A 63,218-nucleotide genomic window follows, 5' to 3' on the forward strand; every position below is an offset into this window, starting at 1 on the left:
ATGTATGGCGTTTGAATGTCGTTTGGAGAGTCTGCAGCTCGTACTAGCCCGATGGCCTCAGGTGGGCAAAGGACGGCCCACGGTGCCCCGCGGGACCCTCCTGCCCGGCCCCTGAGCTCCTGGCCCAGCAGGCCCGCCCCCAGCCCCTCCCCTGCTGTTCCCCCTCCCCCACAGCCTCAGCTCACTGGGGGCCGGCGTAATGCTCTGGGCAGGGGCGCTGCGAGCTCCTGGGGCGCAGAGCCTGGCCTGACCCGGTGCTCCAGGCAGCGCGGTAAGGGGGCAGGGAGCAGGGCAGGTTGGATAGAGGGCAGGGGAGTTTGGGGGTGGTGGTCAGGGGGTGGGGCGGTCAGAGGGTGGGGAACAGGGGGGTTGAATGGGGTCAGGGGTCCCGGGGGGCAGTCAGGAAGGAGAGGGGGGGTTGGATGGGGCAGCCGGGGGCAGTCGGGTGCGGGTTCCAGTGGCAGTCGGGGAAAGGGAGCAGGGGGGTTGGATAGGGCAGGGGTCCCAGGGGGGTCTGTCGGGGGGGGGGGCTGGATGGGGCAGTCAGGTGTGGGGGTTCCGGAAGAAGTCAGGGGACAGGGAGGGGGCGTTGGATGTGGCAGGGGTCCTGGGGGGGCCATCAGGGAACAGGGGGTGTTGGATGGGGCAGGAGTCCTAGCGGGGGCCATCAGGGGGCGAGAAGCAGGGGGGTTGGACAGGGGGTGGGGGGGCCAGGCCATGCCCCCCTCCCCTAACCGGCCCTCCATACAATTTCCAAAACCCGATGCAGCCCTCAGGCCAAAAATTATGCCCCCCCTACCCCACAGCCTCTGCAGTGTGGATAGGAGAGATTAGGGTTACACTTTTCTCTGCGCAAAGCTTGCATCCACCAGGTCTTCCGGAGAAGTTTGTAGCTCCAAAGACAAGCAGCCGTCTGTCTGGGGTCCCGTTGGCAAGCATTGAACCCTCCTAAAATGTCACAGATGCAGCCCATGTGTCTTCTATAATCTGAACAGCTAGAAATGCATCTCCTGGCCCACCACAGACTCCCCCAGCATCCTGAGGTGGCCCTTGAGGCCCACTGTGTGGGCATGGAGCAGAGAGCTGCCATGGGCACAGGGTGGGCTCTGGGGTAGGGATCACAGGTTGGGCTGTTGTCCCAAACCCCCAGTTGCCCCCTGACATCAGCTGGTGCCTCCCAGCCTGCCCCAGCCCAGTCCCGGACTTCCTTATCCCACGGTAGCGCGGTGGGAACTGCTGGGGATAGGTGGGAGGTGGGATTGGGAAGGGGCTGGGTGGCAGGGGGAGGGCGACAGTGGGGAATGGGTGGAAAGGAGCATGGGAAGCGGCTGGGTGGAAGGGGTAGGGGGGACTGTGGGGGATGGGTGGGAATGGGGATTGGGATGGGGCTGAGTGGCGGGGGTGGGGGACTGTGGAGATTGGGAAGGGGCTGGGTGGGAGGGGGTGGGATAATGTGGGGGCTGGGTGGGAAGGGGCTTGGTGGGAGGGGCAGGGCTGGTATCTCAGCGACTCGGGTGATCAGATAGCAACTGTGAAAAAACAGGACGGGGGTGGGGGGTAATAGGTACCTATATAAAAAAAAAAGGCCCAAAAAACAGGACTGTCCCTTTAAAAACAGGACATCTGGTCACCCAGTCAGAGACCTCCGGCCCCCGGACAGGGCAGGAATCCCAGAGACCTCCCACCCTGGGCAGGGCCGGTGTCGCAGAGACCTCCTGCCCCAGGCAGGGCCGGCTTTGTAGAGACCTCCCACCCTGGGCAGGGCTGGCATGGCAGAGACCTCCCACTCTGGGACAGGGCTAATGTCTCAGAGACCTCCCGCCCCGGGCAGGGCCGGTGTCGCAGAGACCTCCCACCCCGGGGCAGGGCTGGCGTAGCAGAGACCTCCCGCCCCGGGGCAGGGCCGGTATCACAGAGCCCTCCCTACTGCATCATCTCTACTCCCCTGTGACGGGCAGATGGGACATTTTTAACCTGGCCCCCTGCTGCCCGCGACAGATGCCCCAGGAGGCAGAGCTGGCAAAGACCCATGGAGACCCCACTGTCTCCCGGGGCTGGGGGTAGAGCTGGGCTTCTCCCGGGGCGCTGCTGGTGCTTCAGCCCGGCTGTGTCCCAAGTGCGGGGCTCCATCCCCTTCCCTTGAGGGGCGAGTCCATCTCCCGCACAGCGGGGTTTCCTGTTGGCTCCCCAAGGCATCCTGACTAACGGCTCCCTATTGCTTGTGCTGTCCCAGGAGCCTCTGTGTCATTAGCACCCCCCAGTTTACCACGCCAGGCACGTGCCCGTGGGCAGCGGGGGGGGGGTCACCCAGGGAGTGGGGTTGCCCGGCTCTCACCGGGTTGCTGGGGGTGGAACAGGCTGCAGGAGAAGCAGATTAGCCAGCCCCCGGCGTCCCCAGGATGCTGTCCGGAGCAGCGGGAAGGAGGCTGTTGTCCAGCACATGGGACACACCAGCGAGGCCCCTTGGCCAAGGAATCCAGCCAGCAGGGTCCGGCTCAGTGGGTGAGACCCCCCCGGATGCAGGATAACACACTGTAAGCAGCTGGTAGTGACTGGCAATGAATGGGGTGGACGGGGGCTCTGCCTGGCTCCCTTTTGGGGGACTCACTGGGCGGACATGCCAGGGCAAGCCTTGTACAATGAGTGGAAGGAGGGGATGCGAAGGGGAGACCTTAACCCCATTCGGTGTGTGATGGAGTGAGAACTTTCTGCAGCATGTGTACGAGGCCTGTTTGCCTCAGTTTCCCCTGTGTGCTGAGTGGTTACCCAATGGGCAGAAAAGGGCTGTTTGTTCTCAGGGCAGCCAAAGAGACATAGCTATGGGTACCGCCCAGCTGTCTGCGGCTTGGGCTCCCTATTAACCCAAGCTTTCCAAAGACAATGGCAAATCCAGTTGTCCAGACACTGACACCTAGCAATAGACCCCTGCTTCTCCGCAGGGTGGGAGCAGCATCTCCCCAGCTCAGTACAGAGTGGCCAAGTCTCCCAGAGGCCTGGCGCACTGATGGGAGACCCCCTAGATCAGCGGTTCTCAAACTGGGAGTTGGGACCCCTCAGGGGGTCCCGAGGATATTACATGGGGGTTTGCGAGCTGTCAGCCTCCACCCCAAACCCTGCATTGCTTCCAGCATTTATAATAGCGTTAAATATATAAAAAAGTGTTTTTAATTTACAAAGGGGGTCTCACTCAGAGGCTGGCTGTGTGAAAGGGGTCGCCAGTACAAAAGTTTGAGAACCACTGCCCTAGACATTGTTCCACAGCTGGCGCCCACTCACCGATCCTGTGGATCTGTGACAAGTAGCAGGGTCCCGTTTGTAGGGCCACTGGCAGGGACCCTGTCACGGAGTCCCCGGGCGATGCTCCGGAACTGCTCCCTACGAAGCCAGGCAGGACTCTGGGGAAGTCTCCTTTCTGCGAGCAGCCTGTCTGCAGGGAAAAAAGCTCACACAGCTTCCACCTTCCTGGGTCTGACTTCAGAGCATTCAGCCTCCTCTGCCCCTCCATGCACTTCCCCCAGCGAATCCGCCCAGGCAGGGTCCTGCGGGGGGCCAGAGGGTCCTGCCCCCCAGCTTTGCAGTCAGACGTGACTCTCAGCCAGCCAGTAAAACAGAAGGTTTATTAGACGACAGGAACATGGTCTAACACAGAGCTTGTAGGTGCAGAAAACAGGACCCCTCAGCTGGGTCCATTTTGGGGGGCAGGGAGCCAGAGAACCACGTCTGCCCTTCACTCCACGTCCCAGCCAACCCCAAACTGAAACTCCCTCCAGCCCCTCCTCCTCTGGGCTTTGTCTCTTTCCCGGGCCAGGAGGTCACCTGAGTCCTTTGTTCTCCAACCCTTTAGCTCTCACCTTGCAGGGGGGAAGGGCCCAGGCCATCAGTTGCTAGGAGACAGAGTGTCGGCCATTTATGTACACTGGCCCTTTGCTCTGCAACAATTACACCCCCTTATCCCACCACCTAGAGACATAAGAAATGCATAGGGGAAACTGAGGCACCCCTACAGTATTCAGAGGAAACATTAAGAACAGTCCCGCTTTGTCACAGACTCGTCGGGCAACAGTGGTGTGGGTGCAGGGATCGCACTGCAGATATTAGGGGGCATGTGCCAGGCCCTCCTGCTGGCTGACAGGGAGATTCGCAGGGTGTCACCTCTGTGTGGATCCGCTGGCTCACTGGAATTAGATCCCCAAACGTCAGACGCCCGGGCACAAGGGCTATTTATAGAGCCCTAGTGAGGCAGAGCTGCTCAGATGTCCCATCCAGCTGGGAAGTATGACTTGCCAGCCTGCAACAGGGAGACCCCACGGGGATGCCACGAGCACAGGGGCCCACCCCCAGCTATGAACCCTCCCCGCCCCCTACCATGCTCACATAGCCCATCCCCCACATGGGACGCTCCCCACACTCACACAGCCCATCCCGCACCTGAGACCCACCCCACACTCACGCAGCCCATCCCCCACATGGGACTGTCCCGGCTCTCATGCAGCCCATTTCCCCCCTTTGGACCCTCCCCGCACACATGCAGCCCATCCCCCACCTGGGACCCTCCCCGTACTCACAGACCCCATCCCCCACGAGACCCTCCCCACATTCACATGGACCATCCCCCACCTGGGACCCTCTGTGACATTCCCCTCTGGTATTATCTGGATCAGTGGTCTGCTAGGTCACTCCAATCCTTGACTCTGGGATAGAGCCTTACCCTGCTCTGCTGTGAGAACCCGCACTCCTGGGTTGTTCACGCACAGCCTCTGGCATGTAAGCTGTTCCCAGCTACTTGCAAGTGAACGACACTAGCTAACATCTCCGGTCCCAGACACAACCCTAGGAACCTCCGTCTTGCGGTGTCCAGTTATACCCGCTGGATGCTGCAAGCTATCTGACTTCATTAATTTAACAAAGAAATTGACATGCACCAGTCTTGTTATCCCAAGGGGAGTCTCTGACACACTTCAAACCAAACACACTGCTTCAGGTAGAATAAGCAAACAGATTTATTAACTACAAAGATCGATTTTAAGTGATTATAAAGCGCATAACAAGTTGGTTTGGTCAAATGAAATAAAAGCAAAACGCATTCTAAACTGATCTGAACACTTTCAATGCCTTTACAAACTTAGATGCGTCTCACCGCAGGCTGGCTGGTTGCCCTTCAGCCAGGCTCTCCCCTTTGATCAGCGCTTCAGTCGCTTGGTGTGATATCTGTAGATAGAGGTGGAAGAGAGAGGAAGAGCATGGCAAACGTCTCTCCCTTTTATCATGTTCTTTCTTCCCTCTTGCCTTTGCCCCTCCCCCCCCTTCAGAGTCAGGTGAGCATTACCTCATTGCAGTCCCAAACTTAGTCCCAAACTGACCAAAGGAAGGGGGGTGACTCACTGGAGAGTTCAACTGATCTTTTGCTGTTCCCTAGGCCAGTGTCCTTTGTTCCTGTGAGGCTGGGCTGGGTTTGTCCCATCCGTGCCCTGTTGAGGTGTGAACTTCTCCTCTGCTCTTGGAGAGTTTTGCCTGGGCCAGTTTTAAGCCATGAGGATACATTTTCAGCCTCATAACTATATACATATGAAATTATAACCTATAACACGACTATAACAACCAAGCTCAGTGCATCCTGAGCCTTCTGAAGACACCCAACGTGACAAACTTTGCATTGGATCCCACACAATCATAAGGATGAACATGGGGGTGCAGGACATTCCCATGAGGTACAGGACGTCACACACTTCCCTGGCTCACACAGCCTATCCCCCACCTGGGACACTCCCTGACTCACACGGCCCATTGCCCCCGGGAACCTCCCTGAACTCACACAGCCCATCCTCCACATGGGACCCTCCCCACACTCAAACAGCCCATTCCCCATCTAACACCCTCCACACACACACACACAGGCCTTTCCCCAGCCTGGACCCTCCCTGCACTCACGCAGCCCATCCCCTACCTCAGACCCTCCCCACACTTACAGAGCCCATCCCCCACCTGGGACCATCCCCTGGGTCACAGAGCCCATTCCCCATCTACCACCTTTCCAACACTTACAGAGACAAACCCCCACCCGGACCCTCCCCACACTCACACAGCCCAATCCCCATCTGGGATCCTCCACACACACACAGCCCATCCCCCACAAGGGACCCTCCCCGCACTCACACAGCCCAATCCCCATCTGGCACCCTATCCACACGCACACAGCCCAATCCCCAATCAGGACCTCACACACACACATCCCACCCCACCCTGAATCCTCCCCATACTGAGAGAGCCCTTCCCCCACCTGGAACCCTCCCCACACATCCCTTCCCCCACCTGGGATCCTCCCCACATGCACGCAGCCCATTCCCCAGTCCAGATCCCCACCCTACACACACAGCCCACCCTCAGCCCAGACCCTCCCTGCATTCACACAGGCCACCCCCTAAGCCAGGACATTCCCCATACGCATATGCAACCTATACCCCCACCGGAACACCCTCCCTGGGCTCAAACGGCCTGAGCAGCCTCCGGACGCCACCCCAAGGTCAGGCACTCACAGCCATATACAGCTTTCTACTGGAGTGTCCCAGGGATAGCAGTGGGGGCTGGGAGCCAGGACTCCTGAGTTCTGTCCCAGCGCAGGGAGAGGAGTGGGGCTCTGAGCCAGGACTCCTGGGTTCCGTCCCAGCTCTGTGTGTAATGCTGACCTGGTCTCTTCCACTCTCTGTGCCGCAGGTCCTCTGCCTGTACCAAGCTGGGGCAAATGCCGGTGAACAGATCTCGGGCCTAGAGCTGTCATGCCAAGGACCCGCTCTCGGGGATCCTCCAGCATGCGGCATCCCTGGGATCCCCAACCCCCGGCCCAGCTGTGGGTGCTGAGCCCTCCTGGAGATTCAGGCCCCGGAGCCTCCCCCGCAGGGCACAGGGTGGTTCCCTCTCTGCCGCACAGACCCCACATCAGCTGCTGGTGGGCTGCCCACCATCCAGGATTCACAGGCTAGCGCATCGCCAGGCATGAGAGATTGCTTCATATGATGAAACCTCCAGGAACACGTCCAACCAAAACTGGCAACCCTGAGCCTGCTGGCTGCGCCCCTCCCCCCTCTGCCAGCCCAAGCACTGCCCCCCCGGAGGCTGGCAGTGCCCCCCACTCCCCCTGAGTGTGTGGGTGCCAAGGCATGGGGTGGGGGGAGTGAAATGCGGCCCGGGGGCGGGGCCCAGCTGTGCCCCCTGCAGGGAGGAGCAGGAGCTGAGCACTAATTACCTCGGTGCCCGTTATTAACGCCACACGCTGTAATCACCACTGGGTCCCTCACGGCCCTTCCTCCCCCCGCCCTGCGCCACCCCGACGCACTTTCCGCACACGCCCCTGAAGCTCAGCGCTCATTAGCCTAGACCCCCCGAAGAGCCGCGCCCACTGCCTGCTGCTCCAGAGCGGGAGGGGGCTGCAGGCACTCAGCTCCGCGGCTCCGAGCCTCCGTCCCGAGCAGGGGGCAAGGCCCGGCCCCCAGGGCAGCAGGGCAGGACTCCCCCACCCCTGCTTCAGAGAGGCCCCGGGCGCATCTCCAGCTAAGACCAGAAAGGGCAAAGTGAGCAAAAGCCGCTGGGATGGGCCGAGATACGGCCAGGTGTGTGTGTGGTGCTGGGCCCTGCCAGCCCCTCGGGGATGGCACCAGCCTGGGGCATGGTGTCGGGGGAGGACACTGTGGGCAGTGCCCACACCTGCCTGACCTCACACCCCTGCCATCTGCTCCACCTCCGGAGCTGAGCTGTGGTCAAGTCCCTGGCCTGGGTCCAGCACTTGGGGGGGCTGAGTGGTTGTCTCACTCCTGGGGTCGCTCTGCCTTTCCTGGTGGGATCCGCCCCACCCCTGCCTCTGTGGCTCCTTAGCAGCGCACCTAGAGCCCCCCTCCCCGTATTCCCCCCTCAGGGCCCAATCCGTGTCTCCCTCCATACAGCTGCTCCCTGCTCCCACCCAGATCCTGTGCTGGCCCGATGTCCCCACGACGGGGGGTGTCCCTGAGGCCTTGGGCCTGGGTGAGGGGGGATTTCAGGGACTAACTCAGTGTAAGGACCGTTTGTCTGTGGAAAGCAGCCCTGGCCTGCCCATGGCCTCGCCCTGCAGCTGGGCACCCACCCAGCCTGGGCCAGGACTAGGAAGTTCCCTGTCCTGTGACGCCAGCAAAGACACCTGGGCCTGGCCCTTTCCAGCCCTTATAGGGCCCGGCTGGGAGCTGCAGCACCTCATAAATCAGCTGGTGCTGAGAACTCAGGCGGGCTGCGCTCAGGCGGGTGACTCCTACAGGAGACCTGCGCCCTGCCCTCCCTGCCAGCTCCGCACTGCTACCCGCCGCCCCAAGGAGCTGCTTCCTCTGTGTCTGGGTCACGGGCTGGGCCCCTCCGAGCTCTGTAGAGGCACTCCCTTCTCTTCAGCACCCCCAGCACACCCAGAGCCAGCTCCTCAGCCCCGCCCCAGCCAGCCTGGGACTCCGCAGAGGTAGCCCGCAGAGTATGGGGTGTGGCCCCGGGGGCAGCGTGGGCAGAACACCAATGCGCTCGCGCCATTCCCAGCTGCTGAGGTGGCTCTCCGGGGCCCCGCTCAGCCAGGTTTAACCTCTAGCTTGCACCAGGGTCCCAACACCCCCGGCTGGCACCAGGACTGGAGACCCAAGGCACAGCTGGGCTCGACACTGGGGCTGTGAGCTGAGGTTTCCCAAGAGACATCACTGCAGCTAGGGAGCAGTGAGCCAGACGCCCCTGCTGCCCGTCTGGCTGGGACCCAAGAGCCCGCGTGGCTGGGAACTGGGCAGGATACCGGGCCGTAGCTTAGGAGCCCTCTAGTGGCCATCATGGCATTTGATGGTTCTGAAGCCACCGGAGCAGCCATGCGTGGAGCTGGGCCTGGCCCGCCGGGTGCAGTGAGTCCCCACGGTTATTCAGCACCCCAAGGTTCCTTGATCCAAAAGGAAACCACGGGTCAGTGGCCTGAGCCAGTGAACTCTTGATGGAGGGCGGCACTAGGACTTCTGCCAGAGCTTTCCCTCTGCTCCTAAGCAGTTCCTCGCCCCTTGGGGACAGCAGGCTGAGCTGTAGCTAATACTGTCACCTGTCCTTGTTATGTCCTTTTTTTACAAACCGTCTGCTTGGTCCAACTAAGGACTTTTGCAGCAGCATCTGCCCTCAACCTATTCAGTTGCCCCCTAATATTAGTTAATTGTAGTTGCTTTTGTGAGCCTGTGTTTTCATGAACGTCTTGTAACTTTTCCATCTCTTGTTCTTGTTGTTTTTTTTTTCTTGTGCTCTTCCTTTTTCCAGTGGCGAGGCTCTGCTCATCAAAAACCAGCAGGGGACATCCTTCCACACAGATTCTTGGTCTCAGCTGGAAATGGTTTTCAAGAGGGGGACTGGAACTATAAAAAGGAGGGGGCAAACACCCCCCACCACCTTCCTGCCCAGCACATTCACTGCACTGAACAGACAAAGGAAGCAGCCCTTGGACTCTGAGGGATGGGTCCTGACCGGAGGGCTTGGTCTGTCAGACTGCTGGAAGCATGTGATGAGAAAACCCTGCTTCGACTCGAAAGCATTTAGTTCACTTAGGCACCAGGAAGCATTTTATATTTATTTTTCTTGTAACCATTTCTGGCTTTTATGCCTCATTTCTTGTACTCACATCAAATCTCTCTCTTTGTCAGGAATAAACCCGTTTTCTTGTTTTCTCTAATCCAGTGTGGTCAGGTTGAAGTGTCTGCGTAACTCCACTGGGATCACAAGTCATGTGCATATTATTCCCTTAATGGAGTAACAGACTCAATGTATTTGCACTGGCCAGGACAGGGCTGGGCAGAACAGGACATATGTTTCTGGGGGAAAACCCAGGGCTGGGAGTGTGTTGGGGTAACCCCGCAGTATAACAAAGGCTGGTAGGAGCCAGAGTGTGGCTGGCCATCTGTAGCACACACACATAGTAGTGAGTGACTTCAGTGCTGGAGGCTGTTTGGGAGTGGTCCCGGCGGGAGGCTACAGCAGCCAGGCATTGCAAAGGGCTCCCCAAGTTAGAGGTCAGGGGTGACACAGCTGCACATTAGTGTGGACTGTGCCCTGGTAGGTCCCAGGGTATCGTTTATTGGAAGGTGTGAAACAACACCCTGTTTAATTGCTGTGACCCCCATCTTTGTTGCAGAGAAGCAAGAGGGTCATTTTCCAAAGACATGATCTTTGGGGCCCACCCCAGCTCTATTACTTCCATGGTGTGTGCTGACCCGCCTTCTAAATCCAACCTGCCCCCACCCTTTGCCAATCCACCTCACACCAACCTCTCCAGTCCTCTCTTCACCCCTGTCGTGGACTCACAGAACTCGTGCTCTCTCTCGGCCTCGTATGGTCCTTGGGAGGAACCCCCTTCAGTGAGACAGCCCTTCTCGGGGGTCCACTCTGTCTCAGGGGTTAAGCCGTAGGCCCGTCCACCTCCTGGAACTGCACCTCTCTGAGCCTAAGCACGCCTGTCTCTGCCATGGGCCCCCTCAGGGAGTCCGCTCGCTCTGGACCCCTGGAGCCTCCACTCCCAGAGGGAATAATGCCACCCTGATCTCCAGACTGGAGTGAGACTCAGCCTGTGTAAAACAGAAAGGTTATTGAGAGTCTGAACACAGCATAGGAAACTCTCAAGGTCTCAGGCCTGGCTTCCCTTAGCACAGGACAGCTGAGTCTCTCCAGTCTCCAGGTGGGTTCTGGTTGCTCTCCCCTGCCACCCCAGGACCCCCTCCTTTCAGCTGGGCATCTGTTATCACTGGCCCCCAAGTCCTGCCTCTGTCCTTTGAATTCTGTCCCAGGTAAACAGGCCACCTGGGCTTCCGCTCCTCCCAGCCTCTCCTCTCATCCGTCCTTTGTTTCCCCTCTGGCTGGAACCAGCTGGTCCGATAACCGGGGTCCTCTCTCCGCAACCCATTGTCTTCTCACTGACCAGAACCGGCTGTGACTCCTGAGCTGGGCCTCCCTGTCACCAGGTCACCAGTTGCAGGGGTATCTATTCTCTAGGCCATTCGCTGGCCCTCTGTAACAACAAACTCCCTCTCCCACCACCTTGTTATACCAGTAACACCCAGGAAAATTGAGTCCCACCCCCTCTGCATGCAAACCATTAAAAACTGCTTCGTCACGGCCCCCCAATCCTCCCCTGTCCTCCCTGATCCCCCTCAGTTGCATGTGGGGAAATGGGGGGAGTCTCTCCCTCTCTCAGTCTCCTCCATCTCCTTTGCTCTGGCCCTGCGGCCCCCTCCCCTAGATCATGTGCAGTGGGGAGGAGCTGGACGTGACATTCATTGTCTGCACCAGGCACCACAGCTTCTTGGATGGGAGTGAGCTGGGCTCTGTCTGCCCTGTGCATTGGGGTGCTGCACTGTCAGACACCCCTATGAGGGGGGCGCTGCCTGGTGGCACCAGGGTCCCCTACCCAGATGTCCCAGTCCTGGAGCAGTGCTGTGCCCCATGCAGGGTTCCCTGGCCCTGGAGGCTAAGCCCTGGTTCTCCTATGGGCAGATCGGCTGAGCCAGGCTGGCAGGGTAGTGCGTGATGTGCTGGCATGGGGCATTGCCCGCCACGTCCCTCCCCCCTCCCTTTCGTCAGCACAAAACCCCACACCAGGGCTTTGACAAAACAAAGCTGACGGTTATGTGCAAATATGCAAATTATCCCATTAAATAATTTGCATGGCATGTTCACGGAGCAGTGAGGAAGTGCCTTAATTAGTGTCACACACACACACAGAGGAAATTTTGCGTTTTTGCCTGGCAGGTGCCCTCCCACTGATAAACAGCGCCATCTCCTGGCTTGTGGGGGAACTACACACATCTCAAGCACCCAGCTATGTGTCCTGACCTGCCTGTGTGAGTATGTATGTGGGTGTGGGTGTGGGTGAGGGTGAGTGAGAGCGCGTATCCGGGGGACAGGGGGATGCGGGAACAGCAGGCGAGGATCTTCCGAAAGGGTGGGCGGGCACAATATCAGGGTGAGCAGCTCCGTGGGCTGGGGGGATGCAGGTGACACTGGGGGTGCAGGGAGGGGCTCTGAGCTAGGACACCCACCCCACTCCCACGTTATCGCCCAGATGTGTGTGTGTGTGGGGGGGGGAGCCGATGTTGCCAGAGCTGACTGGAGCCAGCCCACAGTGCAGGAGCCCAGACCTGTTTCAGAACCAGCAGCCTGATGGGCCCTGAGCCTCTGCCCACAGCAGCCGAGTCGAGCCATCAGCATGGGAACAGCAGGGCCTGGCACAGGGGCAGGCTGGGGCATGGCACGGCACCCACCAGGCCAGCAGAGGGGGAATTCCCCACTGGCTTATGACCCACCAGCATCCGGATTCTCCATGCTGCACGCCACACTGCACTCCACGCTCGCCCTGCAGAGCTCACGGCCACCGGGATCGCTGGGGTGGCATTCAGAAATGGGTCAGATGGTTGCACTGAACCCAGACAAAGCTCCATGGAGCTGCAACCCTGACACCGGTGAGAGTGGGAAGACTGGGTGTCCCCAGGGGAGAACAGTCTCCCCACAGCTTGCCCCTGGGGTTCAGCGCAGAGAGGCCTCCAAACTACCCTGTGGAGGAAAAAGTGCCAAAGCCAGAGCCATGAATAGAGAACGCAGCCTCCAGTCAGCATCATCCAGCCTGGCCCCAATGCCTGGATTACCTTTAAACAGGATCCTGGGAAAACCCTTTGTAAGTGCCAGGCCCAAGGGCCAGGAACCTCTGTGCCAAACAATTCCAAGTTTGCACCACTACCCCCACCCCAGACCCCCAGGGGGGCCAGAAGTTTTCAAGACCATCTGAGTCAACAGATTGATTTTAGAGCATTTGGGGAAAAAAATACCTTTTAAATACCAAGCTCATCTCAATCTTAACTCTGGAGTCTCCATCACCATGGCCTCTGGGCACCTCACAATCATCAGTGTCTGTTATGTTCACAGCAGAAAGTAAAGCGCTACCTTCATTTGGAATGATGGGGAAACTGAGGCAGAGAAGCGCGAACGAGGGTTACTCAGAGATCTCTGGGTGAGCTAGGAAGTGAACCCAGCTCCCTGGAAGTGGTGGTCAGTAGCAGTGCCACCCGCACTGGCCCATTCCTCCGTGCTCAGCTCAGGGGCTGTTTATTTCTAATGTTAAGGTGAGAGCCCTTTTCCCTCACGAAGCTCCCTTTTAGCAGCTGACAGCTTTGGCCTGAGGCGGGGGTTAGGTCTGGAAGCGGGCAGCTTTCCCCTGAGGGTGACAGAGAATATTTCTGCCAAGTCTGAAGCAATTCCATCCCCTGGTTTCTGAATTACAGGTTGCTGGAGAATGAGCCTGTCCAGGAAGATCAGACCCTGGGGGTGCGGGAAGGAGCGGCACCTTGTCGCCCTCTCGATAACAGCCAATAGGGCCCTTCAGCCACTAGCTGGGTGCGTTCCTGGAGCTTAGCCAAAGAGGGCTGCAGAAGGAGGGGCCCAGCCCAGGTGTGCCTGGACCCTCGGGGAGAGGCTACCAACCCCCATCGCTCAGGCTAAAGGCAGGCCATCCCACCCTGCACTGTGGCCAGACGGGGATGGAACAAGGGAAGCCCCCCTGAAATGAGAGGGAGAACGCGTCATTGTGCGGGATATTTAAGGTCAGCACCATGGCCCTTGGTACCTCCTGTCTTCTTCTCACCCATGCATGAGTCTGCTGTGCTCAGTTCCACCAGCCAATGAGCCCACGCTTCAGCCGAATGCTTAAAATGGTACGTTACCGTCATAATACACATCTCTGCATCTTCAACCGGAGGGTGGTCACCCCAAGGGGCAGTCCCTTTGTGATGGGTTCCCAGGGTGCAACCTGGAACTGGGGAACTGCTCAGCCCTCTGTCTTACCGACCTGGGTTCCCTCTCACGCTGTGCTGCTGTATCTAAAGCCACAAGCCTCTGTCAGGTCCTGCCATCCACAGGCAGGGACACGCCCAGCTGAGTTACATGAATGCTTTTCCCAGTTCACTCACGAACGGACATTAGGGAGGGTCCAGCCAATTCCCACCCAGCTCCCCAGCCTAGGACACCAGAACTGCACCCTCCTGCCCTGGTCAGAAGCCCGGCCAGTGGACGTTTATTACGCAGTCCACCCCTTCTGCAAAGGAAAGTGGACGTGTACCCACTCTTGCAACATGAGCAGATTTTCCAAGCACTTCAAGCCAAATGTGCTGTGTTAGGTAAAACATAAAGCAGGTTTATTAGCTACAGGCAGAGAGATTGTAAGTAGTCAGCGCACAGATCAAAGTTGGTCACCTAAAAAATAAAAGTAAAATCGCAATCTGAGTTCTAGAAAAGAGACAGGATTTGAATCAAGCAGCATCTCACCTGATGGCATTACTTCTGAATACACAGGCTGGGATTCTCCTTTCCAGCTGGGATCATCTGCCCCATTCAGTCTTTGTCCTCCAGAGGGGTCTAGTCCAGGTGTTGAGTTGCTGGGGGAGAGAAGCCAAGTGATGATGTCACTTCTCCTCTTTTATAGCTGATTCCAGCTTGCTGGAAAGATCTTTGCTATGACATGGATCAAACAGTCTCCATTGTCTGTGTGCTCTCTCTAAGAAGTCTCCATTGTATATGGTTCCTGGGATAGTCCTTGGGAGAGTGGGTTCCTTTAATGGGCCATCAGCACACCTGGCTCCTCCACTGTTGTACCTGAAAAAAGAAAAGGAGTACTTGTGGCACCTTAGAGACTAACCAATTTATTAGAGCATAAGCTTTCGTGAGCTACAGCTCACTTCCTCATGCATCTGAGGAAGTGAGCTGTAGCTCACGAAAGCTTATGCTCTAATAAATTGGTTAGTCTCTAAGGTGCCACAAGTACTCCTTTTCTTTTTGCGAATACAGACTAACACGGCTGTTACTCTGAAACCTGTTGTACCTGACAGGCTGGTTGTGGGTGTTCCCAACCTCACAATGTATTTCAGCAACACGCACAGAGCAAAACTTCACAACTTCCCATCCAATGACAGCACATACAATCCAACAGGATATTAATGGTCAACAGATCAAGACTTTTAAAATGCTATCTCACAAGGCAGACTTTATACAAAACATAGCATAATTGTATGATGGGGGGAATATGGGGGTTCCAGGGTACTGTTCTGAGGCACAGCATGCCACACCCTTACACTACAGGGTGCATGGTCACCCTGAGGGACAATCAAAGAACAGGGGACCATCCCTTATGCTACAGGGCACATGGTCACCCTGAGGGACCATCAAAGAACAGGGGACAGTCCCTGAGGTGCAGGGTTGTGGCTGGGGAATGGCAGGGCTCAGTGGACATGCTGGCTCATCAAGCTGCTGATCGGCTCTTGGATCTGATGCAGCCACTTCCATGTTCTCACAGTGATGGGATTGGCCGGGGCTGGAGCCCAACAGGCCCTGATGCCAGAAGCTTCAGTTTCCCTGCCTGGGGGGGCCTCTACTTGGCTGCCCTCCCCACTTTCCCATCTCCTGGGGCAAGCAACCAGACAGCGCTCACTCCCCCTCCCCTCAGTGACCTGAAGCCATCCTGGCAGGGAGATGGGGGAGGGAGCAGAGGGAGCCCAGCAGCTGGAGCACCAGCGCGGGGGTGGAGGGGGTGAGGCGGAGGCATGGAGGAGCAGAAGGGAGGCTGGGGTGGGGCAGACATGATGCCTGCCTGGGGAGACAGGATTGAGGTGGTTGCTGGGCAGACGGGCAGCTGGGGGGTGAGGGCTCCTGCCGCGGGACCAGAATCACCTGCCTGGTAAGTCTGGGAGCGGGGGCAGCCCTGGGGAGGGGAGAACAGCATAACCAGTGGGCTGTGGGCTCAGCGACCGGGAGGCTGGTGACCCTGCTGATGTGCCCGTTCCTTTCACTTTTTTCTCAGGGCTGAGTGGGAAGGTTGGCCGCGCTGGGCCATGCTGGGCAGTACTAAGCATGCCAGGCTACACTGGGTGGGTGGGTGAGCTACCTACATAAGGAACCTGTGGGCCATGTCCAGGGCACTTGGATTTCAGGCCCAGCAAGACACACTGCAAGGAGCAGGTGCTGGCTTAGTGTCCCAAAGGGAAAGGCTGGATGTGGGGAACACAAACCCCAAGGGCAGAGGCACATTGGGATGTCCTGAGGCCGAGTGTTGTGGCTGGCCCGGTTGGCACAGAGCAAAGCACCCACCCCAGCAGGCTGTGAAAGGTTTGGGCTTGGGGTTAATCCCACCAGCTGGGCATTCTGGGGGCATGCGACCCCCCATTCCAGCAGGGAGGAGTTGGAGGTGGGGCAAGGGCACTGTGCCTGCAGTGACGATGCAGGACCTGCCAGGTGAAATCAGACCCAAGAGGAGGCCCATCTTGCCTGGGATCCCGGCTCTGACAGTGGCCAGATGTTGTTTGTGAATCCTGCAGTGCCAGATGGCGGAGAATCTGCCCCCGCACTGAGTCTCGGCCGTACCGCTGAATTAGCTTGTCATAAGCCACGAAGCAGGTTCCACAACATCTGAACTATTCATTACGACAGTGACAGCTCTGTTTTGAGATCCGTGTAACAGTCCAATCCCATTTTAAACTTTGCTAATTTCTTGGTCTCAACAACATCATGTTGCAGGGAGTTCCACAGGCTAATCACACGTTGAGAGAAACCATACTTCCTTTAACTGGATTTTGAAGTTCCTATCGTTTAACCCCATGGAACGCCCCCCCCCATCCCCAAGTTAGGAGGCAGAAACTCCCAGTCTCCCCGTCTAGACGACGCAGTGTTCTACAGACATCTCATGTCCCCCCAAAAGGTCTCAGACTCTGTTCCCCAGGGCCCTGCATGTGACCTCCACCCAGCATGACCCGGGGGGCGTCGTGGCACTCGGATTGCAGCACACTGGACAGGACAGCAGCCTCATTTCAGCAAAGAGGGATCTGGACTGAACAATATTCTCAGCCCTCTCTAAATTCAGACTATTCTCTGTGGGATCCCTTTTCACAGGGCCCCAGCTCTCAGCACTGGCTGCCCTGGAGCAGCGGGCAGGAGGGCAGCCGGAGGGGTGGGGGCCTGGGAGGGGTGGGACTCAGAGAGGAGCACCGCGGCCAGGCGCTGCTGTTAAAAGGATCGGCCCTGAAACAGTTGACAGTTGGTGCTAGTTAAACTGTCAGCTTCGGATCTCAGCTGGAGCCCGCAGAGAGGGCCAAGCTCTGAGCCGCCAGCCCAGCCCCACGTCACTGCGTCGGGATGGCTGCAGACTCAGGCAGACGTTGCCACGTCAGCTGCCCTTGGCCTCTGCTTCCAGACGGCTCGTCAGCTGGGGAAAATGAGGGCACTGTGCACTGGGGCAGCTGTGAAAGATCATAGAGTCATAGAATCATAGACTATCAGGGTTGGAAGGGACCTCAGGAGGTATCTAGTCCAACCCCCTGCTCAAAGCAGGACCGATCCCCAATTAAATCATCCCAGCCAGGGCTTTGTCAAGCCTGACCTTAAAAACTTCTAAGGAAGGAGATTCCACCACCTCCCTAGGTAACGCATTCCAGTGTTTCACCACCCTCCTAGTGAAAAAGTTTTTCCTAATATCCAACCTAAACCTCCCCCACTGCAACTTGAGACCATTACTCCTCGTTCTGTCATCCGCTATCACTGAGAACAGTCTAGATCCAGAGACATGCCTGAACTTGTGTTCGACAAGCACACGGACTGAGAGTATAAAACAGACAGAGTGGATGCATACTGGCCCTTCTTCTGCCCCACCTATGCTGCAAGCAAGCAGGACACTGAGAAGAAGACAAGACTCCAACCCAGGAGATTGGCCCAGGTTTAAGGAACAAACCTGTACACTAAGGACTGCAACATCCAGTGAGGTGAGAAAAACTGCTTAATCTAGTTGCTGCCCAGTCTAATAGGGTTGAGAGTTTAGCCTGCGTGCTTATATTTTATTTTATTTTGGTAACCACTCTGACTCGTTATGCTTTGACTTATAATCCCTTAAAATCTATCTTTGTAGTTAATAAAGGTGTTTATTCTACCTGAAGCAGTGTGTTTGGTTTGAAGTGTGTCAGAGACTCCCCTTGGGAAAACAGGCCTGGTACGTATCAATTTCTTTGTTAAATTGACGAACTTATATAAGCTTCCAGTGTCCAGCGGGCATAACTGGACACTGCAAGACGGCGGTTCCCAGGGTTGTGTCTGAGATCAGAGATATTGGCTAGTGTCGTTCACTTGCAAGTAGCTGGGAACAGCTTACATGCCAGGGGCTGTGCATGAACAGCCCAGGAGTGGGGGTTCTCACAGCAGAGCAGGGTCAGGCTGGCTCCCAGAGTCAAGGATTGGAGTGACCTAGCAGACTACCGGGTCCAGAAAACACCAGAGGAATGTCACAACCCCCCGCCGCCCCAGCTGGGCTCCCCAACCCAACCACACCAGGCCCCAACACCCTCCCACCCTGCCCCTCCAGCTGGGGCTCCCCACCACGCTCTCTCAGGCACTCTGGAAGCTGCCTGCTGGCCAGATTTGCCCCAGTGCCAGCATCACTCTGCATAGGGTGGGGGGAGAGGGGGGGTTTCAGGCTGGCAGACTGAGGGGGGGGGCTTAGCCAGCCTGGCCCAGGGAGCAGGGGCTGTGGCCAGTGTCCCCGATCCACCCCAGCCCGCAGGGCGTGAGCACAGCCTCTGGGAGGGCCCTGCTGACGTCAGGCCGGGGCAGAAGACAGGCTGGTTTATAGGGCAGCTCTCCGGGGAGCTGGGTGGGGTTGTTGCCCTGGGACTGGGCGATCCTGGCACTGGGCCTGGCATGATGTCAGCGCAGCAAGCTGTGGCAGAGGCAACTCCCTCCGAACAGCGCGTGGGCCCCTCCCTCAGCGAAAGCTCATGCCATGGCCTGCACCGCATGCCCTGCTCCCTCCCCAGGCATCAGGCCAAGTCCTCTGTCTCTCCACCTCCACGGCTTGGCACTTCCGTCTCTTTCCTCTCTTCACCACCCAGCCCCTACCTTCCATGTGAGGCAGGCAAGTTGCACAGTCACACACCAGGGGCTCGCTTGCAGCCCTGCCCCCTACCCCCGAGCTGCTCCAGAGCCGTGGGGGCGAAGCTCTGTCCTAAAGGGGGCAGTTTAAAGGGTGTGTGGCCGAGGAGAAGCCCTGGCCCTGAGCCCATGACAAAGTCCACGGTGCCCGGACCCAGGTAGGCAGGAGGAGACAGGGCAGGCAGGAGCTCTGGGGCACAGCAGAGACAGCAGCTCTGGGGACGACGGGGTCCTTCTGCTACCAGAGCTCCTTGTTCAGTGTCAGAAGAAAGCGACTCTTGGTGAGTCAGTCCCACTGTCACATCCGCACTCCTCCCTCCTGGTTAAGCCATGCTGGGACCCCAGGCAAGCTTAGGTGTGTTCAGGCCAGGGTGCAGGAACTCGAGGCCAGAGCAGGAGCTCCCAGGACCTGGAGTCCTGCAGGTGACATTGATGCTTTGCTGGTTCTCCATTCAACGTGAACACAACTTAAGGCTGGAGCAGACAGGGAGGAACTAGCCTGAGTCCCTGGGTCATGAGACAAATGGCTTGCAGCTGGGTCCCAGAGGGGTTTGGGGGCTCAGAGCCTGTGTGGGGCGGGGCCAGGGGCAGAGGTGGGCCGAGCACCCACCGGCGCAATTAGAAGTCGGCGCCTATGGCGTCTTGTACTTCCAATGCTTCATGACATGCTCATGATCAGGAAGAAGGCAACGCATTTGAGAACACAACAGTCTAGTCGATGAGGAAGAAGGCGGCTCAGCTGTCGCTCTCGTGACTGGGAGTAGCAAGAGATGAATTCCTACTTCTTTCATCCCAGGAAACGTAGCACAAAGATCGGGTCGAGACACTAGTGATGATAAAGAAGAAGCTGAAGTCAAATCATAGAATCCTAGGACTGGAAGGGACTTTGAGAGGTCACCTAGTCCAGTGCCCTGCACTCATGGCAGGACTAAGAATTATCTAGGCCATCCCTGACAGGCGTTTGTCTAACCTGCTCTTAAAAATCCCCAATGATGAAATTCCACAACCTCCCTAGGCAATTTATTCCAGTGTTTAACCACCCTGACAGTTAGGAAGTTTTTCCTAAAGTCCAACATAAACTGCCCTTGCTGCAATTTAAGCCCATTGCTTCTTGTCCCAGCCTCAGAAGTTAAGAAGACATCGTTCACTGTGTGATATTCCACTCTGTGTTCAAATTCTCTATTCTGTCCTGAGCACATGGCAGCACCTCACTCCATTCAAGTGTCGGTGTTTTATAAGACAGGGATCTGTAGAAGCGAGTTAGAGGTTGAGTAGAATCCAGAAGTCGCTGTTAGAATCATAGAACATCAAGGTTGGAAGGGACCTCAGGAGGTATCTAGTCCTGCTCAAAGCAGGATCAATCCCCAATTTTTGCCCCAGATTCCTAAATAGCCCCCTCAAGGATTGAACTCACAACCCTGGGTTTAGTGGGCCAATGCTCAAACCACTGAGCTATCCCTCCCCAATTCTTGTAGATCTGTAAGAATCAAATCTGTTGTACTTTTTCAGATGGCTTAACAAACACTTCTTGCCCTCTTCACTTCAGGAGTCAATATAAGTGCCTTCATGAGTCAACTTCTGGACGGAAGTCTTTGCTTCTTCCAGTACGTTGTCAATGGATCACTCTCTGATTGATCCAAGTGTAGCTTCTGTTGCTGGACAATGATCTACTACTGTTGTAGCAGATGCCTGGATGTATCGGCGCCAACTTCTTCTGGTGCTGGGTGCCGCCGGTGGGTGCTCGATCCCCCTCTGCCCCCGGCCCCCCAGTGGCGCCCAGCACAATGGGGCCCAGATCCTTTCTGGGACTCCTGGGTGGTGCCCTGCTACAAGCAGCAACAACAGGACCCAGGAGGCTCGTCCTTGTCCGTGGTCCCGTCTGCCTTTGGTATCTATGACTCCTCCAGCTGCATGATGCTAGCACAGTGGCAAGCAGCCCCAGAAGAGGTGAGGGCGGGCCGCTGGGGTAGCAGCAGCTGTTCTGGACCCCCCATTTGTGGCCCCAGAGCGGTTTCCCCTGGGTCTGGCTCCTGCCACGATCCATGACCTGGAGTCTGCTTGACTTGAGGAGTTTGCAGCACGCGGGTTTGCCCAAAGTCTCACAGCTGCTCGGAGCCAGGTGAGTTCAGCTCAGGATCCTGCTGCTCGGAGCTGGCCAGGGATCTGCCCACAGTTTCCATGCATGTCCAAGGGCAGCAGATCTGTCTGACATCATCTTCCCAGGTGCAGCCAGCGCTCCTGCCCCTCGAGCGAGGGCGTGCTGCTGGCTGCCGCTGGCCGAGGCGTCGCTCCCGTCTCCACCTCACAGGCCAGGGAGGCCAGTGGATTCTCCTGGGTCTGCCTATGCCCCGGGACAGGCAACACGGGACACCAGGCAGTGGCCCTGAGGACACTGAGCGAACGAGGCAGGTCCCCTTCTCAGCCGGGCCACCAAGCAGCCTCTGCTCTTCAGGGGAGTCCTGGAGCAGCAGGTCCCATGGCCAGAGGCCCCAGTGATGGGCACAGTCTGAACGTGCAAAATGAGCTGCCCCACCAGAAGGTGACTGGCTGGAGAGCGACTAGGGTACGTGGGTCCCGGTCTGTTACACTCGAGCCCGTCTACGCCCTTCTGCAAATGTAAAGGGGCCTTGAATGGGGCAGAAGACAGGGACCCGTCTGCCGGGGTGGAGCTCGCACACAGGCCCTGCTTCCAGGCCCCACCACAAGGGGCAGAGGGGCGTGTGGCCGGGGCACACTGCACTGTGGCTATTCCCTGCCCGCCCCCCCCAGGGCCCAGGGGGGGCGGATCGGGGGCGTGGCCGGAGCGCACTGCACTTTGGCTATTCCCTGCCCCCCAGGGCCCATGGGGGGTGGATCGGGGGCGTGGCTGGGGCGCACTGCGCTGTGGCTATTCCCTGCCCCCCCAGGGCCCACGGGGGGGCAGATCAGGGGCATGGCTGGAGCACTCTGTGCTGTGGCTATTCCCTGCCCCCCAGGGCTGATGGGGGGCGGATCGGTGGCGTGGCCGGAGCGCACTGCACTTTGGCTATTCCCTGCCCCCCAGGGCCCATGGGGGGCGGATCGGGGGCGCGGCCGGGGCGCACTGCGCTGTGGCTATTCCCTCCCCGCAGGGCCCACGGGGGGCGGATCGGGGGCGTGGCTGGGGCGCACTGCGCTGTGGCTATTCCCTGCCCCCTCCAGGGCCCACGGGGGGGCAGATCAGGGGCATGGCTGGAGCACTCTGTGCTGTGGCTATTCCCTGCCCCCCAGGGCTGATGGGGGGCGGATCGGGGGCGTGGCCGGGGCGCACTGCGCTGTGGCTATTCCCTCCCCCCAGGGCCCACGGGGGGGCGGATCGGGGGCGCGGCCGGGGCGCACTGCGCTGTGGCTATTCCCTCCCCCCAGGGCCCACGGGGGGGCGGATCGGGGGCGCGGCCGGGGCGCACTGCGCTGTGGCTATTCCCTCCCCCCAGGGCCCACGGGGGGGCGGATCGGGGGCGCGGCCGGGGCGCACTGCGCTGTGGCTATTCCCTCCCCCCAGGGCCCACGGGGGGGCGGATCGGGGGCGCGGCCGGGGCGCACTGCGGTGTGGCTATTCCCTCCCCCCAGGGCCCACGGGGGGGCGGATCGGGGGCGCGGCCGGGGCGCACTGCGCTGTGGCTATTCCCTGCCCAGGAGGCCTGCGGGGTGCAGAAGGCAGCGCCACCCTGGGGCTGCTCTAACTTACAGCAGCTCCTGGCAGGCCCCAGATCACCACCGGGAGTGCAAGGGGGACGTCGCTGGGGTCAGGCCCGGCGCCGGGGAAGGGGGCCCCGCTCCCCTCTGCCGTGGGGGGGCCGCCCCGCCCAAGATGGCCCCGGGAGGGGGTGGAGCCCGGTGCATTGTGGGCGCCGCCCATAGCAGCGGCAGGTGAGCGATGAGCCGCGGGAGGGCAGCGGCTCCGGGCGCGGCGCAGGCGGCGGGTGCTCCGGCCCGGCTGGCAGGTGGGTCCCGGCGGGGCAGGGGGCTCGGCGGCGCTGGGCTCCAGGGACGCGCCGGCCGGGGCGGGGCAGAGGCCGCTCCGGGAACCGGCCGCGCAGGTCGGAGCCCCCGCGGCGGCGGCCCGAGCCGCAGGACGGGGCTGGAGCCGGGTGTGCGCCACGCGTGTCCGTGCATCCAGCGGGCAGCCGTGCGGGGCGGGCACGCACCCCGGGTGGGTGCCCGTGCGCGGGCCGCGTGTGCACCCCGGGTGGGTGCCCGTGCGCGGGCCGCGTGTGCACCCCGGGTGGGTGCCCGTGCGCGGGCCGCGTGTGCACCCCGGGTGGGTGCCCGTGCACGCCACACGGCGGGGTGACGCCGTGCCTGCCGCCTTGGCACTCAGCTGTGCAGGGGGTGCCCCGTGGGGGGGGGTGCGGGCAGGTGCGTGCCGCGCGTGTGCGCTGTGGCTGGAGTGCGGGGGGCGCCTTGTGCTTGTGCCCGGGCGGGGTGTGCTGCTCACGCGTGTGCCCTGCCCGTGCCCGCCGGGCCGTGCCGGGCCGTGCCGGGCGGTGCAGGCGCCCTCGCTCCGCGTCAGGCCGGCGGGACTGGTTCTTGGGGCAGGGAGGAACGCGGCGCCCAACGCGCGCCCCTCCCGCCCCCAGCTGCCAGCGAGCTGGGGCCCTTTCGCACCCTGCTCGGGCGGGCCCCGAGTCACCCCAAGCCTTTGGGCAGGGGGGCGGCGAGTCGTGGTCCCTGTGGGCACAAGCCGAGGCTGAGAGTCAGGAACGTGTCTGCTCCTCTGCAGCTTGGACTCCTCCCATATGCTCCCCTGTCTGGCCTTCCATGCTGCCCCCGGTGCCGCTGTGTCAGCCCCCCCCCCCAGTGTCGCCTCCCTGGAGACAGGGGTCACCCTGGAGGTGCCTGTCCCTCCGAACCCCCCCGCCTGCCCCAAGTCCCACGCTTGGAAGGACGAGGGCTCACAGCCTGTCCTGGCCATGGACACCCCGCTTTGGGCAGGTCATCCGTCCGGCGGGGCTGCCGGCTCCAGGGCTGAGGGGCTCAGGAGCGCCTTGGCCAGGGGCGGAGGATGCCAGCGCTCAGGGCGCCCTCTCCCTGCAGGCTCAGCTGCGCCATGTCCCTGATGGTGGCGGTCGGCGAGGGCCAGCCGGGGAGGATGACGGCAGATGACATCATCGCTGGCACGCGGCAGGTGGTGAAGGGGCTGGAGGCGCTGCGGAGCGAAAACACGGGCATCTCGCAGCAGCTGCAGGAGGCCCTGATCCAGGGCCATGGGCAGGAGGAGCCCCCGGGCAGCCGGGCCCTGCAGCTCCTGGAGGAGAAGTACGACCTCGTCCGCAAGTCCCTGGAGGGGATTGAGCTGGGGCTTGGCGAGGCAAAGGTACCGGCTGTGCTGGGCCAGTGCCCCTGTGCGGCAGAGGGGCTGCGAACAAGGGAAGGGCATCTGGCAACAGGAGCACGGCTGTGGGGGGAGCTCTCAGCTACTCCAGGCCCAGCCTCTCCCAGTAGGGAGCGCTGTGGGGGTGGAGCAGAGCGGTGGCTGTATGGGGAGCTCCCATTTATCCCAGTCCCGGCTTCTCCCAGTAGGGGGCGCTGTGGGGGGGAGTGGTGGCTGTGGGGAACTCCTGGCTATCCCAGTCCCGGCTTCTCCCAGTAGGGGGCGCTGTGGAGAGCAGGGTAGAGGCGCTGGCTATGGGGGGAGCTCCCAGCCATCCCATTCTCTCCCAGCAGCGGGCGCTCTGGGCTGTGGGGCAGGAGGTGGGCTGTGGGGAGCTCCCGGCCATCCCAGCCTCTCCTGGGGGGTGGCCAGCGCGGCAGGCGAGGGGGTTTCCCTGCTGAGCCCTGCCCTGCCCTGCCCAGATGATGATCGCACTGTCGTCCCACATCGGGGCGCTGGAGGCCGAGAAGCAGAAGCTGCGGGCGCAGGTGAAAAGGCTCTGCCAGGAGAACCTGTGGCTGCGGGAGGAGCTGGCGGGGACCCAACTGCGGCTGCAGCAGAGCGAGGAGATGGTGGCGCAGCTGGAGGAGGAGAAGAAACATCTGGAGTTCATGAACCAGCTGAAGCAGTATGACACCAAGGAGGAGCAGGTGCGGCCTGGGCCCCCTGGTTGTAGGGGAGGGGAGGGAGAGGAGCACGTGGGGCCCAGACCCTCCTAGCTGTTGGGGGGAGAATGGAGAGGAGCAAATGAGGCCTGGGCCCCCCTGGTTGGCAAGGGGGAGGGGAGGGAGAGGAGCACGTGGGGCCCAGACCCCCTCCCCAGCTGCACAGGCCCGGCTCCCCACCTCAGCCTCCACTTCGCTGGCTGAAGCCTCGGGCAGGGAGGAGCCTGGGGGGGGGGGGTGATCGGGGGATGCGGTGGGGGAGCCCAGGTGCTGGGCTGTGGGGTGGGAATGCTTGGCCCCAGCTGCCTTCCCCCTGTACCCTCAGCTGGAAAAGGACAAGGCCCGTCCGCGGAAGGATAGCCTGGCCTCCCTGTTTGCCAGCGACGAGGATGAGCAGCGACAGGGTACGTGCCAGGGGGCTCCTGCCTGGGGAGCGGGCTGTGGGCTGTAGGTTCGGGGCTGGCTCGCTGCCCCTCAGCTCTCTGAGTGCACCCCAGGCTCCCTGCTGTCCGCCCAGGCGCTGAGCCAGTGGGTCCAACAGGCTCAGCCCCTCGGTTCTGCCATGGAAGGGGTGGGGGGGAAAGGCAGCGACCCGGCCGTCTGCCCCCGGCAGCAAGGTTTAATGGTAACTGCGGGAACAAAGCACCAAGAGAAGGTTTGAACCCGCCTGCCATGTGCTGTCTCTCTGCCCACCCGCCTGTGCTCCCGCCCCGCCTGTCCTCCTGCCCTGCACTGCCCACCCGCCTGTCCTCCTGCCCTGCACTGCCCACCTGTCTGCCCACCCTCCTGTGCACCCGCCTGTCCTCCTGCCCTGCCCTGCCCACCTGTCTGCCCACCCTCCTGTGCACCCGCCCTGTCCTCCTCCTGCCCTGCCCACCTGTCTGCCCACCCTCCTGTGCACCCGCCCTGCCCCTCCTCCTGCCCTGCACTGCCTCTCTACTCACCCTCCTGTGCACCTGCCCCACCTGTCTGCCCACCCTCCTGTGCACCCGTCCCGCCTGTTCTCCCGCCCCACCTGCCTGTCCTCCTGCCCTGCGCTGCCCGTCTGTCTGACTACCCTTCTGTGCACCTGCCCCGCCTGTTCTGCTGCCCCGCACTGCCAACCCGCCTGTCTGCCCACCCTCCTGTGCATCCACCCCGCCTGTCCTCCTGCCCCACATTGCCCACTTGCTTAGCCTAGCCACCCACCTATCTGCCCTCCTGTGCACCCGCCCTACCTGTCCTGCTGCCCACCTCCCTGGCCTAGCCATGCACCTGCCCAGCCTCCTGTGCACCCACTCTGCCTGTCCTTCCCCATTCTGCCTGTCTGCCTGCCCTCCTGTGCACCCGCCCACCCTGCACTCCTGTCCTCCTGCCCCACCTTGCCCGGCCTCCTGTGTGCCCTCCTGCCCCATCCTAACCTGGGCAGGCCCAGCTTCTCTACACACCCCACGGGCGCCTGCACCAGCAGCCCCGGAGAGTCCCCTCTACCCAGCCATTCCCACCAGGCCATCCCCAGCTGCCCATTGGCTCTTAGCAGCCCCCTACGGTTTGCAGTGGGGTGACTCCTTCCAGGCCACCTTCCGGCTGGTTTTCTTACAGCCCCCCCACCCCACCCCCCGAGCCGGCCCATCTGTGTGGTGATGCCCTGCAGCTGTCCCTGCTGCCCTTCACAGAGCAGCCCCACATCTGCCTGAAACCCTGGGGGCTCCCCGCCAGCCAGACCCCTGGGCAGGGGCGGAAGGGCTCCTCTGCATGTTCCCCATGATGCCCCTCGCCTGCCCACACCCCTAGAGACAGCTGCCTCCTGGCACCAAGGGGGTTAACATTTTCACTGCCACCCCCCAATGGGCTTTTACAAAGCCCCCGGAGCCCAGCCCAGCCTGCGACTGGAGCATCCACCCGGCTCCAGTTGCTGAGTCCAGGACCCTGGGGCAGTGAGCCAGGCATGAGAGGCGGGCCAGTGTCGGGATGGGGTAGGTGAAGGGGACCGGTGGGTGAGAGGGTGGTGGAGGGAGAAAGGGGCCCCCGGGGCAAGAGGAGTGTGGGGATAGGTGTACGGGAGGGGAAGGGGACCCAGGGAGGAGACAAGAATTGGGGAGGGCAGGGGAAGGGAGCCCGGGGGTGGGAGAAGTGGAGTTGGTGGGGGTAGGGGAGAAGAGGGTCGGTGGTGGGATGTAGGAAGGGAAGGGGACCCAGGTGGGAGAGCAGAGTTGGTGAGGGTGGGAGAAGTGGGGTTGGTGGGGGAGCGTAGAAGGGGAAGGGGGCTCAGGGTGGTGGGAGAGGTGGGGGGGTGTAGGAGGGGAAGGGGACCCAGGGAGGAGAGGTGGGTCGGTGCGGGGAAGGAGGTGGCCCGGGCGGTGAGGTTGATCAGTGAGCGTGGAGGCCTCTGCTGACTCGGCCCCATCAGTTGGGGAGCTGGGTGAGGGCGACCCCCACAGCAGCCCACTTCGTGGGCCAATGCCTGGTTCTTGCTTCTGCTCAGGGCCGGGCTCAGTGCCCCCGGGGCTAGGCTCATTGCAGAGCTGAGGGGATGGAGTCAGGATGGGGGGGCACCCTGCCGAGAGGGGTGAGGGTCTTCGCCCAGGCTCCCCCAGCTGCACTAGGCCCCGGGGGTGGCCCCCGCAGGCCGTAGCGCTGGCCCTGGGTCAGCCCTGGTGGGTCGTCCCTGAACTGGGCGGTCGAGTCCGGGGGCTCGCGGGCGCCACCCGTCACTGGGGCTCCCTGCAGGGAGGCAGCCGACCAGCACGGCCATGGAAGCGGCACAGCAGGGCGGCTACGAGATCCCGGCCCGCCTGCGAACGCTGCACAATCTGGTGATCCAGTACGCCTCGCAGGGGCGCTACGAGGTCGCTGTGCCACTCTGCAAGCAGGCGCTGGAGGACCTGGAGAAGAGCTCTGGGCACGGCCACCCTGACGTGGCCACCATGCTCAACATCCTGGCGCTGGTGTACAGGTGAGGGCTGCGGCCAGCGGGGCTGCACCTGCCCGTGGGTCTCCTCCCCCACGGGCTCCTGGCTGGTGCATGGTGTAGCCCCCTGGGGCTCCGAGACCCTCAGCCAGGCATATGGCAGAGCTGCCTCCAGTCCTGAAGGACGCTGGCAGCGCCAGGGGCAGAGAGAGGCGGGCCGAGGCCTGGGGCTTTGCCCCGCGTGGCTAGTGGCCTGTGGCCCGGGCTGGGAGGGGTTCCAGGCTCCCTGCCCTGGGCCTGGCGGGTCTCTGGGCAGGGGCCGGGGGTCCAGGTGAGGTGAGGGTGGGCCAAGCTCCCGGGTGACACCGCTGCTGTCTGCCCTGCTGCAGGGACCAGAACAAGTACAAGGAGGCCACGGACCTGCTGAACGATGCGCTGGACATCCGGGAGCAGGCCCTGGGTGTGGAGCACCCGGCGGTGAGTGCCAGAGGGGTGGGGGTGGGCTCCCTGGATCAGATATCCTGGGACAGTGGGTCCCCCAAAGGCTGCTGGAAAGGGGGAGGGGCCTCTCCCATCCCAGTGGCTCTTGGTCCCTTGGGTCCAGCAGGGTTTCCAAGCAAGGCCCTGAATCCTTCTCTGGAGACGAGTCCATCACCAGCCACTGCCTATAGCGTGCAGCGGGAGAGCCCCCCATCAGCCTGCCCCACTCCCCACTGCTGGGGGGTGGGGTGGGGGCTAGAATAGCCAGGAGCTCCCCCTCACAGCCAGTGTCTGCCCCACCCCCACAGTGCCCCCTGCTGGGAGAGGCCAGACTGGAGTAGCTGGGAGCCCCCAACATAGCGCCCCCTGCTGGGAGTGGGGGGGGGCTGGAGCATCTGTGGGGGGGTGCTCCCTGTGGGGGGGTGCTCCCTGTGGGAAGGAGACGCGTGGCCTTGCCAGTGCATCTGCGCCCTAATGCTGCCCCCTCCTCCCACAGGTGGCCGCCACCCTGAACAATCTGGCCGTGCTGTATGGCAAGCGGGGCAAGTACAAGGAAGCGGAGCCGCTGTGCAAGCGGGCGCTGGAGATCCGCGAGAAGGTAAGGCCGCCTGGCGAGCGCTGCGAGACGCTGCCCCTTGGCCCGGCCCCGGCCCTGACGCTCTCCCTCCCGTCCCGGGCAGGTCCTGGGCACCACGCACCCCGACGTGGCCAAGCAGCTCAACAATCTGGCCCTGCTGTGCCAGAACCAGGGCAAGTTCGAGGAGGTGGAGCGCTACTACGAGCGGGCGCTGCACATCTACCAGAGCCAGCTGGGCCCCCACGACCCCAACGTGGCCAAGACCAAGAACAACCTGGTGAGGGGGGAGGGTTGCTAGGTGCGGGGGCAGGGCCCTCGATTGCTCCTGGGGGAGGGTCTGGGGTGCAGCGCTGGGGGGCTCCCTGGTGGCTGGCTGCAGGGCTGGGGGATTTGCCTTTCTGCAATTGCAGCATGTGTGGGTGGCACTGCATAGGAAGGGCTAAACTCCCCCTGGTCCCTGGCCTGGCCTTTGGGGGGTGGCGGGGGGACAGGAATCCAGCCCAGGAACCAGGGGCCGCTGGCAGCAGTGCTGGGTGAATGAGGGCTGCCCCTGGTAACACTCCCCTTCCCACCAGGCCTCCTCCTACCTGAAGCAGGGCAAGTACCAGCAGGCCGAGGAGCTGTACAAGGAGATCCTCACCTCACATGACAAGGAGCTGGCAGCTGCCCGCCATGGTGAGGCCGCTTGGCTCCTCTGTGGGTGGGAGGCTGCCCAGGGACAGGGCTGAGCTGTATGCGGGCAGGAGGGTCGGGGGGGCTCTTTCTCTGGGGCCGGTTTATTGCCAGGAGAGGGGGGCTTTGGGGGCAGGGTCTCAGTGCCGTTTCTCTTCATCACCTCTCTTGTCCAGGTGACCCCGCAGCAGGCCAGAGCAGTGCAGACCCTCTGAGCCAGGTAAGCACCAAGATCCATGCAGGGTGGGGAGTGGGAGATCAGAGAGGGCTGCAGTGGGAGAGCCGAGCGTGCAGAGGCCAGGCCCAGGGAGTCAGTACAGCAGGGCTTGCATGGGGATGAGCTGGCCTGGGATCCAGGGGGGCTGCAGCCCCGCCCTGCTGGGAGCTCTGCACACCCCACCACCTCTGTCTCCCCCAGGATGCCATGGGCCATGTGCACCGGAGCAGCTCCTTCTCCAAGCTGCGGGAGTCCATCCGGCGTGGCAGCGAGAAGCTTGTCTCCCGGCTGAAAGGCGAGAGCTTCCAGCCCATTGACCCCAACCCTGGGTAAGGGGCTCCTCCCCCCAGCTCCAGCAAGGGGCCCAGTGCTCTTCCACCAGGCCCCCACATCCTTGCTGGAGTCGCTGGTTCCCAGGGGCACAGCTGCACCTGGCAGTTGAAGTGCTCCTTGGCCCAAGGCAACTGCCCCTGCTAGCCCACTGCTCTGTAGAGCTGCCCTGGCCTGTCACTAGTTACCGCACTCATTTGTGTGCTACCTGGGGGGGGGGGGGCGGGGGCGGGCCTGGAGCAGAGCCCCCAGCTATGTCTAGTCTAATCCATTCCAGGGGGTGACCCCGGCTTGGCAGAGTGCAAATGCTTTCCTGGGAGCATGGGGGAGACCTGTCCAACCCCAGGTCTGTTCTGCCTGGGGTTACCCTCAGCAGCCAGGGCTCATTTCCCAGCAGCTTGCTCGGCTGTTTTGCTGGCACCTTGTTGCCAGGTGTTAATTCCGTGCCCCATGGCAAAGGCTCTAGCCCTTGCGCTGTGTTGACCAGCCCCTGGGCAAGAGCCGTGGCACGGAGGGTGTGATACCTGCATGCAGCAACTCTGGGTGTTCACCTCACGCTCTCTCCTGCAGGATGAAACGCGCCAGCTCCCTGAATGTCCTGCATGCGGGCGAGAGGCCACCAGTGCCAGCAGCTTCCCCAGCGGTGAGAACTGGTCCCAGGGCCCCAGCAGCTGTGACCCCGGCAGTGGGGTTCCTGGCCCAGGACCCCTTAACTCTCTGCTCCCCTTTATTCCTTCTCCGCAGGTGCCCAGCAGGAACCTGAGCGCCAGCAGCCAGAACCTCTCCCCCAGCAGCTCTCTCTCCAGTGCGGGCTGAGGTACTGGCATGACCAGGCCAGCTGGAGTCTCAGCTCTGCTTGCTCCTGGCCCCCCCGCAGCCTGCCCGTTAACCCTCCAGGGAGCAGGGTGCACAGAGCAATGGGCACTGCTGGCTGCAGCCCAGCCAGCCCCCTCGTTGGACCTCAGTGGATGCAGTGAATGTGCCCCCCTCAACTAGGAGACACCAAGCCAATGCCTGCCCCCTGCTGGGCCGCTCTCTCTCAGGAAGCCACTGGGCTTGGCCTGGCCCTGCTCCAGCTGCCTTAACTGCCCCCAGATTGCAGGGGCCAGGGCTTGCTATTTATTCTATTTATAGGACATGGTAGGTGAGAGCAGAACAAGCACAACCTGAATAAAGGTGTTTGCTGACTGCTGGCTCTGGGTCTGTGTCAGGGCTCAACCCTGGGAGGAGGAAAAGCTCCCCTGGCCCCTCTGAGAAGCAGCAGGCTGGCACTGTTAACCCCCTCCCCCAGGCCAGAGGAATACTAGCCCCACCCCTGAGCAGCAGGAGATGCCCAGACTCATGATGCAGTGCAGGGACCCAGCTGCCATGCAGGCTGCCCTGGCTGGGTAGGGGACAGCATCCTCCTGTGTGATCTCCTGGTTCCCAGGGGCTGGCGCAGGGTGATGGCGCAGGGCGATGGCACAGCACACGGGCTATGTCCTGTTCTTTATTGCTGTGTCCCAGACAGTCACCTTCAGTATAAAAGCCAGTATCAAACAAGGCCCTGGCCGCAGGGCCAGCACCTGGCTGCGGCTGGAGCCAGCCCTCTGCCAGCGTGTTGGGTGAGCCAAGGTCCCCCACAGCTGCCGCTCCGGCTCACACCTGGTGCGCGATCTGCGTGATCTTGCGGAGCATCTCCTCTGACTGCAGCTGCTCCAGAGTGAGCAGGGACAGGCCCAGCTGGTCCTCCTGCCAAAACCACACAGCCCATGAGAGCAGGGCTGAGGCCTGCACCCTGGCCTGAGCTTACAGCCAGTTCCCCCCTCCAGGGCTGGCAAGTGCTCAGGAGGGACCATCCCCGCCTCCTGCGGCCGCAGGACAGCACTCACCTTGTGGAAGGGCTGGGCCATCTGGCGCAGAAAGTACTTGGCCACCTGCACAGCCTCGTCCACCGTGAGGTTGAGGTTGGCGTCCGTGATGTGCTCCTGGATCCAGCGTGGCAGCTTCCCCCGCTTGTCTGCCCGGGCAAAACGCTACCAACCAAAAAGACCCAGACAACCCTGAGCTGTGGAGCCTCTGCCCACCAGAGTGGGCCATCTTTCCCTTCTGGGGGTGGTGGGGTGCACGCCTGCATTTCACCGTGGGTTAGTATGCTGGAGCCCCTGGGGGGTTGACTCATGGCCCAGGGCGAAGCCTGCTCAGCAGCCACTTCCTGCTGTGCCCACAGCCCTACCCGCTGCCTTGCCCCATCTGCCCACCCACCTTGTCTGCAAAGACCATGAGCCCGTAGTCTGTCTTGCCACGGATGGCCCGGCCCACGCACTGCGCTGCGTGCCGCATGGCATCGAATGTCAGGAAGTCGTTCTCCCGAATCTGGAACTGATCACGCAGGTACTCCAGCCGTGCCTGAGGGGACAAGAGCAGGGTTGTGGCACACGCCCTGCCCAGCTGCAGTGGACAGGACGCAGCCTTGGGACACAGGCTCCTGCTATGAACCTCAAATTCCGGGGGCAGCAGGGCTGGGACCCCAGTGCCGCTCCAGCATTCACACCCACTCTCCACCCCAGCAGGGCCCTGTAGGCTGATCCCCATTGCATTCTCAGGAGGCTAGTCTCTGCACCCCTCCCCCACTAGGTACTGGGCCCCAGCCAAGCAGGGCTAAGTGTTGGGGCACATGGTGCCAGCTCACCTTGAGGATGCGGCTCTGGGTGTAGACATAGGGTACGCCGAACATGATCACAGCTCTCCCGTAGTGGTGCACTGCAGGGGCAGATCAGAGGTCAGGCTGCCCCCCTGCTGCACACCACCCCTGGCAGGGCCCCAGGCCGGTGCCACACAAGGGGCCTGTGGTCAAAAATCAAGCACAAGCTACTGCCAGCAAGAGAAAGGACAGGACCGAGGGCACCTCACCCCCTGTGCTCTGCCCCGGCACAGAGAGCGAGCCCTGCTGGGAGCAGGAAGAGCTGTGCTCAGGTCAGCATTACCTACCAGGTAGAAGGAGCTGAGAAGGTCCTGCACCCCCAAACAGCAGCAGGCCAGGCAGGGGAGCTGGGGCAGACCCACACTGTGACTCCCTGTTACTCCCCAGCAAGAAAACTCACCGAAGTCGATGCCTTCGGACACCTTTCCCCTGGCCACGGACAGCAGGATGGCTCCCCGCCCATTCTCGCAGGCCTGTGTGCAAACGGGTCACACCAATCTGGGACTGTCACTCCACTCCCACTGGCCTTCCCCTCCACCCCCACCCCCACAGCCAGTGCTGTGCAGGGAAGGTCGGTGCTGGGTGTGCATTGGGGAGAGCAAGGGCTGAGTTCAGGAGTGGGCACAGCCAGTTTCAACTGAGGAGTCTCCCTCCATCCCTGCAGATCCGCACTGCCATAACCGGCCCGGCATAAGGCGTCGGCTCCCTAGCATCAAGCAGCTCCGCTCCATCCCAACCTGCAGCCTCATGGCTTTCGCTTAGCCTGCAGGGGCCAGCCTCTCCCTTCTCCAGCACCAGGACTAGGCACAGCCCCCCACGGTGCTGGCACAGTGCCCACCTCCTGGTACTTTTCCAGTGCCATGCTGGTCTCGGCCCCGTCCTGCGTCTCGATGAAGATGAGCTTGTTGCGCTGGATGTTCTCCAGGATGCCCTGGGGGGAATGCAGCCTAGGTCAGATATCAGGGCTCAGCTGCCCAGGGAGCCCTGGGCTCAGCTGGAACCCACAACAGGGCTGGGTGCAGGTTCCAATCCCGCTTATGGCTTTGTGGGGGAGAGCAGCACATTCCCCTTCGTTACTAGGCCGCTCCAGCGCTGGGCGGGGGCTGCAGCATCTGGACACGGGCAGCTCTGCTGTGTCACAGGGTGGAGAACAAACCAGACAGGAGCTGGCAGGCAGGCACTGCCATGGGGCTGTGAAACCCAGCACTCCTCCCTACCCAGGGGTCCCACACTGCCAGGAGCAGGAAGGGAGACCCCGCAGGGGAGGCCAGACCCTTCCCTTCCCTCTCAGAGGGGTGGAATTGAGTCCCATGGGGGACCTGACTGAGGGAGTGGGATGCAGCCTGGTGCCAGCGTGCCATGCCAGGAAGGGTGCAGTATGGAGCTGCCTCACCCAGGAGAACTGCGGCTGGAGATAAGCCAGGAGATAAACTGCTTTCCCAGAGACTCGCTGTGGCTCAGTGCCCGGCCAGGCAGCTACAGCTGTGAGCAGGCAGGGCTGGAGCTCAGGACGAATCCATCGGCTCCTGGCCCCTTGGCTCCTGCTCCGCCAGCAGGAGGTACTGCTGTGGGGAGCCAGCTAACACAGCCAGGGCCCTTCCCAGCCACTCCCTGCTGGTTCCCTTAAAGGGCCTTTTCCTACCAGCATTCCCTGAGGAATGCTGGCAGGGTCCCGGTGTTGCACTGTGATCTCCCCTCCCGGAATGGCAAGGGGCCAGTCTGGATCCCAGATGCCCGAGTGCCCATTAGGCACCAGAGTTCATGGCGTTAACAGAACTCAGCCTAGGAATCCCTCAGCGTGGTGCTTGCTCTGCCGGCCTGCCCATAGGCTCCGTGCCACCGGCTGCCTTGCCACACTGTTCCCACACCGGCTGGGCTTCTTTGTCAAGGCAGTGGCTTTGGCAGCAGCTGTGTGGGTGGGGCATGGGCAGGGCCAGCAGCGGGCACCCTCTCTGCGGAAAAGCCTGGGATTTCTGGCAGTGAAGTGGAGCAGGGAAATCCCTTGTGCCTCCCAGGCCACCCTTCCCCCCAGCCACTCCAGCAGCACTGGCCAGTCCCCAGGACCCTCTGCAACCAGCCCCCACTGGCCCCCCTGTACGCACCTGCTCGTACCACGAGGCCACGATGTTTTCCATGTACTGGTAGCTGGTGAAGAAGGCCACAATGCCATCAGGCACGATCGCAGACATCTCCAGCAGCAGGTTGCCGTAGTTCCGGATCACAGCTGGGAACGGTCAGGGAGGGTCTCGTGGGTCCAGAGCCAGGTGGGCCGTGGTGGGGGGTGAACACCCACACAGTGGTGAGGCAGGGACTGAAGCTGAGATCTGGCCCCACATTGGCCCATGCTAGGGGCAGCTCCAGCCAGCACTCGGGGGGTACATGTTCAGCTCCCCAGTGGCAGGAGAAGGCCATGGGGGGGGAAGGGCCACGGGCATGGCCAGGAAGGTCGCCAGCTCAGTCACACAATACAGCATGGGGGGGTTTGGCCCATTGGGTCCCGCTGCTCAGCTCACTCATGTGGGGGGGCGCGTATGGCACAGATCACCTCTGCACCCTGCAGAGCAGGGTCCCCCCCCCCAGTTCTGGCACAGCACCTCCTGGCAGAACAAGGGGAGCCGGCTGCTGCTACACCCCCAGCAACGGCGCCCACAGCCCAAGCTGTCACTGGGGGACCCCAACTCTGTCCGCAGAGCCAAGACAGATGGGAGTGGGAGGAGCCCCTGGCAGGGCAGCCTATCACCACAGCTGGGAATAGGAGAGGTGGCTCCAGGATGAGCCCATGCCCCAGGGTGGCACCCACATCCTCCCCACCAGGCTAACGTCCTGTAGCATCCCTACCAATGTCCTCGCGGGTCTCGAACTTGGAGCTAATGGCCACCTGGTCGTTTCCTCGCCCCACAATCTGAAAGGAAAACAGGATGCTGATAAGTGGGCCCCGGTCCAGAGCCGAGCTGCGCCCAGCGGCTGCCCCCAGGGGGGCAGGGGCTCAGAGGTGCCCAGCAACTGCCCAGATGGGGGGAGCATGGGACTTTTGGCAGCCCCCCTCCTTCCCCCAGGCACAGCCCCGTGCAGCTACCCCCCACCTAGCCCAGCCGTCAACTCACCATAGGGCAGAGACAGGTCCTGGCCAGAGTCATGGTGAAGGTGGCCATGGTAACAGGATGGAAATCCAGGATCTTGGGGTATATGTCCAGCGGGGACAGCGTCTACATGGGGACATGGGGTGAAGCATGAGCTGGGGGGCCTCTGTTCACCAGACACCACCCATGGAACCTTCACCCCAAAGGCCTGGAAACGAGGTGGTGGCTGAGCAGAGATGCCAGCTACAGACAGCTCAAGTATCTCTGCTGTGCCAGGACAGGGCTCTGCTCTCAGGGCAACCCACAAGGGGTCCCAGGGTTTGGGGGGTCCCCACACACACGTAGGAGCCAAGCTGGACTCTCAGCACTGGGTCAGCAGCCCAGCCCACGGGCCCTTGGCAAGCCAGGGCAGCAGAGGGCTCCAGCCATGCGCCCCCAGAACCCCCACCTGTGCCCAGGCCGGGCCCGCTCTGCAGGGGACAGAGAAGCCGGATGGCCCGAGTGGCGGCACACACCAAGGATGCAGCCCTGAATGTACCAGGCAGAGGAGGCAGAAGCACCCGCTGAGCAGGAAGGGCTGTTCCTAGCAGAGCAAGGGCCACTCACCGGCACCCCCAGGGGCCACAGCTCCAGCCCAGCTTCTCCCAGGCCCAGGAGCCATGCCCCAGGCTGCCACTTACCCCCGAGGTGATGATGACCGACTGGAACCTCTCAAAGACCGGCTTGATGGCGATGGAGGCATCCATGCAGCTGGAAGGACAGGATGAGTGTCTTCGGGGGCAGGAGCAAACAGCAGCCCCCAGGCAAGCCTGCCCACCCCCCACCAGAGCCCATGGCCTTTCCACACCAGTTCTCCCGCCCTCTCACCTGAAATGCAGGATGGGGTTGGCGATGGTGGGGGTCCGGTCGTCGAAGGGCTCTATGATGATGGTGAAGCCTGCAGAGGAGTCAGAGCTCTGGAGTCAGCAAGCTGTTGGGATTTCCCTTTGTGCCTTGCCCCCACCACCACCGAGATGCAGCCCCCTCCGGGGTGGCAGGGAGCTGCTCCTTACCAGCACTACCCACAGCGGCTTCAGCGGAACGGCTCAACATCTCATCCCCCTCGTGCCAGGATTGGGCACCCCCCCGCCCTCAATCTCCCGCTCCTTGCTGCTCCGCCGGGGTCTCCACACACACACACACACTGGCCAGTTGACTGCATGCACCCCCGTATTCACTCCCTGCACCCCACTGTAAGGAGTTTTGTACCGAACACGCCTTGTGAGGGATCTGGAAACTACTAACTCGCTGGTCACGAACACAGGGAAACATGTAGCAACGTTGTGTGTAAAGCTATGAACAGAGGCTGAAATTGGGACCAAAGCATTTCCCAGACACACCTGGGCAATGGCTAAACCTGTTTCTCAAGGACAAAGGACAAGCTAATGCCTCTAGCCAGGTGTCATCCAAGTTGATGGGCCATCCCCTGTCCAGTGGCCATCTTTGGCAAGGCAGCGGGCAGTAGCAAACAGATCTGCATCTTAGCAAACAGTAGCATGGAACCTCTGTCACCACCACACTCCTGGTGTCTGTCATTGCGCTGGGAATGACCTTTGCCTAGGGGTAACCCTCAGGAAAATGCTTTTCAAAAGGGGCCTGAACTATGAAAGGGAGGAGCAAAAGCACCCCAAGGTAGCACTCCCTGAACACCGCTCTCACTTCCCCCGAAGACAACAGAAGGAACTTGGGAAGCAGATCCTGGCCTGGGAATTTAGTCAGCAGTTACACTGGGAGCATGTGGTAAGGAATCCCACCTCAAGTCCAGGCTAGGTTGTTAACGCTAGGAAGCGGTTTATCTGTAGTTCTCTTATAACCATTTCTAACTTCAATGCCCTGGACGTGCGCTCACTTAAAACCTGCCTCTGTGTAGCTAAATAAACATGCTTTACTCTTTAATCCAAACAAATCCAGGGCTGGGAATAGGGTGGGGACCACCACGTAGGGCAGCAGACTGCTGTATATTGATCCCCTTAGAGCAGGGGTGGGCAAACTTTTTGGCCCGAGGGCCACATCTGGGTATGGAAATTGTATGGGGGGCCATGAATGCTCACGAAATTGGGGTTAGGATGCGGGAAGGGGTGAGGGCTCTGGTTGGCGGTGCGGGCTCTGGGGTGGGGCTAGGGATGAGGAGTTTGGGGTGTAGGAGGGTGCTCCAGATTGGGACTGAGGGTTTCGGAGTGTGGGAGGAGGCTCCAGGCTGGGGCAGGAGATTGGGGCGCGGGACGGAGTCAGGGGGGCAGGCTTCAGGCAGCGTTTGACTCAAGCAGCTCCCAGAAGCAGCGGCATGTCTCCCCTCCGGCTCCTACGCGAAGGCAGGGCCAGGCATCTCTGCACACTGACCTGCCTGCAGACGCCACCCATGCAGCTTCCAGTAGCCGCAGTTCCTGGCCAATGGGAGCTGCAGGGGTGGCACTTGGGGTAGGGGCATCATGCAGAGCCCCCAGCTGCTCCTACATGGAGGAGCAGTAGGGGGGACATGACGCTGCTTCTGGGAGCCGTGGAACGTGCACATGGAGCAGCCCCCAACCCTGCTCCCCGGCTGGAGTATGGGAGCGCGGCAAGCCCCAGACCCCGCTCCCCTGTGGGAGCTCGAGGGCCAGATTAAATCGGCTGGCAGGCCGGATATGGCCCGCGAGCCATAGTTTACTCACCCCTGCCTTAGAGCGGCAACAGACCTAACACATCTGAACTGGCCAGGAGAGGGTTGGACTGTGCAGAACACACGTTTGGGGGGAACATCTGGGGCTGGGAGTGAGTTAGGGTCACCCTGCAATGGTAACCAAGGCTGGTGGAAGTCCGTGTGGCTGGTGTTTGCTGACAGCCTGCTGGGGCGAGAGCTGCTGGAACGGACACTTGAGGTGCGACCGGCAGGCTGGCTGTGAGCGGCCCAGGCAGAAGCTACAGCAGCATAGCATCGGGGGGCAACCGAGTTTGCAGGGCAGGGGTGACCAAGCCCCTCTCTGGCTTGCACTGCCCCAGGAATGCCCTAGCCCCTGTGTAGCTGGAGACCCGCCCAGGGACCAGTGGGGGCAGCCTGGCTGCAGGCCAGCCCTCCGACGGCTCAGGGCAAGGAGCACCCAGCTCGGCTGCTCTGCCATCTGCCACAGCTCTCCCTGAAACAGCCCGTGGACCACAGCTGGGGGCAGGGTGGGCGTTTCCTTGTGGGCAGCTGAGAAGTATCTGGGCTCGAGCGCTGCACTGCCTGTGAGTGCTGCACACAGGAGCTGGGGTCCCTCTGCTCGGCTTCTCCCGTTAGCCATCCAGTCTCATCGAGCTTGCCCGCCGGGGGCACCACGGAGCACAAGCAACGCTTGACTGGCAGGCCTCAGGACACAGAATCATAGAATATCAGGGTTGGAAGGGACCTCAGGAGGTCATCTAGTCCAAGCATCTACTCAAAGCAGGACCAATCCCCAACTAAATCATCCCAGCCAGGGCTTTGTCAAGCCTGACCTTAAAAATATCTAAGGAAGGAGATTCCACCACCTCCCTAGGTAACGCATTCCAGTGTTTCACCACCCTCTTAGTGAAAAAGTTTTTCCTAATATCCAACCTAAATCTCCCCCACTGCAACTTGAGACCATTACTCCTTGTTCTGTCATCTGCTACCACTGAGAACAGTCTAGAGCCATCCTCTTTGGAACCCCCTTTCAGGTAGTTGAAAGCAGCTATCAAATCCCCCCTCATTCTCTTCTGCAGACTAAACAATCCCAGTTCCCTCAGCCTCTCCTCATAAGTCACGTGTTCCAGTCCCCTAATCATTTTTGTTGCCCTCCGCTGGACTCTTTCCAATTTTTCCACATCCTTCTTGTAGTGTGGGGCCCAAAACTAGACAGTACTCCAGATGAGGCCTCACCAATGTCGAATAGAGGGGAATGATCACGTCCCTCGATCTGCTGGCAATGCCCCTACATATACATCCCAAAATGCCATTGGCCTTCTTGGCAACAAGGGCACACTGTTGACTCATATCCAGCTTCTCGTCCACTGTAACCCCTAGGTCCTTTTCTGCAGGACTACTGCCAAGCCATTCGGTCCCTAGTCTGTAGCGGTGCATGGGATTCTTCCTTCCTAAGAGCAGTACTCTGCACTTGTCCTCGTTGAACCTCATCAGATTTCTTTTGGCCCAATCCTCTAATTTGTCTAGGGCTCTCTGTATCCTATCCCTACCCTCCAGCGTATCTACCTCTCCTCCCAGTTTAGTGTTATCTGCAAACTTGCTGAGGGTGCAATCCACACCATCCTCCAGATCATTTATGAAGATATTGAACAAAACCGGCCCCAGGACCGACCCTTGGGGCACTCCGCTTGATACCGGCTGCCAACTAGACATGGAGCCATTGATCACTACCCGCTGAGCCCGACAATCTAGCCAACTTTCTATCCACCTTATAGTCCATTCATCCAGCCCATATTTCTTTAACTTGCTGGCAAGAATACTGTGGGAGACCATATCAAAAGCTTTGCTAAAGTCAAGGAACAACGTGTCCACTGCTTTCCTCTCATCCTCAGAGCCAGTTATCTTGTCATAGAAGGCAATCAGATTAGTCAGGCATGACTTGCCCTTAGTGAATCCATGTTGACTGTTCCTGATCACTTTCCTCTCCTCTAAGTGCTTCAGAATTGATTCCTTGAGGACCTGCTCCATGATTTTTCCAGGGACTGAGGTGAGGCCGACTGGCCTGTAGTTCCCCAGATCCTCCTTCTTCCCTTTTTTAAAGATGGGCACTACATTAGCCTTTTTCCAGTCGTTCGGCACCTCCCCCAATCGCCATGAGTTTTCAAAGATAATGGCCAATGGCTCTGCAATCACGTCAGCCAACTCCCTCAGCACCCTTGGATGCATTAGATCTGGACCCATGGACTTCTGCATGTCCAGCTTTTCTAAATAGTCCTTAACCTGTTCTTTCACCACTCACAGCTGCTCACCTCCTCCCCATACTGTGTTGCCCAGCGCAGCAGTCTGGGAGCTGACCTTATCTGTGAAGACCGAGGAAAAAAACGCATTGAGTACTTCAGCTTTTTCCACATCATGTGTCACTAGGTTGCCTCCCCCATTCAGTTAGGGTCCCACACTTTCCCTGACCACCTTCTTGTTGCGAACATACCTGTAGAAACCCTTCTTGTTACCCTTCACATCCCTTGCTAGCTGCAACTCCAATTGTGCTTTGGCCTTCCTGATTATACCCTTGCATGCTCAAGCAATATTTTTATACTCCTCCCTAGTCATCTATCCAAATTTCCACTTCTTGTAAGCTTCCTTTCTGAGTTTAAGCTCTCCGAAGAGTTCACTGTTAAGTCAAGCTGGTCACCTGCCATATTTGCTATTCTTTCTGCACATCGGGATGGTTTGTTCCTGCAACCTCAAGAAGGCTTCTTTAAAATACAGCCAGCTCTCCTGGACTTCTTTCTCCCTAATGTTATTCTCCCAGGGGATCCTGCCCATCAGTTCCCTGAGGAAGTCAGGGAAGTCCAGGGTCCGTATTCTGAAGGTCCGTATTCTGCTGCTCCCCTTTCTTCCTTTTGTCAGGATCCTGAACTCAACCATCTCATGGTCACTGCTGCCAAGGTTGTCACCCACTTCTACTTTCCCTACCAATTCTTCCCTGTTTGTAAGTAGCAGGTCAAGAGGAGCACGGCCCCTACTTGGTTCCTCCAGCACTTGCACCAGGAAGCTGTCCCCAACACTCTCCAAAAACTTCCTGGATTGTCTGTGCACTGCTGTATTGCTCTCCAGCAGATATCAGGGTGATTGAAGTCTCCTATGAGAACCAGGGCCTGCGATCTAGTAACTTCTGTGAGTTGCCAGAAGAAAGCCTCATCCACACCTCATCCCCCTGGTCCGGTGGTCTATACCAGATTCCGACCACGACATCACCCTTGTTGCTCACACTTCTAAACTTAATCCAGAGACACTCAGGTTTTTCTGCAGTTACATACTTGAGCTCGGAGCTGTATGACTGCTCCCTTACATACAATGCAACTCCCCCACCTTTTCTGCCCTGCCTGTCCTTCCTGAACAGTTTATATCCATCCATGACAGTACTCCAGTCATGTGAGTTATCCCACCAAGTCTCTGTTATTCCAATCACATCATAATTCCTTGACTGTGCCAGGACTTCCAGTTCTCCCTGCTTGTTCAGGCAGCTACCATCCCAGATTTGCAGTGGTGTCTGCAACCCCCGCTGAACTCACAGACCACCAAGCTCTTGGGAGCCCGGCCCTGGCATGACAGGCAAAGATACAAACAAGCAGGAAAGCCAAGTCCTGCTCGTCCCCTGCACTCGGGCCCCGCTCACCCCCTCCAGGCTCCATCTGTCCCCGCTCATCCCCTGCACTTGGGCCCCGCTCACCCTCTCGCTCCCGCCAACCCGCCTCCCGCCCCTGGCTCCACTAGCCCCCTCCTATCCTGCCAGCTGCTTCCCCGCTTGCCCCCTGCTATCCTGCCAGCTGCTTGCTCCCTCCTACCCTGCCAGCTGCTCGCCCCCAGCCCCCGCTTACCCCCTCCCACCTGCTCGCCCCAGACCCCGCTTGTAGATAAATCTCTGCATTAAGCATCTTCACATAACTTTCATATGACTTTGTATTATGCCTCTGTTTTTGTACAACTTTGCATCAGATCCTTATACAGAAAACTTTGTATTGAGCCTTGGTATAATGTTAAAAAAGTCTTTTTGCTAGGAGCAGAATAAGATCCCCCCTGCCCCCTTTTAATCAATTACCCTGTTGAATGAAGGAGGTGTGAATGAGTAAAGGCCTGGAAAGCGAGCACCTCCAGATAGCTGCAACAGCTGGGGAGGGGATGGAAGCCAGACCCAAGAACAATAGAACTTGTCAAGTGGGCTCACTAAAGAAGAGGAGTGCCTGTGGCTCCTTAGAGACTAACCGACAGTGTTGATTGATACATGGGTTACCAATAAATGTGATGCTTTGCCTTATTCCCCCTCAAAAGATCCTGTACAGTACTTTAAGTACAACACGCTCACCCCCTCCCACCCCAAACCCTGCTCACCCCCTCCCACCCTAAACACCCACTGCCCAGGCTCCATTCCCAGCACTAGGAGAGGAGCCGGTGCCCTCCAGGCCCAGCTGCTTTGTGCTGCAAGCGTCTGTCCCAGCCAGGCCCGCTGGGCAGCCACTTTGAAAGGAAGGCCCCAGTCCAAGTGCTGGGAGGGGATGCAAGCTGCTTAGCACTAAGAGGATTGAAACTGTTGCATCCCCGCGGCTGAATGCTTGAGAGATTTACGTGGTATTTATATTCCACTGCCATGTCGGCACACTGGCCTGGAGAGACACCTCACCCCCCCGCAGGCACGCCCCACCACGGGCCTGGACGCACACCAGCCCCAGGCCCCGCCCCTCACCTGGCATCCATGGGCCCAGACACATGGCTGTCCCCACTTCCCTCCCCTCCCCAGCATGCCCTGGTCCAGACAGATCTGCAGCCCCCTTGTGTTCCCCTTTCCTCAGAGGGACCTGAGAACCACAGCTGCTTCCTCCAAGGCAGGAGGGGCCAAGGTGAGCCCTGGGGAGAGGGCCTGGCTCCTCGGCTGGGGGACACGCTGCTGTGGGGTGCGAGTCAGGAGCCACGCGCTGGGGGTTGGCACCAAACAGCCCCCTGCTGGCTCCTGAGGGGCGCCTGGTCAGGGGGCAAAGAGGCCAAGGCTTTCTCTTGCTATGCTTATGGTGCATGCCTGGGCCTGGCATGAGGAGCCCCACACTCTGCCAGGCCAAGCTGTGTCCCACTGCATCTCTCTCCACCTGCTCCCAGCTGAGCAACAGCCCCGTCTGCGGGAAAGAATGGCCTGGGCCCCGCAGAGCCAGGCACAGAAGGACCCCGCGGCCCATCAGGAATTCCTGGGCAGTCCGGCAGCCAACGCAGCCCAGTGCCCCCTGCCCATCTAGCACACACCCAAGGGACTCTGGCACACCAGTGGGGCACCCAGCCAGACTCGGAAGATTCACTGTGGCCTACTGTAGACACCAGACGCTGCTGCCACCCCAACCCTGCGAGAGGAGCTCGGTCAAGGGCCATCACCCAAACCCAGCCATTAACACCGAGGATCAGACCTCTCAGTGGGGGCACCAGGCTGGTGCCAGTGCCCTCCTCTTCCTCCAGCAGCAGCCTGAAGGCTTCACACCCAGAGCGGGATGTGCTTGAGAGCCTCAACTCCCTGCAAGCCCCTCAGACTGCCCGGGAAACCAAGAGGGAGCCACCAGGCCAAGGCCACACCACGAGCAACACCAGAAGTCCTGGCTTCCAGTCGCGGGGCACCTTACCCTTGGCGTAGGTACTGACAAGCGTGGCGAAGTTGGCGATGAGGGTGATGGGAGAGAAGTCAGCAATGTCCACGATCTCCAGCGTGCGGAGCAGGGAGCGCAGCCGCTCCGCACAGAACCTACGGCAGGCATGAGAGGTCGAGGGGGTTACCACAGCGGGGCGGGAATGTGGGAGGTGAATGTTACCTCCTGGGCAGGAGATGCCCCTTTATCTGCCCTCCAGCCCCACACACTGCGGCTGCAGGGGGGTTGTTAATGCCACTCCCAGCCTGGTGCAGCTGCAGAGCCAGCCAGGGCTGAGCAGGGCACAGGGCATCCAGTGACGTTAGGCAGGCCACGTCAAGCACCTCCATGGCACCCCACATGGGCAGGCCAGAGGCAGCTCAGCCAAGAGGTGCTGAGATTCAACAAGCCAAACCCTGTACAGCAAGGGGGGCTGCGAGACCTATCTGCCCATATCGGAGGAGTGCCAGCACCTCCAGGGGGAAGGCATGGCACAGTGGCAGGTGGGCAATGCCCTAGTGGGGAGGGCAGACTGGGCCAGGGAGGGGCGCCGAGACCGGGAGGGGCGCCGAGACCGGGAGGGGCGCCGAGACCGGGAGGGCCAGGCCAGGGAGGGCCAGGCCAGGCCGGGCAGGGGTGCAGAGCAGAGGGGCAGGCTAGGGAAGGATGGGCAAGGCTGAGCAGGGGCGCAGAGTTGGGGGGGGCAGGCCAGGGAAGGACGGGCCAGGACGGGCGCAGAGCAGAGGGGCAGGCCAGGGAGGACTGGGCCAGGCCAGGCCGAGGAGGGGCGCAGAGTGCGGGGCCAGGCCAGGGAAGGCCGGGCCAGGATGGGCCGAGGAGGCGGGTAGAGCACAGGGGCAGGCCAGGGAAGGCCAGGCCAGGCTGGGCAGGGGCGCAGAGCAGGGGGTCAGGCCAGGGAAGGCCGGGCCATGATGGACCGAGGAGACAGGCAGAGTGGAGGGGCAGGCCAGGCCGAGGAGGAGCGCAGAGCGGAGGGGCCAGGCCAGGCCAAGGAGGGGCCAGGCCGGGCAGGGGCGCAGAGCAGAGGGGCAGGCTGGCTCCGCTGGCCGGGCCCAGGCCAGCTGCTTACCGCAGTGGCTTGCGCTCGATGCACACCTTCTCGAAGACGTCCTTGAGGAAGGAGGGGGGGCTTTCCTGCACCATGTGATGGACCCGCAGCCGTGACTTCAGGTACTCCAGGAAGCGCTTCATGAAGCCCACAAAGTGCTCGGCTGTCCGGATGTTCCCGGGCACGGCCTCTGCAAGGGGTACAGGCTCACCCTGAGTCACAGCCTGCCCCTGCCCATGCGCCACCCACAAGGGGGCATGACCAGGGTGAGCATGCCACTGCTGCAGCCCACCTATCCCCAGGTCCCTGCCCAAGGGGGGGGCACAGGCCCAAGTCCATGCTGGGTATGCATGTCCACCATGCCCTTGACTGCAAGGCCTATGCCAGTAGCCAGGGAACAGGGCTGGGCTCAGGCTTCATGGTTCCAAGGAGCTCAGAAGTACGGGCAGGGAGAGGGCTGAGAAACACCAGCTCATCTCACGTACAGCACCAGGGGGCCCCAGAGAAAGGTCTCCGAGTCAACACCAGCCCAGGCTGAGGTGGAACTGATGCCATGGGGGGGAAGGCCCTGTGTCCCAGTCCCCACCTGCCCCCAGTGTCCTCAAGGTCAGCCAGACCCCCTTCCCTGGGGCTGGACTGGAGCCAGCACCCCTTGGAGAGGAAAGGGCCTGCATCCATTCCCTGCCCACCCCCACCAGTGCCAGCCAGTCCCCTGGCCTGGGGCTGGATCGGATCCAGCTATATCATAGCAGCAAAAGGCCCAGTATCCCATACCCCAGCCAGCCAGTTCTGTTTGTTCTAGCTGCACTGGGAGACGCTGGCCCCTAGCAATGCTACCCTCCCGCCACCAGCTAGCAGGGCCCACCTTGGAGAATCTGGTCAGGCAACACTGGATTGGCCAGGTAGATGTCCGTTTCCCGGGCAATGTTGGCCTCTCTCAGCCCCTCCACCAGCCGCCTGTATTCCTCCTTCAGTTTCTGGGCATCCGTCTCCTTAATCCTGAAAGGGGACCAGGGCCTGTGAGCCCAGGTGGGCACAGGGAGGGCAGGGAGGGGGCACGGGGAGGGCACTCACTTCTGGATGGTAGCCTGCAGCGTGGCCACGTTGGCCTGGCAGCGATCCAGCGTCCGGCGCGTGATGTTCACCCCCATGGAGTCGATGCACACATTGTCTGCAGGAACAGGGCACCTGGTCTCCAGGGGAACCCAGCAGTTGGGGTGGGCAGGGGACCTTGGGGAGGGACTAAACCCCAGGTGGGAGGGGGGCAGAGACTTCAACTCCCCTGACAGGGACCAGGCTGGGCAGACATCCCACCGGCAGAGTGAAAGGATAGGTCAGTTCTGCCAGTGGGGACAGTAACAAACAGGGATCGGGGGCAGGGGCTAGCCTTTACACACAGGCCCCCCCAGACCAGAGCCGGCAGTAGTTGAAGACAACAGCCATGACATGCTGGGACCCAGGGACACCTCAACATGGGGCCTGGGGCAGTCCCCCTGGCTTGGGCAAGAGCAGCGTCCTGTCCCGAGTGACAGCTGCAGGGCGGGAGCAAAAAGCCACAACAGGACACGGGGTCAGGAGGGACTTGGCAGAGGAGGTAGGGACGCCCTGAACCAGGGAACATTCAGATGCCAGAGAGCGGACCCTGGGGCACTGGATCCAACCAGACCAACACAGGCACCGGGCTGCACGGCCCCGAGCAGGGAGTGGGCAGCCGGAAGCGATTGGGCACCTCGTCAGCACAGAGGGGTTGACAAAGTGGAGGGAGATGGGAAGGGATCTGAGCCCTCCCACTCCCCTGGGAGCCCAAGGGGCATGACGGGGAATGGGAGCAATACCACGCCCGGCCATCTGGAGACACATCCATACCCAGATCAGGCGGGGAGTCGTTCCCCAGGGGGCTGGTGCAGGGATTGCCCGCCCAACACATTCATAACCAGCCGGGACAGCATGTCAGCCAGCCGGGCATGGAGCAGGCCCACAGCGTGAGCGAAAGGGGCTCAGCCGCCCCCACCAGGGGCCCTAAGTACTGAATGGCAGGCAAGGACCAGGCACACATGGCAGAAAGCCCCGCCCCCCTGCCCCTGTCCACCCCCTTGCGTAGGCTCAGCCATCCCATTACCAATGTTATGAGCTTCGTCAAATACGACAACGGATTTCTTGGCCAGCTCCTTGGACACCAGGTCTGCGATCTTGGGGTCCAGCAGGTAGTGGTAACTGTACACGACAATGTTGGCATGGAGGATCTGACCAAAGGAAGGAAAGGGTTACTGCCCAGCACACACACACACACACCCCCCCACCCTGCTGGGGGCCCAGAGACAGGCAGCCCCAGGCTGGCATACCACCTCCCTGGCAAGCCCTAGAGGGCCACAGGCCAGCAGCCCCCGGGCGAGAGGGAGGCTCCGTGCCCGGTAGCAGGGTTGTGCACAGCAGCAGCTGGGCTCTGGCCTCAGCCCAGCGGGCAGCCGCACAGCACTCGACGGCCCTGTCGCCAAGGCAGGCAGTTCTGGGTGGGATGGGCTGAGGCTGCTCTAGCTGCCTAGGCCAGCGAGTTAATGGAATGCCCGGAGCCCCCGCGGGGGAAGCTCACAGAGGAGTCTGTTGCCACAACCACCTGCTTTGCTCTGGGGGCTCACTCAGCCCAGGCCTGGCCCCACTCAGCTCCCAGGCGCATCCTGCTGTGACTCCTCGGGAACACATGGCCCTGGGGGACCAGCACCTGCCTCAGCTTCAGCCTCTGCCCAACCCAAGTGCCCATGAGCAGCCTCCCTGGGCCAAGCCCCCTACAGTCTGCCAGGGGCCTGATTTGAATCTCACTCGCCCTGGGGCAGACCCACTCAATGGGTCATTGCCAGCGCTGGAACAGAACTGGGCCCAGTGCGGGAGTACCCAGCTTGGGTCACAGCCAGTGGGGCAGAGGAGGCCAGAGCCACTGGGGCTGGAGGACAGGTGGGCATTGTGCCCAGCAGAGGGGGAGTCACCCACCCCAGGAGCACATCACCCAGCATCACAGCTCCTTCCCCTCGATAGGCAGTGCTGGACTGGGCTCCCAGCTGGGCCACCCCGTACCCTGCTGCCCTGCATCTGCCCTGCTGACTGCCAGAGGAGGAGGGTTTCAGTGAACCCCGCTCCCCACCCCCGCATTGGGCCCAGCAGGGCACGATGGCCCGCCACGTACCGAGTAGCGGGCGAGGAAGTAGGGGCACCAGCCCTTCTGCCGACAGTACCCTTTGAGGTCATCCAGGTTGTAGACACCAAAGGGGATGGGCACCTGCCGCCCATGGGCATCGAACTCCTGTGGGGGGGGGGAAAACAGCACGCTGACATCAGGGCCTAGCGCCACCCAGGCTCACGTCCCTCCCTCTGCTGCTCCGGGCCTTGGGCCAGCCCAACTCCTCAGCCCCTTCACACTATCGTCCCCGCTGCCCAGTTCCCTGCCCATAAACCCTTCCAAGTGGGCCGCAGGGATGCCTCCCATCAGTGTTAATGGCAAGAGCCGGCAGCCAGGGCAGCAGAGCGGGTCTCCTCTTCGCCAGTGTCCTAGGCTGGCCGATGGGGCCAGGAGCTTCCCCCGGGGAGGGCAGACCTCTTGGTGCCACCTGGCAGAGGGCATACGGGGTGCAGAGGGGTTTACAGGCATCCCCTGGGTCTGATGTCTACATCATTCTGTGCCAACGGGTGGCATGTGCGGCCTCTAGTGAGAGCCTGTTCCCGGCTGGCCACAGGAGAGCGTCTGAGGGGGAGGCTGTCCGTGTCGTCTTAGGACCTGTGAGTTACGACCAGAAGGTGATGCACAGGTTCAGCATCAGGCAGGGGACACTGGCCATGTCTCTCCTGGGTATCGTGTGTCTTACGGTGAGAGTTCACTGGCATAACCCAAACTGCAAAGTCACCACGGCATCACACAAGCTCCGGCGGCGCCCTGCTTATGCCTAAGATCAAAGACCAAGGCCGGTATGCCTGGGGAACACAGAGACACACCTGGGATCCCGCCCCCCAGGGCCCAGCTGCCAATGGTTTGTCTTATGAATGCAGGGTCATGGCCAGCCTGGCTGGGAAACGCTGGGAAAAAGCCCAGGCACGAGACCCCCTCAGACAGGTGAGCGGCTGGTGAGTTACGTCTGGGATCTGTAAGACGAGATAGGATTTTGTTTGACTCGTAACCATTTGTTTCCAAGACTTCTCTCTTGAACCTCTGCTCTTTGTCACATGAGCTTCGCCTGGTTCTCGGTACAAACGAATGGAAGGGCTGCAAGCTGGGCTGGGACCAGGGAGCCAGGCTGGGCGCTTTGAGCCAGCGGATCTGTGAATGCTGCTTGCGGGTGCTGGGAGGCTGGAGCGTCACTATTGCTAACCCGCAGGGGGACAGCGGAGCTGAGCCCGGCGGGCACAGACAAGGCTCCCATGTGCTCCGGCACATGGCAGCAAAGTGCCTCACAGCCCAGGGTACCCCCGGGGAAAAGTCCCAGTAGCCCTTCGGTTCTAGTTACAGTGCTCAGCTGGCATGTCAAACCCCCGCCACACCACCTCCCAGGAGGGGAAGCCCCATGGGCCGGGAGGGGCTGACCCTCGCCCTGGAGCCCTGCTACCTCAAAGAAGCGGCACGAGGGGATGGCGCTGTCCCACTGCTGCTGCGCCCGCACGTATGACGCCGTCAGGCTCAGACACTTGCCGTCCACCTCCTTCCCGAACCGCAGTGAGCTCACCTACAACAAGCAGCCGTCAGGCCGGACAAAGAGCCAAGGGCGCCTGGCCATGGGGCCCTCAGTTCTGGAGAGCACCATGTGTAACGCACCGGGGGGGGGGGTGAGGGGGGGAGGGAGGGCTGTCTCCCCTCCCCCGCCTGATCTGCCAATGCCCATCACTCCCGACCTGCAGCCCCCCTGTTAGCCCAGCCCTGGGCTCCACCCCCACAGCTCTGCCAGTGCCCCTCACTCCTGACTCGCAGCCCCCTACTACCCCAGCCCTGGGCTCCACCCCCACGGCTCTATCTGTGCCCCTCACTCCTGACTCGCAGCCCCGTTAGCCCAGCTCTGGGCTCCCCCCAGCTCTGCCATTGCCCCTCACTCCCGACTCGCAGCCCCGTTAGCCCAGCTCAGGGCTCCCCCCAGCTCTGCCAGTGCCCCTCACTCCCGACTTGCAGGCCCGTTAGCCCAGCTCGGGGCTCCCCCCAGCTCTGCCAGTGCCCCTCACTCCCGCCTTGCAGGCCCGTTAGCCCAGCTCGGGGCTCCCCCCAGCTCTGCCAGTGCCCCTCACTCCCGACTCGCAGCCCTGTTAGCCAGTCCGTGCAGTGAGGACTGGCACATTCCGAGACCCAACCGCACATGCTCATATAAAGGGGCAGCTGCTGGGGCACACAGGCAGTGGAGTCACTTGCCTCTCGGGCCAGGACATGCACAGGAAGGGGCAGGGCAGGTGGTATCTGGCTCCAGAGGAGGGGAGGGCAGGGGGCAGCAGTTCCACAGTCACTGTATAGAGCAGCCTCGGCCTCTGCCCAGGGCAGGTCTCTGAACGGGACAGCCTGGCCGTGGGGCGGCAGGCATGGAGGGCAGACCAGCCCCGGGCTCCTCCCCCGGCCTGCCGGGCAGCTGAGCCCTGGCTGTGCCCCAGAACCATGGTCCCAAGGGTGGGGAGCCTGGAACCGACTCACCTCGGGGTGGATGCAGAGGTTCTTCCTGGAGCTCAGAGCCAGGCCAAGGAAAGGGAGCTTCTCCCCTGTCCGCTTCTCATAGAAATCCAGGAGCTTCCGTAGTTCCTCAATGACCTGCAGGAGCAGGGACACTGACGGGCCCACCATGATTCCCAACAACCTCCCACACACCCTTCTCCCCGCAGGGCAGCGAGGGGTCCTGCTGTGATCCCCCATTCCCTCCCTCTCCTCTCCCCAGGGCAGTAAGGGGCTCTGTCAGCATCCCCCACATACTCTCCCTCCCCCCCAACTCCTCCTCCCACTAGGGCAGTGAGAGGGGCCCCCACGACCTACCCACTCTCCACCACAGGGCAGCAAGGGCCCCGCCCATGATTCCACCACCCCCCCAACACAAGGCACCACCGCATACAGGTCCTGCCCCACCACACCCTGGTCACCTTCTCAATCTCAGGCACGGTTCTGGAGCAGTAGATCAGCTTGGTCACTTCCAGCGGATGGGCCTAGGGAGACAGGCCAGACACCTCCATTACTGGGCGGGATGGGGGCTTGGCTATCCCCAGAGGCCACCGATGACGAGCCTGGAGCAGCCAGGACATCAAACTCCCCAGGCTGCTTTCCCCTCCCCACCACCATCACAGCTACAGCCCCAGGGATGGGGGGACGGTGTGATCACCCCCACCTGGCTATGGGACCTGAGGGGCATAGAAGAGGCCCTGACCCCAAGCCCCAGGGCTCTGCCAGTGGAACAAGCAGAGGCAGCTCCAGCCCCTGCCCAGACCCACCCACGAGATCTGTGGGATAGAGCCAAGGCTGGGCCAGTGCCTGCCACCCGGCCACGCTGGCCTTTGGGAAAATTGCCTCTCCCAGTGGGCCACCTAGACACGCACCTGGCAGTCCCCGCCCCCAGCTCTTGCCTGGCACTCACCCGCTGGTAGGCCACAATGAGAGACAGGAGGGAAACGGTCTTCCCAGTCCCCGAGGGCATTTCCAGCACACCATGGCCCTGGGAGAGAGGAACAGCTGTCACACAGGGAGTCCCAAGGAGGTGGGCAGGGAGCTAGCAGGGAAGGCTGAGCCAGGACCTATGGAGCCCCAATCCCTGCTTCTGCAGGGACCCAGAAGGGCCAGAGAAGAGAGGGGAGACAGCAAGAGTCCTGCAAGGAAAGGACCTGGGAGCTGGAGTCACCAAGCTTGGGACAGAGGCGGGTCCGGGAGGAGCGGAGGCTGCAGAAGGACCCCACTGAGACTGGCTGGACTGGGCCACACTGGTCCCTCCCAGAAGAGTGGCCTGGGCAGCGCAGGGGCAGTGTCACACTGGGGGCGAGAGGGGGGGAGATACAGGGATAGGATGACACGTCACAGCCAACAACCCCTGCACCCACAACCAGATCTCAGGCTCCAGGGACAGCAAACACCGCCCATTCCAACCCCACGGTTGCCCAGCCAGGAGACCTCTGGGGCACCTCTTCATCTTCTGGAGCAGAGTGCCGACCACAGCGGGGAGATGGCTGTACCAGCCCGCCAATCTGGTCTGGTGGCATGCAACCCCCAGAGCATATCACTGCTCCCAGCAGACAGAGATTCACCCTGCTAATTTCTGAGTGGGCACCACATGTGCCATCTAGCCCAGGGTGCCCAAGCTGGGTGACAGGCTGCATTCCAGGAGCCCCACTTGGGCAGGGCTCAGGGGCTCCGAAGGGAACATGGGTGAATACAAGCACTGGTATTTAGCCATACACAGTGAGATGTGTAACACCCCCACCCCCAGTGCTCCCCACCACCACACAGACTCCCACCCCCAGGAGAGACCTTGGCATCCAGCGTTCTCTTGAGCTCCAGCATATATGAGTACTGCTCCGGGTAAATGTAGTCATAGGGGAAATACACCAGCAGCCCATCGATGTTCAGCCTGACAATGAGACCAAGTCATGGGTTCAGAGAGCCCAGCTGAACCGTCGCGATGAGGGGCACCCTGGCACAGTGGGGCAGAGGAGGCTGGCCCAGAAACGAGCAAACAAAGTCAGCACCTGATTCAGGGCCGTGCTCAGTTGGAGTTACTGTATGTCCGGGTTTCCCCAGACAGAGCCTCCTTTTTAAGCCTCCTTTCTCTGCCCGGGGAGGATTTTTAAAACAACAGGAAATGTCCAGGGGTTTTGCAGAGCAGACAAGGTGCAGCTCAGAAAGAGCCCTGATTGGTCCGCTTGCTGATTGGTCCATTCCCCTGCAAGTCACAGCTGCCAGATCCCACCAACCCAGGCTCCAGCCCCGGGGAGGGGGTAGGGTGACCAGATGTCACGATTTTACAGGGACAATCCCGATTTGGGTGTCTTTTTCTTATATAAGCTCCTATTACCCCTAGCCCCAATTTTTCACATTTGCTGTCTGGTCACCCTAGGAGGGGGCCTGCAGGGAGGCACTGACCATGCACCAACCGTCCTGCCACGATGACAGGCAGTCACTGCCCCCCACCTCCAGTGAGTACCCCCATCGCAGTACCACCTCCAGTACCCCGAAACGTCCTCTTTTGGGAACCAGATATATGGTAACCTAAGCTCGGTGGCGTCACATCTTCAGCTCTTGGATCAGAAAATTCCAGCTCAGCCTCCCGCGCTTTGCCTGCTGTGCCACAGGCAGGCTGCGCCAGGGCAGGAGGCCAGGCACTGCTGGGGGCTTCTTACCCGCCCCCCCACGCCCTTCCACCCCACTGTCCCGGCCCCTCCACCCCCACGCTCCCCTCTCCGCTGTCCCCACCTCCTCCACCCCCCACAACACCCCCACCGCCCTGCCCCCCAACCCCCCACCCCACGGCTCCCCTCCCCGCTGTCCCCGCCTCCTCCACCCCCCCCAACACCCCCACCGCCCTGCCCCCCATCCCTCCCCACCCCACGGCTCCCCTCCCCGCTGTCCCCGCCTCCTCCACCCCCCACAACACCCCCACCGCCCCGCCCCACAGCTCCCCTCCCCGCTGTCCCCGCCTCCTCCACCCCCCCCAACACCCCCACCGCCCTGCCCCCCATCCCTCCCCACCCCACGGCTCCCCTCCCCGCTGGCCCCACCTCCTCCACCCCCCCCAACACCCCCACCGCCCTGCCCCCCAACCCCCCACCCCACGGCTCCCCTCCCCGCTGTCCCCGCCTCCTCCACCCCCCCAACACCCCCACCGCCCTGCCCCCCATCCCTCCCCACCCCACGGCTCCCCTCCCCACTGTTCCCGCCTCCTCCACCCCCCCCAACACCCCAACTGCCCTGCCCCCCACCCCACAGCTCCCCTCCCCGCTGGCCCCACCTCCTCCACCCCACCACAACACCCCCACCCCACAGCTCCCCTCCCCGCTGTCCCCGCCTCCTCCATCCCCACAACACCCCCACCGCCCTGCCCCCCATCCCTCCCCACCCCACGGCTCCCCTCCCCGCTGGCCCCGCCTCCTCCACCCCCCCCCAACACCCCCACCGCCCTGCCCCCCATCCCTCCCCACCCCACTGCTCCCCTCCCCGCTGGCCCCGCCTCCTCCACCCCCCCCAACACCCCAACCGCCCTGCCCCCCATCCCTCCCCACCCCACGGCTCCCCTCCCGGCTCCTCCACCCCACGGCTCCCCTCACTCACTTCATGGTTCCGAGCCCCGCCCCTCCCCTCAGCCCCTCCCACGCCTCATGCCGGCCCTGCCCCGCCCTCTGACGGTTCCCACCTCGGTCCGACTCCCGCCCTCTCCGCCTACTGGCTGGACCAGTTGGGAAGAGTCCGACGTCCATTGGGTGAAGACACTGCCAGTCAAGTCTGAGAGGCGCGGCCTGGCCGCTTGAGCGGCAGGGTGGGCTGAGAGCCCGAAGCGCGCGGTGGGTTCGGCTGCGCCGGGCAGGCATGCGCAGCGCAGGGGATCTCTATGGATGGGCAGGCCTGAGCAATCGAGCCAAGAGGTGCAGGACCAACCCTGCCTGGGGCGTCTGGGATTAGGGTGGATGGGGGTAAGGGAGGGCTTGGGGGAGGGTGACCCGTATGGCGAGAGCAGTGCTGCGAGCTCTCAGGGTTTTATGGCCAGTCCTGCAATTTTTGTTGGCCCAGCTCTGGAGTCATGGATTTTGGGGGGAGCCACCGTTCATTTCACAGGTTCTAGATACAAACATTTCATAGACTATAGAATATCAGGGTTGGAAGGGACCTCAGGAGGTCATCTAGTCCAACCCCCTGCTCAAAGCAGGACCAATTCCCAATTAAATCATCCCAGCCAGGGCTTTGTCAAGCAGGGCCTTAAAAACCTCTAAGGATGGAGATTCCACCACCTCCCTAGGTAACACATTCCAGTGTTTCACCACCCTCCTAGTGAAATAGTGTTGCCTAATATCCAACCTAAACTTCCCCCACTGCAACTTGAGACCATTACGCCTTGTTCTGTCATCTGCCACCACTGAGAACAGACGAGCTCCATCCTCTTTGGAACCCACCTTCAGGTAGTTGAAGGCTGCTATCAAATCCCCCCTCACTCTTCTCTTCTGCAGACTAAATAACCCCAGTTCCCTCAGCCTCTCCTCGTAAGTCATGTGCTCCAGCCCCCTAATCGTTTTTGTTGCCCTCTGCTGGACTATCTCCAATTTGTCCACATCCCTTCTGTAGTGGGGGGACCAAAACTGGACGCAATACTCCAGGTGTGGCCTCACCAGTGCCAAATAGAGGGGAATACTCACTTCCCTCGATCTGCTGGCAATGCTCCTATAGCCCAATATGCTATTGGCCTTCTTGGCAACGAGGGCACACAGCTGACTCATGTCCAGCTTCTCGATCCACTGTAATACCCAGGTCCTTTTCTGCAGAACTGCTGCTTAGCCAGTCGGTCCCCAGCCTCTAGCAGCGCCTGGGATTCTTCTGTCCTAAGTGCAGGACTCTGTACTTGTCCTTGTTGAATCTCATCAGATTTCTTCTGGCCCAATCCTCCAATTTGTCTGGGTCACTCTGGACCTTATCCCTACCCTCCAGCATATCTACCTCTCCCCCCAGCTTAGTGTCAGCTAAGAATTTACTGAGGGTGCAATTAATCCCATCATCCAGATCATTAATAAAGATGGTGAACAAAACTGTCCCCAGGACCGATCTCTGGGGCACTTTGCTTGATACCAGCTGCCAACTAGACATGGAGCCATTGATCAATACCCATGGAGCCCGATGATCTAGACAGCTTTCTATCCACCTTATAGTCCATTCATCTGGCCCATATTTCTTTAACTTGCTGGCAAGAAAACTGTGGGAGACCGTATAAAAGCTTTGCTAAAGTCAAGATATATCACATCCACTGCTTTCCCCATATCCACAGAGCCAGTTATCTCATTATAGAAGGCAATCAGGTTGGTCAGGCATGACTTGCCCTTTGTGAATCCATGTTGACTGTTCCTGATCACCTTCCTCTCCTCCAAGTGCTTCAAAATGGATTCCTTGAGGACCTGCTCCATGATTTTTCCGGGGACTGAGGTGAGGCTGACTGGCCTGTAGTTCCCCAGATCCTCCTTCTTCCCTTTTTTAAAGATGGGCACTACGTTAGCCTTTTTCCAGTCGTCCGGCACCTCCCCCGATCGCCATGAGTTTTAAAAGATAATGGCCAATGGCTCTGCAATCACGTCAGCCAACTCCCTCAGCACCCTTGGATGCATTAGATCTGGACCCATGGACTTCTGCATGTCCAGCTTTTCTAAATAGTCCTTAACCTATTCTTTCACCACTCACAGCTGCTCACCTCCTCCCCATACTGTGTTGCCCAGTGCAGCAGTCTGGGAGCTGACCTTATCTGTGAAGACCGAGGAAAAAAAACGCATTGAGTACTTCAGCTTTTTCCACATCATGTGTCACTAGGTTGCCTCCCCCATTCAGTAAGGGTCCCACACTTTCCCTGACCTTCTTCTTGTTGCGAACATACCTGTAGAAACCCTTCTTGTTACCCTTTACATCCCTTGCTAGCTGCAACTCCAATTGTGCTTTGGCCTTCCTGATTACACCCCTGCATGCTCAAGCAATATTTTTATACTCCTCCCTAGTCATCAGTCCAAGTTTCCACTTCTTGTAAGCTTCCTTTCTGAGTTTAAGCTCACCGAAGATTTCACTGTTAAGTCAAGCTGGTCACCTGCCATATTTGCTATTCTTTCTACACATCGGGATGGTTTGTTCCTGCACCCTCAAGAAGGCTTCTTTAAAATACAGCCAGCTCTCCTGGACTTCTTTCTCCCTCATGTTATTCTCCCAGGGGATCCTGCCCATCAGTTCCCTGAGGAAGTCAAAGTCTGCTTTTCTGAAGTCCAGGGTCCGTATTTTGCTACTCTCCTTTCTTCCTTTTGTCAGGATCCTGAACTCAACCATCTCATGGTCACTGCTGCCAAGGTTGTCACCCACTTCTACTTTCCCTACCAATTCTTCCCTGTTTGTAAGTAGCAGGTCAGGAGGAGCACGGCCCCTAGTTGGTTCCTCCAGCACTTGCACCAGGAAGTTGTCTCCAACACTCTCCAAAAACTTCCTGGATTGTCTGTGCACTGCTGTATTGCTCTCCCAGCAGATGTCAGGGTGACTGAAGTCTCCCATTAGAACCCGGGCCTGTGATCTGGAAACTTCAGTTAATTGTCCGAAGAAAGCCTCGTCTACCTCATCCTCCTGGTTCGGTGGTCTATAGCACACACCCACCACGACATCACTCTTGTTGCTCTTGCCTCTAAACTTAACCCAAAGACTCTCAACAGGCTTTTCTCCAGTTTCAAGCGGAGCTCTGAGCAATCATACCGCTCCCTTACATACAGTGCAACTCCTCCACCTTTCCTCCCCTGCCTGTTCTTCCTGAACAGTTTATACCCACCCATGACAGTGCTCCAGTCACGTGAACTGCCCCCCAAAGTTTCTGTTATTCCAATGACATCATAGTTCCTGCCAATCTGCAAACAGGACCCAGGCTTGATCTAAACACTAATGTGTTTCAGCGTGTCTGAAACAAGCGAACACGCATTTGACCCAATGGACGCACACAGCGGGAATGTGTCTGGCAGTATGTTGCGTACGGCAGTGGTTCTCAATCAGGGCCCCCTAGCAGGCCGTGAGCAGGTTTCAGGGGGGTCTGCCAAGCAGGGCCAGCGTTAGACTCACTGGGGCCCGGGGCCTTGAGCCCCTGCCATCCGGGGCTGAAGACAAAGCCTGAGCAACTTCACTTGGTGTGGAGCCCTGGGCAATTGCCCTGCTTCTACCCCCGAATGGCAGTCCTGGCTTTTCAGTGCAGAAAACCAGTTGGTGCGGAACAGCTGGGCCGTGGAGATTTTATAGCGTGCTGCAGGGCCTCAGAGAGGGAAAGGCTGAGAACTCCTGGTGTACGATCCCTCCTGAGTGCGAGGCCTGTTCTGACGGTGCCGGTCACTACGCGCTGCAGCTCCAGGGGTGGGGCTGCGAGTGTATCAGGGCACGTGCAGCTGGGCTCATCCCTGGGGCTTGCACCATTCAGCCTGCCCCCCACCCCAGACGTCTTTTAAACTGGGGGCTTGAAACTGAGGTGATTTTCATCCAGAGGCTGGGGCAGCATCCGAGTGGGAAGCTGGCCATGGCCCGTGGGCATCCTTGATGGCACAGCCCACCCTGGGAACCCCATCCGCTGCAGCAGGACAGGGGCTGGCCCCGCACAGAGCCTTGCGGCTTCAGAACTTGTTTGCTTTTCCAGACTATTCTAGCTGCTCGTGATCTGGCCACTCGTGTGAGAGCCCGAGCCATGGCAACGTACCACGAGGGCACCCCCAGGTCACAGGACAGCCCCCCCCCCATTGGGCTGGGTGACCTCCAAAGGTCTCGGTTCGCAGCCTTGCTGCTGTGGTTCCCTGCTTAGCGCCGTGGTGCTGATGCACATGCTCCTCGGCGGCTCTTCTGACTCCATTCTGGCCTGTCCTAACGGCACGGCTCCTCCCCTGAGGCTTGTTTCATGCAGGGGTGTAGTCTGTGGGCTGACCTTGGAAGAGCACAGCCACCGTCACCCCCTCCACACACACCCCACCATCAGCCCCCCAGCCAGTGAGCCAGGCCCAGCCGTTGAAGGAGGGCTGGGGGGCGTTCGTAGAGCCCCGGGTCTGTGTGTTGCAGGCCAGTGGGTCTCTCCCACCCCCTCATTCCCGTCTTCTTGCTTCCACCCTCATTGTCCCCCCCCCAGCCAGGGAGGGGCTCACAGGGGTTTGGCCCATCAAAGCAGAAGCACGTTGGTCCAGTTAATGCAGCTTTAATGTCGGCCTCTGGCTCGCTGCCCTGGCTGGCCCTGCCCCAGTTCAGCCAGGCCCCAAGCCGGCGGGGGGGTGATTTACAGGGGGGTGTAGATCAGGACTGGGCGTGCCGTGCTGTGCCAGACCCTGGTGGGGGTGGGGCGCGCACACAGAGCTGCTGTGAAGGTCTGTACATCAGCTTCAGAGCCATGTGTATAAACCCAATTGCACCCGCTCCCCCCACACACCTGATTGGGCCGTGCTCCGCCCCACCGGCGGGCTCCTGGGCTGGAAGGGCCCCCCAGATGCTGCCTCAGCTAGGAGCAGCAGGTGGCCCCAGCATGCCTAACCCTAGCCCTTCATGCCGTAGGGTGGTGGCACTCGGAGCTCCATCCATTTGGGAGTCAGGGCAACCATGGGTGTGTGCAGGAATTTAAATTTGATCCCTTTTGTGCCTTCCCAGGAGCTTGCTCTCCCCTCCTCCCCACGAGGCCCTGGGAGGAGCTTACTGCCCTCCCCCACCAGGCCCCGGGAGGAGCTTGCTTTCCCCCCTCCCCGACAGGAGCTCGATCTTCCCTCCCTCCACAGACCTAGGGCCAGAGAAGTTCTGGGCCCCTGATGATTATGGGGGTGCATGCCCCCGAGGGCAACTAAACAAGCCTCCCCAACCCACGTGTGACTGGGAAAACGCTGCTCACGGCCCCGAGGCCCTGCTGGAGGCGGGGCTGCATGGGGACTGACAGCCCCAGGGAAAATGGCCCCAGATGCTTGGGGCAGAGGGGGTGGGTCACAAGTGAATGGAGAACCCCTGTGGGCCCTGCCCAGGCACCCCTCAGGGCCTCATGCCCACAGCGGCTCCCTGGGGCAGGGCCTCGCTCCAGGGTGGTGGAATCCCCAGAGGTGCTTGCCCAGCCCTGGCCTCACAGTACTCCCATTAGCATCAACATGGCTGGGAGACGGAGCCTCTGGACGGCCAAGGGAGTCACAGGAAGCCACAGGGCAGGGAGGAGGCCCGAGAGGGCTGGAGCAGCAGGGAGTGGGGACAGCAGAGGTGGGAGTCGGAGCAGTGGAATAAATGAGGGGGTTTCAAGTGGGTTCTGCAGGGAGCAGTTCTAACCCTGACACTGTTGGACATTGTCAGCAATGAGCTGGAACTAACCATACCATTGCTGCAGAGACAGCGTACGGCACAGATCGGTGGAGCGGTGAATAGTGAGCACAGGGCCGTCAGCCAGCGCGAGCTAGGCCCATTCAAACATGCGTCTAACCCAGCCAACTGCAGTTCTACATGAGGGATCAAGAGACGCCAGCCACCCCTACCGCACAGGGGGCTGTGTCCTGGCAAGCAGGGACTCTGAAGGGGATTGAGGGGTCACAGTGAACAAACAACTCAACATGAGCTCCCATGGTGATGCTGGTGCCAAGAACGTAAGAACGGCCAGACTGGGTCAAACCCATGGTCCTGCTAGCCCAGCATCCTGTCTCTGACCATGGCTGGTGCCAGATGCTTCATACAGAACAGGGCAATTATGGAGTGATCCTTCCCTGTCATCCATTTCCAGCTTGTGGCAGTCAGAGGCTAGGGATACCTAGAGTATGGGCTTGCATCCCTGATGATCTTGGCTCACAGCCATTGATGGATCTGTCCTCCAGGAACTTATCTCATGCTTTTTTGAACCCAGTTATACTTTTGGCCTTCACACCATCTCATGGCACTGAGTTCCACAGGTCGACTCTGCCTTGTGTGAAGAAGTATTTTGTTTTAAACCTGCTGCCTATTAGTTTCACCGGGTGACCCCAGGTTCTTGTGTTACGTGAAGGGACAAATAATTCCTTAGTCACTTTCTTCACACCGTTATATAGACGTCTCTCATCTCCCCCCTTAGTCTTCTCTTTTCCAGTCTGAACAGTCTCAATCTTTTAAATCTCTCCTCATACGGAAGCTGTCCCAGACCCTTAATCATTTTGGTTGCCCTTCTTGGTACCTTCTCCAATTCTAATATATCTTAAGATGGGGCAACTAGAACTGCCCGCAGCATTCAAGGGGTGGACATACCATGGATTTATATAGAGGCAATATGATATTTACTGTCTTATTATCTCTCCCTTGCCTAAGGATTCCCAACATTCTGTTAGCTTTTTCGACACCCGTTGCACATTGACTGGATGTTTTCAGAGAACTATCCATGATGACTCCAAGATCTCTTTCTTGAGTGGTAACAGCTAATTTAGACCCCATCATTTTGTATGTATAGTTGGGATTATGTTTCCAACGTGCATTACTTTGCATTTATCAACTTTGAGTTTCATCTTCCATTTTGTTGCCCAGTCTCCCCGTTTTGTGAGATCCCTTTGTAACTCTTCACAGTCTCCTTTGGATTTAACTATCTGGAGTATTTTGTATCATCTGAAAAATTTGCCACCACACTATTTTACCCCTTTTTCCAGATCATTTATGAATATGTTGAACAGCCCTGATCCCAGTACAGACCCTTGGGAGACACCACTATTTACCGGCTCTCTCATCTGTGAAAACTGACCATTTATTCCTACTCTTTGTTTTCTGTCTTTTAACCAGTTACTGGTCCATTCCCTTTTATCCCATGACAGCTTATTTTGCTTAGAGTCTTTGGTGAGGGACCTTGTCAAAAGTTTTCTGAAAGTCCAAGTAAACTATATCCATGAAATCATCTTTGTCCTCATGTTTGTTGACTTCCTCAAAGAATTCAAATAGATTGGGGAGGCATGATTTCCCTTTACAAAAGCCATGTTGATTCTTCCCAAATAAATCGCGTTTATCTATGTGTCTGATAATTCTGCTTACTATAGTTTCAACCAATTTGCCTGGTACTGAAGTTAGGCTTAGTGGTCTGTATTTGCCAGCATTGCCTCTGGACCCTTTTTAAAAATTGGAGTCACATTAGCTATCCTCCTGGTCATCTGGCACAGAGGCTGATTTAAGTGATAGGTTACATACCACGGTTAGTATTTCTGCAATTTCATATTTGAATTCCTTCAGACCTCTTGGGTAAATACCGTCTGGTCCTGAAGACTTGTTACTGTTTAATTTACCAATTTTTTCCAAAACCTCCTCTATCAATCACTCAATCTGGGACAGTGCCTCAGATCTGTCACCTAAAAAGAATGGCTCATTTCTGTTTTCCTTAGTAGGATCCAATGTCCAATTTTTAAAGGATGTCTCTTCGTCTCTAACCACCTCTTTTACACTCTTGTTTAGCCATGGCAGAATTTTTTCCCCATCAGGGGTATACATTTAGTGTGAGCCTCTATTAGGGTGCTTTAAAGTTCTCAGAACCAAGCACAGTCTGTTTAGCTGATCCCAGAGAAGACTGAAAAGTGACTCAATCACAGCAACTTCAGAGCAGCCAAACTAGGTACTAAAGGGCACTTTAATCTAATGGAGAAAAGCAGAACAAGAACCAATGGCTACAAGTTGGAACCTGACACATTCCAGTTAGAAATTAGGCATAAATATTCCCCAGTGGAACGAACTCTCCAGGGCAGTGGTGGATTCTCCACCTCCTGATCTCTCCCAGTACAACCTGGCTGCCTTTTGGGAAGAAAACTTCAGCCAAGCACAAGCGACTGGGTCCCTACAGGGGTAACTCGGAGGCAGCTCCCTGGCCTGTGATAAAGCAGGTCAGACTAGATGATCTAATGGGCACGTCTGGCCTTGGAATCAGAGAGAAATACAGGTTCTCCCACTGGAGTATCGTCAGCCTCTCTCGTATGCACAGCAGCCAGCCGCACAGGCCCCGGCAGCAGGCTTCATGCGAAGGGCTGCACGACAGCACAGCTGCATCCCCAGCCCATTGGGGTTCTCTGGCTCGGCCACACACCTCCAAGCTGCCCCATTGATTGGAAAGCTTTTCCCCCCTTCAGCCTCATGCCAACATAGCAAACAGCCGGAGATGAGTGGCGGAGAACCAGGGCCTGTGTGGGGAACTTACACGGCACAAGCTGAGCTGAGGCGTAGCTGAGGTAGCGGGGGGCAGAGGGG

At 60.1% G+C, this 63,218-nt stretch overlaps 2 protein-coding genes and 1 long non-coding RNA gene across 10 annotated transcripts; 1 reads left to right on the plus strand and 2 right to left on the minus strand.

The window, feature by feature from the left end:
• Positions 1-14,182: 14,182 nt before the first annotated feature.
• On the minus strand, positions 14,183-22,919 carry LOC140902314 (uncharacterized). Of its 2 annotated transcripts, XR_012156049.1 has the most exons (3): positions 22,679-22,919; positions 19,583-19,798; positions 14,183-14,661 (listed from the first exon to the last, which is right to left on the minus strand). It is a non-coding gene; the product is annotated as an uncharacterized lncRNA (long non-coding RNA). The 2 variants fall into 2 exon arrangements; XR_012156050.1 differs by lacking the exon at positions 19,583-19,798.
• On the plus strand, positions 22,492-31,383 carry KLC3 (kinesin light chain 3). 2 transcript variants are annotated; one of them, XM_073322237.1, is made up of 13 exons: positions 22,492-22,860; positions 24,028-24,307; positions 24,787-25,014; positions 25,355-25,433; positions 27,739-27,964; positions 28,309-28,396; positions 28,896-28,997; positions 29,080-29,253; positions 29,552-29,651; positions 29,825-29,868; positions 30,067-30,194; positions 30,766-30,838; positions 30,940-31,383. In XM_073322237.1, the coding sequence occupies exons 1-13, from the start codon at positions 22,802-22,804 to the stop codon at positions 31,009-31,011; spliced, it is 1,653 nt and encodes a 550-aa protein (XP_073178338.1). In that variant the 5' UTR covers positions 22,492-22,801; the 3' UTR covers positions 31,012-31,383. The 2 variants fall into 2 exon arrangements, with proteins under 2 accessions (XP_073178338.1, XP_073178340.1); XM_073322239.1 differs by having other exon boundaries at positions 22,494-22,934.
• A 287-nt stretch (positions 31,384-31,670) lies between these two features.
• Positions 31,671-54,635, minus strand: ERCC2 (ERCC excision repair 2, TFIIH core complex helicase subunit). Of its 6 annotated transcripts, none has more exons than XM_073322240.1 (23): positions 54,606-54,635; positions 52,809-52,908; positions 51,925-52,002; positions 51,437-51,499; positions 51,000-51,113; positions 49,939-50,055; positions 48,528-48,644; positions 47,469-47,592; positions 46,424-46,520; positions 46,215-46,348; positions 45,371-45,539; positions 44,278-44,396; positions 36,826-36,895; positions 36,639-36,708; positions 35,983-36,084; positions 35,717-35,780; positions 34,981-35,102; positions 33,717-33,809; positions 33,279-33,351; positions 32,867-32,937; positions 32,440-32,583; positions 32,067-32,210; positions 31,671-31,926 (listed from the first exon to the last, which is right to left on the minus strand). In XM_073322240.1, the coding sequence occupies exons 1-23, from the start codon at positions 54,608-54,610 to the stop codon at positions 31,834-31,836; spliced, it is 2,283 nt and encodes a 760-aa protein (XP_073178341.1). In that variant the 5' UTR covers positions 54,611-54,635; the 3' UTR covers positions 31,671-31,833. The 6 variants fall into 6 exon arrangements, with proteins under 6 accessions (XP_073178341.1, XP_073178342.1, XP_073178343.1 ...); XM_073322241.1 differs by lacking the exon at positions 54,606-54,635 and adding an exon at positions 53,547-53,704; XM_073322242.1 differs by lacking the exon at positions 54,606-54,635 and adding an exon at positions 53,508-53,704.
• Between the last annotated feature and the right edge of the window lie 8,583 nt (positions 54,636-63,218).

Source organism: Lepidochelys kempii, chromosome 23 (assembly GCF_965140265.1).
Source record: "Lepidochelys kempii isolate rLepKem1 chromosome 23, rLepKem1.hap2, whole genome shotgun sequence".
NCBI lineage: Eukaryota > Metazoa > Chordata > Testudines > Cheloniidae > Lepidochelys > Lepidochelys kempii.

What these genes read in the sequence shown, in the direction of transcription:
- KLC3 (XM_073322237.1), top strand. Translation starts at nt 22,802, where the DNA reads ATGGCCCCGGGAGGGGGTGGAGCCCGGTGCATTGTGGGCGCCGCCCAT. An exon ending in TGGGTGTGGAGCACCCGGCG is followed by an intron (nt 28,397 to 28,895) that starts GTGAGTGCCAGA and finishes CTCCTCCCACAG; the next exon opens with GTGGCCGCCACCCTGAACAA. An exon ending in GCTGGCAGCTGCCCGCCATG is followed by an intron (nt 29,652 to 29,824) that starts GTGAGGCCGCTT and finishes TCTCTTGTCCAG; the next exon opens with GTGACCCCGCAGCAGGCCAG.
- ERCC2 (XM_073322240.1), bottom strand. An exon ending in TGACGAAGCTCATAACATTG is followed by an intron (nt 46,521 to 47,468) that starts GTAATGGGATGG and finishes CTGTTCCTGCAG; the next exon opens with ACAATGTGTGCATCGACTCC. An exon ending in TGGCCTCGTGGTACGAGCAG is followed by an intron (nt 33,810 to 34,980) that starts GTGCGTACAGGG and finishes CATTCCCCCCAG; the next exon opens with GGCATCCTGGAGAACATCCA.